Raw genomic sequence first — 60948 nt, forward strand, 5'->3', positions numbered from 1 at the left:
TGTGAATATGATTTATTTTGATTATACTGTACAACAATAATCAACGTTTGTTTCGTCTACAGTTTTGTTTTTTTTTTTGGCAGTTTATGGTCTGAAATATTGACTATTTGTGTTTTTACACGTACAACATCCATGCTTTCAATATTAATCATTGATTGAAATCATTGAAATTGACATCTTATTTAACTTGTTTATGTTCAAACAGGTATGTATTTTTAGTAATTTTAATTCCATATTATCATTTTCTATTACTGTTTAAATGTTCAGCTTAATCATTCTCATTGGATGTTAGCGTTGATAGATACTATTATTGATCGTTTGTACGAAGATGTAAGAAATTATGCGACTGACGCTTTCATTAATATTATAATTACACAAAGTTGATTGAATAATTGGATGATATTCATTAATTTCTTGGTCTCCATGTTAAATCTATCTAATCAGATATTTAACATCTTTTTAGCCATTGTGCGTTTTAGTCAACATCATACTTTATTTGATGCCTCACTTAAGTAATTTCTGTTGTTTTTATTTTTTGTTGTATTTATTTCAATATCTTTTTCATATAATACTCTTTATAAGAATTACGTACAATTGCAATGGAGTGCACCTTACCAGACAAGCGCTTGCTTCTTATTGGTGTTACCCTTTTATGCGAAAAAAAAGAATGTGAGTTGAATTGAATTGAATGACTTATGGGAAACTGTCAATGAAATTAAGAGGAAAAGTGACGAAGAAAACAGTCTGTATTTCATAATGATAAGGAGATCGAATACAGAACCTAATGATTTACGTACATGCAATTCAACATTTCTTTGACAACAAAGGTCGAAAAGGTCGAAAAAAGTTCTAGAAAATATCTTCTCTTCCACCACACTTCCCCCAAGTCATTTTTCCCCAACTGAAAAAAAAAAAATGTTCCAGATTGTTAGATTCATAGATCCAGCGCATTAACGAGCCATCACAGACTTAGCGTGCATCGAAGAAAATTATTATCATCACAATCACACCTCTTAGATATATTTTCAACCTATCTCTAATAATAAATGTTTTATTAACTCCTCTAATGTGTTTCCGGTAATCAAAAACCACAAGCCTTATCTTCATATTAACGACGGATATTTATATTAGCCAATACATCTAAAATCTTCGAAATTTACTCATTGACGTTTATATGTTTTCCTATATATATATATATATATATATATGTATATATATATATATATATATGTATATATATATATATATATATATATATATATATAATGTATCATTTGCCTTTCTTTACAAATTTGGTTTTTAGGACAAAAAAAAAAGAAATTGAAAAGGTGACCAAATGTTTTGCGAATCAGGAACACAGCTGATCGAAATTTTTATGGATTTTAATACAAAAGCCATACGATACCACTGAGCATTGTATTGTGATGAATAAATTGATGAGATAAGGTGTCCGCTGTGGAACTATCCCGGATCACTTATTTACAATGTATATGACAGAAAACGGCATATAATGTACCGGTCTTCATAATCCTCCAAAGTTGATATCATGATATGTGGTGTCCCTCAAGGATCCATTTGGGTTTTCTGCTGTTCCTAATTCACATCAATTACATCTTAAATTGATCCTTACTTCTTTTCGTTATAATCTTACATAGATTATTCTTTGCAGACGATACAAACTTTTTTTTTGTTATTCCCATGAAAGCTGTGACACTCAAATTATTACTACGTTAGATTCAGAAGTCTTGCTTGTAATGATCATTATGTATCACTAAATATTTCTGAGATAACGATTATAAGGCTAAAGTGAGCAGAGTTTTCAAAAATCATTTATATTGATTACTGCACTGGTATTGCAAACTGTTAAGAAGATCTATTAAATTCCTCAGCAATGCCTTTGATACAAGCTTCTAGCAAGTCTAGTTTCTAGAGGCTTCGGAATCCTATATTCTATAGAATCTAGGAAATCCATTTCCTCGAATATCTTCATCTTGTATATATCTTGTATATGATAATACAATGTCCACTTCAGAAATTAACAATTTGTTACAGTAAAATGTTCATGTTTTCAGGCTTGCTATCACGTACACACTATACTCACCTGCGCTCAAACTCTTCACATTTTTGCGCTTTCTTCTTCTACATTCTTCTTTTTTTTCATCTCGTGAGTGGTGACTCCAATGTCCCTTTAATGTGTCGATACTAATATTGCATAAAAATTTCCTAAGCATTTTCCCTCTTCAAGCGTTTGCTTGGGATAATGATGTCCTGTATTTCTGTTATATGTTAATTTGCGTTATGTGTCTTTTGAACTGCAGATATTTGTAATTCTTCACTTTGAATATGCATAAAATGACACCTGCTTGTCTTCATTCTTCAGTTCTGTCTTGTTATCGTGGAATTTGGTACATTTTAGTGAAGCATTTACCTCTTTCCACATCTTAGATTAAGAATATTACTGAATAACTTTATTCACCTGACTTTGTGTTGCAGGAATAAAATAGATAATGAAATATCAATCAATCAATCAATCAATCAATCAATCAATCAATCAATCAAGGCGATGATACTCATTATCATAATCGTTATGGCGAACATATTGATAGCGATCCTGATTGATGTAGATAGTAAAAGGATCGTTATTATCATCACCATCATCTTTATCATGATCATTGATAGTAGCAATAACACCAATAGCTTTCTTATTCTTTTCTTCGACGCGGTTTTACTGAAACGACAGGCTCGAAAACTTTTTTTTTTCAAGATCCACCAAGGACTAAAACCTCAAATCCATCTCCCATCGTACTAGACTTCCTCTACTAATTTTTCTTCTATTCGAGTCATTAACTGGTTCCCAAAGATAGGTCATCTGACATTCACCACAAGAATACTCATCTTAACTTACAATTCTCGCTAGCGCCAATGAGCAGAAAACTTCTGCGCGCGCTGAAGAGCCCTGTCACAGATGCACTGTGGGATTCCTCCTTACCATTGTCGCTTCCAGTTATCTCGCGCTCGTCGCAGTTCCCAATGCGATTCACTGGAGTTATTCGTCTGCTTTTCCGTTGTTTTTCCTTTCTTTTTTCTTTTCTTTTTTTGTTGGATATAATTCAGCTTTAAAACCTGAGTTGAAAGTTTCTCAATTTCACTGATTTGCGGTCACCATTCATGGTTCACTCCTGCAAGGCTTCAATGTATGGATCACATGATGGAAAGCGAAAAAATCCTCACCAAAAAATACCCCTGGATAAAGACAAGACGTAACTTCAGTGCATATGCAGCCAAAACCGGGGCAAGTTTGTTCCCTGAACTATCCAATAATGCATCTATTCAAAAACGCCGCTCTGCGCACGTCACCTAGGTATTGGCGATACCGAAAATTGTCATAACACTGATTGAGAAAAAACACTTTGGGACAGGGTCTCAATCTGTTGTTTCATGAATCTTATAGTAGACCCCTGAGTGCTGAAATAATTGTTGTCATAATTAAAAACATGAAACAGGTTAGGCTACCCTGTAAAGCATATTATATAGTAGTAAATCAAGTTGCTGACACGGCATTTGCTCCTGCGACAATTGCTCGGTCTTTTTTTCTTTTTTTTTTTTAATCCAAGGACTTTTTTTAGGGCTAGGATTGTGATAGGGCGTAATTACATTTAGTTTGATGCAAAGATTAGGATTAGGGTTGTGTTTCTTTCGTAGAGTTTATGTTTGGCTTATAGCCTGCAGTATTTCATGGGAGCAATTCTCGCAGGACCAAAATATAATGTCTCGGAACCAATAAAGTTAGGCAAATCAACAACTTTAAAGATATGAAAATGTAAATGAGGTTAACCTATCGAATGAATCCCAATTAAAACAAATGAGTAAAAGACTATCTAATTAAAAAATAAAAGTAATGAGATAAGGGATTTAGCAATAAATGAAATGTATATATTATATTATATTATATATATATATATATATATATATATATATTTTTTTTTCCCGATTTCTGTGAGAATGGCCTTCATGATGATAACGATTGGATCAAGAAGAACTTTCCAAGTACATGCCGTACAGGTCACACTTTAAGCCAATTGGCTTTGACAGTATTATACGCACTATTAAAGCTCGTGTGGGAACTAGGAAGTCCTCCTCCACATACTTCTCGAAGTCCACAAGGGTGAATATCTAAATTAGACACAAGAAAACATGCAAAACGTAATAGCAATATTACATTTGTCATTACACTGATCAAATATAGTATCTATCATTATATTAACTTCTATACCAATATGATGGAATAGTTTTGGTTTAGATGGTTGAGTCAGATTTTAACTTTTAGTGAGATAATTAGAAACCACTTATGAAATATCAAAGAGCATGCAATTCTAAGAGGAATTTAAAACTTATTTGATGAAAATCAGTTTTGTAATGGCTGAGATATCAAAAAACAAAGCAAAACAAAGTGGTCTTGATAAAAAGTGGGTCCTACCTTTTATTGGGATTGTTTTGCTTTGGATATCTCAGCCATTATTTTGAAAACCTAATTTTCATCAAATAGATTTTGATTCCTCTTATTGTATATTCATTAATATTTCATAAGAAGTTTCTCATAATCTCATGAGAAAATGGAAACCTGAAGCGCCATCTCAATCAAAACTTTAACATCCCTTTAAGCAGATTCCACTGTATCACACAGGAGACAAGGACATCAAAATAAAAAGTAAATAATTTTGTATTGTCAGAGCGATGGGATGGGAGAGCATAATTCGATAACATTTCGTGTAGTGGTATCTTCATGTGGGTATTCACCAAACGAATTACAATGCAGTGTCATATGTTTGAACTGATATCCAGACTGGGTGAAAGAAAAGAAAAAAAAAGGAAAAAATATTTAATTTCCATTCAACCTCAACTTCAGCTGCTTTGATTCGACTATGTTACGCTATTATACTTACTGCTTTGTCTCCGAAGTAAGGGTCCATTACATATTGCAACTCCTTGCTTTCACCAACGGCATATTGCACATGAAAAAACATGTCGGTGTAGTTATAGGTCCTACAGGAAAAAGCAACGAAGCCGTAGACTAATGCCATTTTAAGAAGCTTGATCTGGTAGGACGGAGGGGAAAAAAAGGACACACACAAAAAAAAAATAAAAAATCAGACTTTGGTTAAGTAGGCATACATGAATATTCAACAAAAACTCGTTTGCATATGGGGTCCCACAGAAAAAAAAATCATTGAAAGGTTTACACGCATCTTCCACCCAAATACACGGTAAATATGACTGGCATGGATTGGTAGTGTTGACTAGAAATCAGAAAGTTTGTGTGCTAAACGAAGAGAAAGACAATTCAACAGTCCTGGGAACTGTTTCATAAAGAGTTGCAATTGTCGTACGGTCATTCAAGATTTCAAGAAAAATAAAGCGTAACTTTTAGTAGATTGATGGGTTACTTGCGATCCATTGCAAAGTTGTTTGTGGGACGGGATTTGCGATTGATCGCAACTTGTGCTCAATCTTCATGAAACAGGCCCTGTATTGTGAATTAGGTAAAGACAAGTTGTTCTGAAATAAAAGATAGCAGCTTTTCCGGGCGTCACCATTGATGATCACACAACAAATTATTTCGGTAGTGAAAAGTGCTTTGAGACGCTTTACTGCTATTAAAGTCGTCCTATATGCAGAATTATGTATTGACTTGACGTACGGGGTGGGGGTGGGGTTGATAGGTAGTTCCCGTAATTAAGCAAAAGATGTTATCAAATGAATGTCATAAGTGGTGTCGATTATTCTATCAGAGGAAGAGCTTCCGTCGATGGAAAAGATATTTGATTGTATACATCGCCATCTCATGCAAACCGCATTAAAATGATGATGTACCAAGTCATCATTTCTCAGACGTAAAGCTATGCCTACCATTGGAAGCAGGTGATAAAAAATGTTCGAATTATCACATTTGATGCATAAAAACAATTTGATTATAACTATTGTTCACATTGTATACATTTCACAATACCTAATAATGATCATACTGAATAATAACGTTATTTTTTTTTCTACCACTAACTCACATATACGAACTATTTGAAGCACTATATGTAAAGCTGGTGGTTGTTGTTTTGTTTTGTTTTTTTGTTCACCTGTAAATGGAAAATCATACCTTTAATTGCCTGCTTTTGTCCTGTAAGCCATTTGCTATTCATTGGCAGAAAGGCAATATTTGATTGATAGCAAGTATACTCTTTTAAAGTCAGATCAAACGGAAATTATATAATTTGATCATTAAGTTGATCGGTAGGCGCACGGGGCTCCCGTATACCTGCAGCCATGGGGACAAGTCATTCCTGCGGGGAAACCAGCACATGAGATGACTTAATAGCCGGGCATGAGAGGGGTTCGAGCTCCGAATTGATGTCGAGGCTTCGATGTTTTCGTCAGGTATTATTCCACTGGTCATTCCTAAGCGACTGATGACGTAGTTATCACATTCGAGAATGCCTTGTACAGCTGGATCTGCATATCACGGGAAATGGAAAATAAAATTGATTAAAACTTAAATATATTAAAGCCCATCATAGCAAAATTACGCTGTCATATAATACTTAACATGCATGCGGCGTCTCGATGAAGCCGCAGATTTGCTTATGCGTAACCTGGACATGAAGGACATCCTGTATCCTCCCTATACAAAATCTCAGCAGTATCATTATAACATTACATCTATAAATATTGTAAATACCTAAAGTAATTTGTAGTTTGAAAGGACTGGCCTCGACTTTTATAACCTGCTTGCTGTTAACTGGTTCTTTAAAGGCATGATTTACCATTTGCAGATGAAACCAAACCCCAGGATTAGTGTTTTAGAATAGTTCTAAAATGTGAGTTAGGGATAAAAATAACCACTGTAAAAATTTGAATCAGTATAATCGATGTTAAGTATTGTTAAATACACAAAATGTGAACAATAGTTACAATAAAAATGTTTCCAGGATAAACCGTCTACAGTTATGGTTTTATTGAAAAAAAGTACTGATATCTCCTCATATTTTAGGCTTTATCGTGAAAATTTTGTATATGATAGGATGTTTTTGTGGTACAACAGACGTAAACATATGCATCTTAAATGCCATATCTCGATTTTTTTAATCACTGTTCCCAAAGGTAAAACTGAGTACAAAGCAAACAAACAAACAAACAAAACGGCATCTATAAACAACAAACCAAGTTGTTTGACGATTGGGTGGCCGTGCACCCTGAGAAATAGGCAACTCAGCTCAGTGTACAAAGACCAATGCTGAATATCGCTGAAGAAGAGACCGCTGATCTTCTGGGGTGGGTGTATGATGTGGTAGCGTCTTAGGGAGTGGTCCTTTGTCTTAAACTGTGTAAATGAAACGTATATCATACATTACATGATATACGTTCAATACATAATTATAATTATATAATGATATATAATAATATGGCGCTTTCCCCGAAATTACCATTCGCGAGAAACATTTGCAATCATTGAGAGTAGCTTGGACATTTGCCATCATTATGACCATTACCACAAATATAACAGGACCTACGTGAAGAAAGATATGTCCGATGAGCGTTTTTGTAAAGTTGGGAGGGTAATCTGATATTGAGTCCGTCGGGTCTAGATAAGAATGCCTTTGATGGTCCATGCGGTTAAAGCGATCGTATAGTTTTGTTTGAGACCTTACTTTAGGTTTCTAGCATGTTTTTAGTGAGATAACGAAAAAAAAACCCTCTTATGAAATATGACACAGCATGTAATTCCAAGAGGACGTTTATTTAATGAAAATTGGTTTTAAAATGACTGAGATATCCAAAACAGAGTGATCTGATAAAAGTCGGACCCACCTTTTAATAGGATCGGTTTGTTTTACTTTGTTTTTGGATGTCTCAGCCATTTCAAAAACGATTTCCTTCAAATAAACATTGAATTCCTCTGAGATTGGTATGCTCTGTACTTTTTCTTACGAGGTTTCTTGGTATCTAGCAAAAAGTTAAAAGCCCAATCTTCATCTCCACCAATGCTATACCATCCGTTTAAGTTTTCATCCATTTTTCTTTGTTTAAATTTAAGAAAGTGCAATTCGGGCCATCTTGCTGGGTCATAGACTGACAGCAAGTATATAATTCAGGAGAGATGGTACACTGTAGCCAACCTGGTAAATATCGCTAATTTATTTTCCTTGAACAGAACACAGGTACACACGCGCAAACACCATACACATATACAAACACACTTACGCAACCACTCGTTTGTGTGTGTGTGCGTGTGTGTGTGTGTGTGTTTGTGGGGGGTTTTTAACACTTCATCCCTTCCGATATGGGAGGTAATTTTTCTTATCTGTTTCGAGGCTGCGCTGAAATTAAGCCATGCAAACCCTACATCTGTCTGTTAGACAAGTGCACTGTTGTAGTATACGGATATCGTATATTAAATCAACCTGAGAACACGTATACCGAGGCAGGCGGCAGGAGATTGTTCATACGTGTTGCTCATATGAAGGAAAGATCAGACTAAAACACATTTTTATGTAAGTTGATTAAATATAAAATGAATACGACTTATAGTGAAATATGAAAGTCGTTTATATCTTGTCATTTTGAGTCTAATATGTTACAGTACAAGGGATGCAAGCAGGGAGGTCACCTCCATGATACAGGTCATGTACGCACTTCTGGAAGTAAGATAAAGCTATGATACATCTTTACCATTTCATTTCATTCGTTCAATTACAAACTTTTGGATCACTTTAACACACAATCCCTTTTCAATGTTCCTGACGTAATTCTGCACTTGTTTGATTAAATATATATATATAAATTGATTTTTTTTTATATCTCTTTTCGAGCTGATTACAAAAGACTAAAGAATCAAACCGTGTGATTTTTCAGGCCAAATGACATATATTTTGATTAATGTTCTCTATTAATTCTCCAGTATGTATTTAGATTTGGAGTATTCAACAAGCACTGTTCTCTCCGTGTCAAAGTTGGTTTTGATTAAACAAAGTCAAATGCATCTCATCACCTCATGGAAGTTTGTAAGATAGTACCTAAAGGTTTTTGCAGCATAGTACCGGACACTGGATAAAGAAGATGTGGATTTCGCAAGTGTCACGTGTTCTAACGGAAGTGATTAACATTTTCATTGTATGCATATCATAAGACCTGGTTGTTTTGTTGCTATTGTTGTTGTTTGGTGAAACATGTGTAAAATTATGTTTATGAACAGTGATTTTCTCAGGTAAAACTTTCTTCCTATAATAGTAGCCATTGCTGGGTTATGATAAAAAAAAATGAAGGAATGCAAGGAAGACATTGTAAGTGTGTATGGTTTCAAGCATTAGATTTTTTTAAAATGAAAGATGGGCTCGGCGATCTTCTTTGAAGAATTTGGGATTTTAATGAGTTTTGACTTGTTTTTGTTTTGTGCTTTATTGATGTTGGTGGGTTGTTGTTGTTGTTGTTGGGTTTTTTGTTTTTTTTTTCTTTTATGTGTTGACGTTTGCGTTCTGTGTATCTCTCATTTCAAGGCAGAGTAAAATCCTGTATCAGAAAAGGAATACATTGAATTTTGTCTTTATATAAAATTGTTGATTTCCATTATCTTCATGGAATATCGCTCCATGAATTCTCTAACCGTTTGGGAAGAGTTGGAAGGGGGGGGGGTGAGAATTAGATTTTTCAATTTCATTTTTTTTTTCAATTTTTATTCTGACTGCTGCAATGCCTGTCTATGTGCTTTGAATGATACAAACTCATCTCTCTTGTACTTACAATTGAGCCAGAGTCAACGGGAAATAGGGTCCTCCTGATGGTTTTGCTCCCTTTGACGAGGTTGGCGGATATCGACACAGATGATATGGTTTCAGACATCATCCGCAACCCGTAGACCATGTGCGGTTCACTGAAGGAAATGTAAGTCTCTGAGGCCCTCCCATGATCACAGAAGTGGAAATAGGCTGGGGTCACGTCGCAATGCTCACAATTTGGTTGAGGCGGAAAATTGGGTATATACGACCGAGAACCTGCTCTTGAATAGATGCATTCTGTTTCTGCAAGAAACGAAACAAGAACAGCAAAAACATGTGTGTATGGAGAGTATAAAATTCACAGTAAGAAGGAAGAATGATTGATGACGGGGTGTAGTAAGGACATCAAACTAGTATTCCATCATCAAAATATTCTTTTCGTTTTGTTCCCAAAACCACTCGCTTGCCAACGCTCGATAAGGTCGGTACCCTGTGCGTCGGGCCGCCGAGCAAGCTGATTTTGGGGGCTGTGAAAGTAAACAGACGCACATCCGCAGAAGCAGCTGGAATTTAGGCATCGTACAATTATTTTCGGAGATGTCGTGTAGGTTGTAAAGTCCCAACGATGCCCGAGCGATGCGGTCGACATCTGGTCAAAACTTGGGGAGATGTTGAAATATTCTCTTCTTCAGCGGCGACCGAGCGATACCCTAAAAATCAGCCGTGCCCGGTCAACATTGGACAACAGCTCGTGCCGTCCTCCCGCTGAGCAGGTCTGGGGGTTGTGACCATAGCCTTTAGAGCGTTGTTCCTCTGGAGCTATGTTGTCAATCAGAGCGGCGACCTATTTCTTTGTCTGTTTGTTTGTTTCATTTTTCCTATCTGAGAAGATGGTGCATAGATAGCCCATAAAAATAATTATTCAGCTGGAATAGGAGGTCATCCATGGGGTCCAGTTGGATGTAAGGAGGCATCATTTCACCGGGCTCGGAATCACCCTGCTTGTCATATTGAATGAATAGAATATAAGGGGGTTTTCCACGTGCAGGGGTTGTGTCTCTTTCACACTCGGGACCTCCATTTTATGTCCTGTCGATCAGAGGGACATGGGAACATGGTGTTCTGCCTCTTACTGAAGGAAACGGTATAAGATACACAACATTGCTCAGTTAAACTCAGAATCGAATCCGGGCCTTTTGGACCTGGAGGCAAACTCGCTACTGAATAAATCAAAACCATCGCCCTTGCAGTCTGTCCAGTTTACGCATCATTCGCCCAACGATTTTTGTTTGTTTGTTTGTTTGTTTGTTTGTTTGTTTGTTTGTTTGTTTGTTTGGTGGTCTAGTGGAGATGACGCCTGTCCGGTGATCAGGAGGTCGTAGGTTCGAATCCTGCTCAAGTATGTACGCCAATGATTTTTTTTTTTTTTATCATGGCTACTACTAAAACACTGATCAATTCAGTGCTTATTTACGTCGATGTAGGGCAATTTGTCAATCAGTTGCAATGAAAAGATCTCGACGGAAGAATTTCATGAATTTGAATAATAAAGCAGTACCCGCTGCATGCTTTAAGGATTAGAACCAACAATTGCTGTCGGGCGAAAGCTCGGTGGTCTAGTGGAGGTGACGCCTGTCCGGTGATCAGGAGGTCGTAGGTTCAAATCCTGCTCGAGTATGTACGCCCACGATTTTTTTTTTTTTTTTTATCATGGTTACTACTAAAACACTGATCAATTCAGTGCTTATTTACATCGGTGTAGGGCAATTTGTCAATCAGTTGCAATGAAAACATCTCGACGGAAGAATTTCATGAATTTGAATAACTGAACCTTATTACGACTATTTCTTTCCATTTCTCACTCCTTTATCCATTGGATAGATAGGGCCTACAAGTTATGACGAAACAATAAACCAAGCCAACATGCTAACAAAAATATTGATTTGCCGTCTTAGCCACCCAAGAAAAGTGACTTTCCCTTTCATCCATGCCGCTAGACGAGTCCTCATGTGCTTCCTGGGTCAATCTCCCCTACCCCCTACCCCCTATATGCTATACGCAGCTGTTGTCATGGAAACGATAAATTTTTAGATGAACGTCTGCTAAAAACAATTTTGCTGTTGAGATGGTTCACCTTCATATCCATACACGCTCCAAGAGAACTTACACTGAAAGTTTTTTTTTTCTGTCGTGTCCTATATAGAAAGAAACAAAACTTTTCCCATAAACTATTTTTAGATCACGAACACCACAGCAACAGCCATATTACTGTGATATTTATCATACAAATATGGCTCTTAATGACCTAGAACATGACTGCAAGCAACGGAACACCACGCCATACACCCATATTATATTCAAAACTCTCTCTTAGATACTTGTATGATAGAGAGAAACAAAGAAACTATCACGTTTTTCAGGATTTTGGCTGTCCCAGAGTTTTGTTGCCTCAGTAACAGGTCTGGCGCCCTTTCATACATGTACAAGTAATTGTGTGTCTGCCTGGGGCCGAATTATAAAACTGCTGACGACCTAATGGATATTGGACGTTTAGTATTACGTGCAATGGAATTGCTTTTCTCAAATACTTCTAAAATTTTCATGTCTATATAAGTTTGCACGCCATAAGAGTTAAAAACGTCGATGCTATTTATATACGGTTTATACAGGAAACGGTTTTGGAAACATCATTTGGGAAAAGATCTAAAGAGTAATTGTGGGTAGATTTTGTGAGGGATAATGTTACAGAACCTACAGATAAAATAAAACAACATAAACGAACTTGATGTTTGCTCGTCAGTTACGACAGCTTATCACTGTGGTCACATAAAGCCAATTTGTGTTGCTGGCTGTTAAGGTGCATGCCTGTTTCCATTGATGAGTACTTGATACGCATTTGTGTGTGCGCATGCATGCAATATGCTGCGTTTACACCATGTTCAAGGCAGTCACTGACACCTAATCACGGACAAAACGGGATGGACGTTAGAGAACGCGGGAGAACGGGATGTGCAAACGTGCATTGACCGCTAATAATAATAAAAAAAAAAACATTTTAAGCGGAAATAAAACGGGGTAAACGCAAAAACACACACACACAAAAAAAAAAAAATGGCAGCACGTAGCAGGCCTTAACCAAACGTGGAGGCAGTTCGTAGCGAGGACTGGAACGAAGAAAAATATGGTGTAAACGCAGCATTTTTGCCTACGTGCAGTGTTCATGCTTCCACCAAACCCGTCATCTTACTCGATACTTACCGAATACAGTTGGTTGTTTGTTCTGCTTTGCAGCTGTTGATATGAGAAAAAAAAAGAGAAGGATTTATATTTCTCAATGCAATCTGAATTTCTACCTTTTTCATATCACACATAACAACATAATGAATACATTTGAAAAATAACATTACATGACGCATAAGCTTAGCATACTGTCTTACAAATTAAGTCAAAGTACATGTACACATTATGAACATGATATTATTCAATGTACAACAAGACGTGTAGCATAATATCACCCCCCCCCCCGAAAAAAAAAATGAAATCATGAAAATAACATTTTAAACTAACTTAGTGATGACTGATTATTCATTCAGAACTAATTATGTTATGTCATTACATTAAACGAAATTAAAAAATAAAAATAAAAGGGGGATTTAAATGAATTGAGTTTAGGATTATGCATTTCGAGATATAGTAATAACAGAAGACCAGAACACCGCGATAAGCAGCAGCTTGACATCATGGATCGATGTCGGGGGTAAAATTCAAACTTAATTTGACTTACATAACTGTATAACGGACGTGTCTCCAAAATAGAATCAACAAACAACTCCGAAATGTCGTGATCATTTGTGAGGTTAGAGAACATAGAGGGGAAAAATAGAAATATTCATCGTTTGTGGGAATTTATTTTCGAGAGGCATTTTTCCCCCGTATGATAACAAACAAAGTATTAGTATGATACTGTGCTGTGTTGTGCTGTGCAGTGCAGGGCGTGATGTACAATTTTGCTGATTTAAAGTTTGGACATATATATATATATATATATATATATATATATATAATTGGGTTTGTTTACATTGTATTTGTAGGTGTCATGTGTGTGTGTGTGTTACATATTTCAGTTTGCAATATCAGTTTTGATGTAATCATGAATATGATTTTAAAAAGACTCATACAGCAAGTTACTAGACCCCTAAGTTGCCTTTATGAACTGTTTACTAGTGAGCTAACGTTCAAAACCCCCAAAATTTCTTGTAATGTCAATTGTTATTAGATTTCGATGAAATATATTTTTCATAAGGGCCTTAAATGAATGTGATTTAGTGGTTGCCTTTATTTGCTCGTGGAGATTATTCCAAACATCTGGCCCATGGTGTCTAATTTACTTTTGAGCTATTGAGGTGATAATCTTTGGAATGTCGAGTTGGGTAAGCGTGGACTCTGGAATTCACAGTGAACAGGTTGTGGAATGAGGACGGGAGCGTGTTCGATGTGGATACATGATTGTAATGTTTTCAATTTAGAGAATAACGGTTCAGAGTTGGTGCAAATACGGAGTGCTCTTTTTTGGAGAAGGTGAACTGATTGAATTAAATCTATTTTATAATACTACCTAACAGGCTGTAATAGTGACAACTGCACAGTATGCAAATTCAGCCATAATATCACCGTGTAAAAGGTTTCCTGTTTGGATGTCCACAAAGCATAGTCTGTTTTGTTTTGCTTTTTTTAATGAACGAAAAACAAAATCAATCATACCTATACGTTATGAGCATCAAATTGTTTTAGCCATGCAACCATTAATCGATTATTTGTGTGTTTGAGTGTGTGAGCACGCGCCTGTGTGTGTAAGTGTGTGTGTTTGAGATGGGAACATACCTGCATTATCACTGAAAGAAAGTGACTTTCAAAGAGACTATGAAGAGAAACTAAAAAGGAGATTACATTTCTGAAGCACTGTTTCTAACCACTTTTTAACATGTGAAAATACTTAGTTTGATTTGATTTGATTTGGTATATTTGTTCCTGTACGTGAAAGCATACAGGAAAGTCATAGTAATACATTATATATATATATATATATATATATATATATATATATATATATATATATATATATATATATATATTGAACATTCTACTCGGTCTGTATTTGGCACAAGTAACATAAGAGAAATAAAACAACAGAAGATTATGAAACTAAGTACAAGGAAGAAATGATTTTAAACAACCTGAATTCTGAATGACATCAACAACCTCCTTAGCACAGTTTAAGATCTCCAGAGAGCAATATTGCAGGTTTTTATTTCTTCATTACCTCGTAATGGTCGAAACGTCAAATGATCACAACTTTCGGTGGGTCTCAAAGAAATGAAGAGAAACCGGAGATCAAAGACGTAAGGGAAGCGGAACAATATATAATTCATCTCACTTCCATCAGGAACGACAAAGACCTGTGGATGAAAATGAAAATGATTCGGGAGAAAACATTCCCAGCCATGCGAATATCATTTCTTTTCTCCCTAGTTCTCACACTCTCCCAGATCTCTCTACGTTGTGAATAGCTCAGTTGTCCACATGGATTTTTCTAACAGGTAATATCTTATGTATCTTTAGATAATATCCATAGGTATACATTATACCATGGGTAATTTTCCCACAAAGAGAATATCACGTCCCGTCATTAAAAACTAAACAGAACAATGTGACAGCTGATCAGCAAGGTCTTTTTTTTTTTTTTTGTGAAACTGTCCGAACAAAAACTTCATGCATTGTAATCAACGCCATCCTGGGTCTAACATGGTATACGTGAATATACTAGGCAAATACTGTATAAGTAAATTCAATTTGTTTCAAGCTTCTCATATATCAAGGGTATACATCAAGGATAGTAAAACTAATTCTTGTACCTTATCAACAATAAACAAATAAATGAATATACAAAACAAAATAGACACAGTAATTATAATGATAACTAGTCGAGAGCGAAATGGGTTTGTTCAAGGAGAAGTATACCTACATAAAAAGCAAGCTTGTTTGGCTGTTAGCCCCGGACAATCAGTGTTTGTGAATGAGAAGGGGAGAGCGATTAAGAAGTTCAGACCAGAAAAAATACTAATACTAATAAGAATAATCCATATTTAAATATATTATATGTGCGTTGAGTAATTGCGTTAATAACATGGATATATATGTCAAATGACATTTAAAATACTTTAAAGATTTACGTTATTATAAATTTTGTTCTACATGTGTGTGTTCCGCTCTTAATTAAAACATTATTACAGGGCATAATGTTCAGAGCCCGTTGTCAAAGTCAAACGATTTGCTTACTGATAATGGTCTCCCCCATCGCGTCCTGTATACTTAAAGATCTGTAATGAAATGTATATATATATATATATATATATATATATATATATATATATATTATATATATCAATGGAGAGCTTACTTACTATTTGCTTACTGATAATGGTCTCCCCCATCGCGTCCTGTATACTTAAAGATCTGTAATGAATATATATATATATATATATATATATATATATATATATATGATTATATCAATGAAGAGCTTACTTCCAAAAGGGGCTAAATCCATTAAAAAATTATGGATTTAGGGCCTTTTCGAAGAAAGCTATTTTATATATAGCATTTCACACCTTTGCACTGTCATGGCTACATGATGACTTCAGAGTGTGGAGAATTCTGGCCGAGTTGCTTGAGTAGGACAGTGTAAATGTGGTGCCATTACACAGCCCATGTGAATAGACAGTGATCCCTTCTACCTTGACCTTCTTCTCTGCATCTACCTACCGTTCACAGAACGGTTAAAAGAAAACACAAACAAAACGACTTTTTTTTATACGCTCCTTTCAATGTGGAATGATGGAATGTAAGTACAGTAGGTACCTTTTTTATGATATTATACAGACATACACTTGTCTAGAGCACATGTAAAATCAAATTATTGCATATAAACAGATCCTCATGTATGCAAACTTGCACAATCATTGCATACTGTAATGAATATGATTTTTTTAATATAGATACATGCACATATTTGATTATAGTTTATTACTGTTAGTAGCTTTCCGTTCGACATTACGATTGCTGCACAACTCAATAACATGACACAGTAATTAATTCATTCTTTCATTCATTTTTTTTTCATTTCCAACAGAAACATATTAATATTTTACAGAGATTAAATACATAACTTTCATCACAAAACATGATAAAGGATAGGTTTACAGAATATCTTAAGAAATGGTGAAAATGTGGAGGAATGCTAAAAGCAGTGCATGTAATGCAACCCCACAAGTAAGTAATAATCGACAGGTAACACGGATATTAAGCAATGCCGTATTCCATGTCATACTTTCTCAAAGAAAGATCAACATGCACAGTGCACAGACGTAAACATACATTTAAAACATCGTATATCAATTTTTATACGCACACGTGCAAACTCGATAATCAATTTCAGTTCCAATGATCTTAAATTTCTAAATAGTGCAAACAATAAAATCAGAATAATGTGCCTAAAGTGTATACCTCCAAATCAATGAACATCCTAACGGAAAATATGAGATTGAAACGCTAAAGGGATGGTATAGTTTCGGAGGAGATGGGGATTCAGGTTTTAACTTTTTGCAACATAATTAGAAAACCCCTGTTTGTGAAATATCAAAGAGCATTATATTTTATTCAAAGTTTATTTGATGAAAATTGTTTCATAAACGGTTGAGATATTCAACAAGGCAAGTGCTAAAATGTGTAGAAGAAATTTACATTTTCTAACTCCCGGAAATTCATTGACCCCGCCTATGACCTTTGACCTTGCGGTGACCTTCAACTCCGCAAGGGACAATTACCAGCCATGTTTGGTCACAAACAGACATAGGGATCAAAAGTTATGAGCCATAATCAAAACGCGCCATAAAAACATAACATTGGGCCCTAAAAGTTTGTTGACCCCTGTCTGTGACCTTTGACCTTGTGATGAACTTCAACTCCCCAAGGGACATCTACCATCCAAGTTTGGTCACAAGCGGACATAGGGATCAAAAGTTACGAGCCTTAATTGAAACGTGCCGTAAAAACTTAACATTGGGCTGTTATTGACGCCTGCCTGTGACCTTTGACCTTGAGGTGTACTTCATGTTTGGTAAAATGTGTAACGTTGCATAACCACTCTTCCCTCTATGTTTGATTGAAATTGAAGTCCTCAGTAGAGAGTTATTAAAGTTCTTGTAGCGTTACGGACGGACGACAGACGGACAGACGCCGCAGGCGATCCCTTTGTCTCCCCACTCCTCCGGTGGGCTCGACAAAAAAGAAGGAGAGCAAAGTAATCCTGAAAAGGGTGGGTCCCATTATTTCATCGGGACCTCTTTGTTCTTAGATATATTATCATCCATTTCAAAGCTAAGTTTCACTGAATAAACTTTGAATTTGTCTTAGACTGACATTTACTTGTAAGCAAAACCAGTACACGCTCCGAAGTAAACACTATCATGCAATGCTTGAATTGTTTTAACACAACTGCACAGGTGAGGCAAATGTTGTTCCATGCTTACTTACAATGATAGCCCTCGTGCGGTGAAATGTGCCTTCCCGGGGCTCATGCGTTCCTGAATACGGTCCCTTGCATTTTTCCTGGCCCTTGTAGCAATAATAATGTGCCATGTAGGACGTCCTGTCAATCTTACTGAATTCTGTTACCTTCTCCGACGATGGCCAAACGGTCGTGTCTGTTATTTAGAATAATATGAGACAAAAGGTGTACGTGTGTGTCTGTATTTCTTTTTTTATGCCTCCGCCACGAAGTGGTGCCGGAGGCATTATGTTTTCGGGTTGTCCGTCCGTCCTTCCGTCCGTCCGTCCATAATGAATTTTGTGGCAAGCGTAACTAAAAAACCTTTTGAGGTATCCTAATGAATCTTGACATGTATGTGTATTAGGGGGTGAAGTTGTGCCTATCAATTTTTGGGTGCACATGCTCAAGGTCAAAGGTCAAAAGGTGAAGGTCAAATATGTGAAATTTCACTATTTCCTCCATATCTATATGCATTGGCTGAAGATATTTTCTTGAAACATAGCGTATGCATGTATTACCCAATTAAGATTCTCTGGTGAAAGTTTGGAGTCATGAGGTCAAAGGTCAAAGGTCAAAAGGTAAAGTAAATATATTAAAATTTCACTTTTTTCTCTGTACCTTGGAAATTGTTCAAGGTATCTTCATGGAACATAGTATATATACATGTAATGACTGGCAGTGATTATCTAGAGAATTTAGGGTTCATGGGGTCAACGGTCAGGGGTCAAAGGTCAAGGGCAACACTTCAAAATTTTACTATTTCCCTCATATTTATGCAATGCCAGCAGGATTATCTTTTTTTACACTTGTTAAGTTTTTTTTTCTTTTTTTTTGCCTCAAAGGTCAAAAGGTCAAAGATGAAGTGAAAGTGCTGAACTAACTGTTTCCTCCATATCTAGGAAAGGGTTCAAGTTATCTTGAAACTTACTACATATTTTTGCATGTTCTGCCTGACAGTGATTATCTTGATATGAATTTAAGGGTCAAGTCCCAGATGAAAATGGCAACAATTTACTATGCAATACTCGACAGTAATTGCACTTTTTCTCCATACCTTGAAAAAATCTCCAAATACATACTCTCCTATTCATCCAATTAAACCTAGGTCAAGGAAGGTGAACATTCAACACATTTGTAGCGGAGTAACCGATTAACAGAAGAACACGTCTCACAAACACAATGTGTATGTACATGCATTGTACACTGCACCAAACACCTACACCGTATGCTTAACACGCGTGCTTGCACGGCACATTATACTCAGTACATACCTTACACTTGCTCAGTCACGAGCAATAATTTACACTCGTTTTATGGACTAATAATGTCTTCAGAAAACGTTGTCGTTTGACTATAGACTCCTCGCTAACACGGAGGCGTTTTCCGAAATGCACACGTCTCTTTGCGTGCACTACTCACGTAGAACATCGGTTTACTTTTCGAGAAGTGACGGGGGAAAATGAAAATTATGGAGCTGGTGCATGGCCTGATTTTCGTTGCAAACTTCTCGTATTGTGAATGTTGTTTTTCAAAGGAGGAGCGCCAGTGTGTTCAACTCCTGTCTGTCTATGCAATTGTGAGTGCCAGTTCCGTGTGTAATGTTCGTTTACGTGTGGCAATATGTCGGTACTGGTACATTGTGTTTTCATGCGTAAATCACTCCCCAAATGATCGGTCTTCATTGCAAATTAAGCAGAGAATGCGATTAGTCGTGAAAAATTTGACATTCATGATTTCTTGAAGTGTTTTATTGTATCTGCGATAAAATGTGGGTAGAAATAAGATTAGAAGAAAATTATTTAGCCGTTTATGCGGAGAGGCAACCCGATTATCAGGTCATTTTAATGTGCATTGGAACTGATTTTGATATTACCACCCATTTAAACGGAGTACCCGTTTAAGCGATACCCGATTACGCGGAGAGTATACTGTATCTTCCATCTGAAGTGAAAATTACCATCATCATAAAAAAAAAAAAAACGCGTCACTGAAATCGGTGTATACTACGGTAATACTATAAGAGATTTGCGTTAATCTCAGTGCCGTCAAAGCTGACGCAGCACCTCGTTGTTTGCTATTGCCAAAAATACAGAATACACAACACCATGCCAAGAAGTCTTTTCACTTGAGGGCGTGTTTCTCTTTACCCCAAAGGGTACTCGGTATAAACAGTTATGTACTATTTATAGACCTTGACAGAACTACACTTTCACCATTAATTGTGCATCCGTCAAATCTTCCCGTTATCTTGAACCTTAAAGGGAAGATAAACCCCAAGAACAATGTGGATTGAGTGAAAGCAGCAACATTAGTAGAACACATCAGTGAAAGTTTAAAGAAAATCGGACAATCGATGCAAGAGTTATGAATTTTTAAAGTTTTGGTGTTGGAACCGCTGGATGAGGAGACTACTAGAGGTTATGACGTATGAGTGGACTACAATATCAAGAAAATATAAAGAAAATACTACAAAAATCCATTTTTCATGAAAATTACAAACTCCATCAACTTGATATTGACATATGTTAAGGGTAGCAATTATTCCCCTGTTTTCTGAAAGCGGTTGGTCCACTGCTCTTTCATAATTCTAGAAAAGTGAATTTTTGTTGAATATCCTTTATATTTTCTTTGTATTGTTGTCCACTCATACGTCATATCCTCTAGCAGTCTCCTCATCCAGCGGTTCCAACACCAAAACTTTAAAAATTCATAACTTTTACATCGATTGTCCGATTTTTCTCAAACTTTCACTGATGTGTTCTACTAATGTTGCTGCTTTCACTCAATCCACATTGCTCTTTGGGTTTACCTTCCCTTTAATGTCAGCCTGTAGAGCCTCGTTTCTGATTATTCAATACAATCAGTAAACACTGAAATGATCCATTACATAATTTATGCGTGTATGTTTCCCCTCCGCGGGAGGGGAAGGGGGAGATGATCCCTCACGCCAACATTACACGGCCTAGTTTGCGGGCACAAACCCTAGTTGGTCGTAGAGGCGTCTGCGGCAAGACTACTACATTTACCATTGGCATCGTCCCATAGGCCCTGGGTGCATGTAGTAGTCGTGGCGCAGACTATTTTATACGACCAACAACAGTTTGTGCTTGCAAACTAAACACCGCCTTCTCTCTCCACACACACACACACACACACACATACACACATACACACTATACTAGGCAAAGCCATAATTATATCAATGAATATTGGTTTCTCTCAGTTTTGCCGTGTAGAAAATGCCCTTTGATACTATAGAAAGATTGAAAGTCACACGAATTTTAATTTAATAGGGCCTACTTACAATGAGATAGTTGCTTAAACTTTTATTGTTATTTTTATTGTGCCTCATAATGAAATTTGTATTTCCTCTTTTTCATATTGCTGAATGACTTTTATGTAAAACTGGATAGGTAATTTATGAATCGGTACTGTTTTTTGGTATAACATCGGGTGAGTTGGGGAGGATGGCCTCTATCCAGCGCTATGCGGTCCAACCTGGTTTACTATAACTCTTCATTGGATATGTAGTAATGAATACAAGTTTATAATTGCCATAATTTCTCGTAAATATGAGATCAACGAATTTTGAGCATTATCAAAAACATCGATCAAAAACATGCCAAAAAGTTTGATTATAGGAGGAAATATTGGCTAACTACGGGATATCACATTATCTACGTATATCTCTATTTGTTGATTTTTATTTCGCACATTCTAATGTATATTATATGCTTATGATATAATTCCTGATTTATTCTGTGTTATGTTTTGTTTGAGGAAAAATGAGAATGAAAAAAGATGAACTGAAATGAACTGAACGTCTCCGCCGAAATCTTCGACAAAAGATGAGACTCGGGAACACTCGTCCATTCCTAATTCGTCTCCATTGCACCTGAAATGAAACGGTGCTGGTTCAACCGAAGTGCGAAACGTAGAGTTCTGAATCTTCAATGTAGCGATAGCGTGGGCAGCAAGGGCGCCTGGATAACCCAACTCTCTACAGAGGACAGAGGCTTGGAACAAGTCCCATTGTGAAGCGGGAAGAGAAAACCAACCAGCTTGACCAGCGGCGCCACTTTTCACTACCACTACACCTTCTCGTTTGTTACGGCCGCCGATGACGCGGACATCTCTCTCTTTCCCTCCATGAACGATGCCTTTTTCAGGTGGAACGCCTTTTCGAAATAAATGAGCAATCACACATGGGAATCGGTGAGATACACAAATGCAGGCTCTGAATATCTTATGATTGAGTTTAGTATACCTGGTACGTCATCCCTACATGCAATTCACTCAAAGAAAGGGATAATTACAACAACGCCTTCACGAAGGGAAAAATATAAGCCAGTCCAACAACTATATCACCATAAATACCATTATCACTATCATAAACAGAAACATATCGCACGAACTTCTCCACGACTTGCAAGGGATTTTTATCCTATGTTTTCAATTGATTTATGAGGTATTCCGCGTTTGGTCGATTCAATTATCATGTGAAGTTCAATGCGTGAAAAAAAAAATTGAGGCCAACAAAACTATATTTTGATATTTTGACATCTCTTTTTATTCCCATTTTCAACAATGTACCTACCTATATGTTATCATGCCTGTCTCAAATACGAATTTTGTATTACAGTTGAAATCATCTCTGATCAATGGAAATTTAACGAAGCTCACTTGGACCCATTTGTCTTAAAGTCTCCTTTCCCCATAGAACCCCCTTTTAGAGAAAGTTTTGTCGCATTTTGTTTTAAGCCATCTTGAATATGGAAGTGACAGCACTGATACAGCATTATGACCAAGTACTATACTACGCATTTCATTAAAGAAACAAACTGACCATCCACTGAACTTTGCTCTCGAATAAATTCTGCAATTTAGCATTGTAAACTTGCGAGAAAAGGATGCATACTATTTTCCGATGTAATGTAGGCAATGGTGATAGTTCAAGGTAATGATGATGCTGATAATGAAACTCATGATTACTTAATCCCATGAACTAACATCGCGTTTCAATTCCAAAATGGTGTAAAAGCACTAAAAAGCATAAGGCGTATTAACCGTCATTATTGACGTGAAACTGGCACATATAAGTATGGTACGACACTTACATTGAAAGCTTGAGACTGTCTCCACGCATACCAAATCGACTGGGCAAGGCGACGAAAAGCAGTCTGAGGAAAATATCACGATCAAAGGATGTAAAGTATATGTTAATATATGAATATGTATATCCATATACATAATATGTAGATATCTTACATAATTATTGATAAATATGCATAAACATAGTAGCTTTATGCACATATAAAGTTGATGTAACTACATTTTATAAAGAGCTAAATTTCAAAAGGATCTGAATCTAAATACATTTCTTGCAAAAGGACATAGGCCTATATCTACGTTTTATCTATCGTCCATCCTAACTGGCTTAGGGGAAGCCATCATTGGCTTTACTAACCAATCAGAAATCAACACACGACCATATTAGCTGAGCAGAATATTTTGTCCCAGGCCGTGTTACGTTATGTAGCCATATGTTATGATTTTATATGCAAAGAGATGAAGATATAATAATGAATGGAAAGAAATTTGCATGGTGCATGCATGATCTCCCCCCCCCCCTCTCTCTCTCTCTCTCTCTTTGTAAGTATATTAATAAAGTATAATATATCATTTTTTTCATGAATTTGTCTGCCTAAACACTATTACATTTCCTTAACTAGACCATTCCTTTAACTTTGAAAATAATTATTACCTATAGATTTTTTTTTCCAATGTATCAAATCAGATGGGTACGGTACGTGTAAAAGATCTCTTTGTTAAGATACACGCATAGATCAGAAGTTGCGATCTTACAAATACATTTGCAAAGAGAATTTGTCACGTTTCATCTGCAATTGTCCATCCCAGTCCAAAATGATTGGTTTCTAATTCAGTTCATGACTCCTTGTCACCCCCATCCTTTGTTGCAAGAAGGCGTGGCCTGGTGAAGGGCTTTGTAAGGTTATAAGTTCTGCATGTCATTAGTGGTCAATGTGTTTTTGTCACTTCATGTATACGTTTTCCTGCCATTACATATAGTTCCTGAAGACGCAGTAATTGAAGTATGCACTCACGAAAAATCAAAACTATGCTTCTCTCGGCATTCTCACGAGCAGTTGGAATAAGAAAAACAAAAGCAAAAACAAAAACAAAGAACAAAAACAAAAACTTTGTCGCTCGGTAACGGATGTAACAAACTTGAAACAAATCTAGACCAAGTGCCGTGACTCCTCTCTCTCCTTCCACACCCTCCCCGGGCCTTCCAACTCCCTTCTCTCGGTTAATGGGTTCTATCACGGGGTCATCCCACGAGATCGACACCCATGAGTCATACAGACCACGAGTTCGACACTGAAAACACGTCCACGAGTCATTCAGCTAACGATTCATACAGCCTATGAGTTTGACAATATATAGGTGTCGAACAGTCAAGAGATCGACAGATGCAGCGTAGGGCTTAGTGCGTCGGTCTCGTGGGCCTTGCTAGCGAGAGTGTCGAACTCATGGGCCGTATGACTCATGGTCTGGATGACTCTTGGGTTTCGGTTTCATGACGTGCGGTACCCTACATCACACGGCTTTACCTGGAACCTTGCATATTAGTCTTACGACGGAGATAAGTCCTTCAGGCGTCATGTAGGCCCTGCTCCGGTCGATCTCATGCTTCAGCAATTGCGCAATTCGTCGTCCATCTTTTATGACGTCATCACAGCCACCATGTCTCGCTGGAGCTGGTCGCATCCATCCTTGGACGTGGCTTTGATGAGTTCTCTCTGACAGAGCGTTATGGCTAGCCCAAACTCCAGTTTGAACAATCACAATTCATTAACCGAACAAATAAAGCAAAATTTTAATGAATTGAAGCTGCACTCTATTATGCTCATAGCATTGTTCGTTGGACATTAACATCAAAAGTTCTATGAAATCAAGAAAACAGTCACAGCTATATAAATCGTTCGCTGAGCTCAGAAACTTTGATTCTTTTTCTGTAATATGGAGCACTACCACATCTTATAATATTTGAATTTGACGTTTCTATTATCAATCTTCTCTACTCATTCATGCTATCTTTAAGATGGGGTGGTTTGTTACTAAGACTTCTGCCTGAAAACCTTGATTAAAGAAATGACATGAATGATGAGATATCTGTAACTAATATATATATATATATATATATATATATAGCGAAGAATCAAGAAATAAACTAATAATGCATTATTTCGCCAATAAGAATGAGTTTATTGAACAACTCAAATTTTCGGTGGCCTCCACCTTCTTCAGGAGTCTCGACGGGGAATCAATACGTGAATTTGCAACATGTTTGGACCTAGACTATATATATATATATATATATATATATATATATATATATATATAGATATAGATATGTATATATATATATATATATATATATATATATATATATGTATGTATGTATATATATATATATATTATATATATATATACATATATATAACATATATGTATATATATATATATATATATATATATATATATATATATACATGTAGCCCAGATGGCTACTAGCATATGTAATAAAGAAAAGAATAGAATGGGATAAAAGTTACAGAAAACAGAAGCATTACAGTTGTTTTCCAAGTCACCCGGTGACGTCAATATGAATCAGTCTTTTCCCCTTCTTGGCGTTCATGAAACCCTTTATTTTCAGCTAGACTTCCTTTTTTTTTGGCAATTCTCCTCTCCCAAGAAAAGTTATTGCTCCTAAGAATGGTGTAGAAAAGATAAGTGATAAGTGATGTGTTCCATTGTGTAGTAAGAAAAGAAATTTGTTTGTGATTAAGTATCTGTTTCAGACCTACGAGAAGGCAGGTCGGTGAATAAATATGCTGTGAGCAGCATTAACATTATCCCTGTAAATTTTATCCCTTCTCCCGTATTTTATATTCACTGTTGTTGTGAAGCAATATTTAGTCTCTTTCTGACGTTTGGAAATTTGTTGATGATTGGTGTCTATGTGATTAGCTAACCCCCGACCAGTACAGAGAGAAGCTAACAGACCAGACCAAAATTTATCCGCCTCTGTACAACATTGGTCGCCCCCTTGAGACAATTAGGGGTTTGGGGGTTGCATATATATATATATATATATATATGAAGAGTTTGTTTGCAAAAACCGATAAGTCCATATTTGCTAAATGGAGATATTTGCGATTAAAGGTCAAGAAAAATAAAGAGAATAATAAGAAATTTTTTGCTTCTTTTGACCATAACTTCAAAAATATACCTTTATATGTAGTGACCAATATATCATTTAAAAGGTATTATTTTGTACTTTATGACAGAGATCGTACTTCAAAATCTTCAAAAATGGACTTATCGGTTTTTGCAAACAAACCCTTCATATATACATACATATATCTTTTCGTTTCAGCCTCTCCCCTGTTAGAAGGCTTTCGATACGAAATAAAGCAGTCAGGCACATGACATCCGTTGACAAGTATGTTTCAATTCAATACTCATGATTGCGATTTTCGTTCACTCAAACTCAGGACACAATAGTCCCCACTTTTTTATGAGGTTCATGATTTTTTGTTTTTCAAGGCTACACATGAAGATATCATGGATAACTAGAGTATGTCTTATTTTCATTTTTAAAGAAGGTATCTCTTATCATGGCCAAAGTCGTATTCATAAATTTGGCAACAAGCAGATTCAGCATCTTCAAATAGGAGGGAAAAAATCTAATTCTAGTACTCTTGCAATTCGCCATGAACTATGATTATTAAAAGAGGATTAGTGTCTCTCAGTATAAAACTGTTTCCAAAGTTGAACGAGAGCATCCAATTGTAACCGATCCACGAAGTAGGCTTGTGCATCATTTGTTTTATAAAATGGGGCCGTAAATAATGAAATTCAACCTTTCTCCCCATCATGCATTCTTATTTTACCGGACGCGAGGTCATCCGGAGCCCATTTCATAAAACAATTCTTGTTATAGCTAAGAAACTACTCGAAAGACAAATTGTTAGAGCCATGAATTCACAATATCAAACCCGTTAGTTCTGTGGTTCTTTGGGGTTATACATTATACATGACTATATGCCAACAGCCCAGCTCCTCGCTTTATTTTTTCCTGTGCGATATTGTATATGAGTTTGTATCTCCTGATGCTGTTGTTACACCATGTCTGATATTGGAGCCCCGAGTTGAAACATAGATTAATTGAAGTTTTGAAACAGATTCCTCGATGGATATTGTGTAGAAATAAGTTCAGGCTTATGGTACTGAATACTGATTTCACACCTGGACAGCTCTGTAAAACAGCGAGGCTCATTTTGTAGAGTTAGGCTATCCTACCAAATAATTGTTGTATGTGTATCATTGTGATAGTGTTTATTAACAGAGCCTGTTATTTTGATGAAATGCCGAAATGGAATTCCATATTTGGGCATTTGCTAATAGCAAAGCCTGTTACAGGTTCATCGAAACATTCTGTGGATTCATTTTGTTATTGGAATGAAGCTTATCAATGAAATGTTATTTCCCCTAATGTACTGTTTTTAAACTACAGTGTATTTTGATAGAATTGGCAAGATCTCTTTGATGAATACTTACTCAATGGCAAAAGCAAGGTTAGCCAGAGTAGCTTCATATCTCTGAAAACGCATAAACAAAAAGAAACATAAATGATAACAATGTTATACAAATGTCACCTAAAGCCATAAAAGAATCTATTGACTTTTTTGTGTAGTATTGAAGAACATCATAGTTATTACGTAGGCCCAGACAACACTCATTCGAATAAAATAGATTCTTATTTCTAAAAACATACCCTTGTATTGCCGTATAGGGAGATTTTCGTTGTTGCCTTGGTTCATTACTCTGAAATAACAAACTCCCTTTATACCCTATACATAGATAAGTGCGAAAATCTACCACGGTTCGTTTATAATCCGAATATGAAATTTGGTGGCGTTATTCCAAAGGGTTTGTTATTCGGAAGATTCAGTGGTCCGACAATGAAAGAAAGTTCGGATTTAGTTATAGTTTCTCCTTATTTTATACATTTCCCGGCTTTCATATTGGTGCACACTTATATACTTTCTAAATTCCTTAGATTAGATAGTAATCTATAAGATTGTGGTTAGGGACAAATCCAAAATTAGACTGAGAAAATAACTGAAGGGTTTGTTTGCAAAAACCGATAAGTCCATTTTTGACGATTTTGAAGTACGATCTCTGTCATAAAGTACAAAATAATACCTTTTAAATGGTATATTGGTCACTACATATAAAGGTATATTTTTGAAGTTATGGTCAAAAGAAGCAAAAATTTTCTTATTATTCTCTTTATTTTTCTTGACCTTTAATCGCAAATATCTCCATTTGGCAAATATGGACTTATCGGTTTTTGCAAACAAACTCTTCAACTGAATCTAAATCTATTACATTGAAATTTTCAATCTAATTTTGGATTTTATCTCAATCTATGAATTTAGTGAGTGTTACACAGAGCATAACATGTTGTGGCAGACTTACTTCATCCTTTGTCAGTAGCGCACTTTGCGATGTTTCGCTTCCAGTACTGAATTTTCTTTCTTCTGCCTCTTACAGTATTCTAGAGATAAAATGAAACACGTGATATCACTGTGCGTGAAAAACAATTTGTGAGCTGAAACGCTAGGTTCACTTTATTTCATACTCATCATTAGATGTACGTTTTAGCAGCGATATTGCGTCGGCGACATGTAAATTAAACATCAGTTTGAAGAACGACGTTACGACGTGAAAGGAATGACTTTATCAAAAAAAAAAAAAAAGAAACTTTTTTCAAAATTGTCGACTGTGTAACACACGGAGTGAAGGTTTATTTCAAGATCTGAAGTAAATGTTTTGGGGGGTTTTTGCAGCCGTTACAATATTGCTTCTTTCCGATTTTGTTGTTGTTGTTGTTGTGTGGTGGGTTTTTTCGGCCTAGATTTGTTTATATTTGTTAAGTCAGAAATATCGATGCTTTATGTCACTACGAATATGGGTGGTAAAGAAAATAGCTTGATTTTAAACAGTACTGTTAAAGGTGAATATTGTGTTGTGACATTTATATGTTAACTTACTTGTGTCCATGTGTCATGGTTGATTGCTTTCAGTGATTTCACCGTATATCACAAATCCCAAGAGTTGATATCTCCTTCGTAATAAACATGGTGTAAAATAAAGATAAATATACAACTGTCACCAGATCATTTTATATAGAGGTAAAAAAAAAAAAAAAAAAAAAAAACGATGTGTGGACGTCTCCCTTCACATTGTGTGTGTGAGTGTGTGTGTGTGTGTGTGTGTGTGTGTGTGTGTGTGTTTGTGTAAATCCTTCTTTTTAAGATTGTTGCCGGCAAAAATAATTATGCTGACAACCTTAATAGCCAGATTGGCTATTTTCATTGCCGATATTGTAGATTGAAATGATTGCACATCATTGAATAATACATATTGCGATCCTTTTCTGAAAACGGGGACATTCGGTTGTCCTCTGAATCTCACTAGACTGAATTCCCAATTGAATAACATGGTTATCATGAATCAAATTGTCACGATTGTAAAGCATTTAAATGTCATTCTAACGAAATACTGTATTCACGTCATATACATATATATATATATATATATATATATATATATATATATATATATATATACACCACACCACACCACTCACAAGCAAATCCCCACGCCTTAAAAGGTAACTAATGTGCCTTAATTTTTGTTGGTTTATGCATTACCGTTCGTATTACCTATATACTAAACTACTACTACAACTTTATTCTTTCACTGCCAGCGTATGTGATAATACTGCCTTTCCATTGGAGCGAATGTATATAATATTGCTGCCCATGTCTGTTCGATTTTCTCTTGCCTTATTTTGGTTTTTGTTTTGTTTTGTTGTTTGCCTTATTCTGTTGAAATGTATGCAAATTGGTGTAACTGCCTACATTCCGTTTGATTGGCTTCTTGTTATTACTATTTCTATTTCTATTCAAATGCATGCAAATTGGTTGCTATTTTGCTTTTATGTTATGTCTCATCAAGCCCTTGAAAAAGGCTGGTGAAACAGCCGAAAGCTCGGGGAATAAAGGCAAGACTGAACATCACTGCAACGTCTATACTGCAAGTTTTCCTTCCGTCACACACACATATATACACCCATGTATATTGGGACTGACTGAGATATACAGAAATAAAGATATCACCAATTTAAGAGAATCTCATGAAAATATTGGTGGTGAAGAAAGATGCTCCGTCCTCTTCACATTTAATAGGGAGCTTTAGATTTTGACGCGCGGACGTTTGAGACGACGCTTGCGCTGGACGTCATCTGCCCTCTCCCCTGCGTCGTGTTGAAAAGTACAGTAGCTTTACGCTGGGACGCAACGTTAGCTTCCATGTATATAAAATGGCGCCCCCATATGATAGGTGAATGAAGTAGTTCTCTACGTTGCAAACTGTGCGGACGTAAAAATAGCCCATTACGCGTAGTGAAAAACTCAGGCGACGCAAGCTAATCGACTTGACGCGCACTTCTGCGCATGCTCAGAACATGGTTGTTGTTGGTTTTTTTCCCTCTAAATGTCCGCGCGTCAAAATCTAAAGCTCCCTAACTTGTCCATAGGCATTGGTACAGGTAAAACTTGTAGCTGGGAACGGTGGTTTCTCAGTACCAATTTTGAGTAATCATCACAATGTTAAAAGATTACGAAAGAATAATTATTCATTAATTCACTATTCACTTTTAAACAATAACTCCCTCTCAGTAAACCTACCTTACCTTTATCATTAGACTGATGTGATTAAAGCCAGTGACGCCAGATCTGACATCAACAGAAAAGGGCAGCAATCTTACAAATCGCATGACATTTCTTAAGATGAGGACTACGTCATTGACAGTTGTAGTCGCTCTGCATTCTATAAATTTAAGTCACGTACTCATGTACTCTTAAATGAATCCCACAAGGATTGGAACAATCATCCCCCAGCATTAATTCCCACTGATTCCCACTGATCAGGTATTAGCCATCCCCATTAAATTGTTATTTATTAATCACTAATAATCATTATTTTTTTCAACAAAGGCAAATTTTCGCATTTTGACTTTTTTCATCACTGTCTGTTCAGTTCGTTAATTATATTTTCTGCAACTGGGGAATATGATGCGAATACCTTTGAAATCACATGCTTTGTCAGCAAATACCCAAGGGCAGCATATTATATTCTAACCAAGGATATTACACCTACCACACAAATCTAGTCAAAGTGGAAGTTTACTTGGAGAAAATGTTACCAGTCGACTCGTTTTCGGGAATAATGGTTTATTCACTTTCTTGTCAAACAACATAAAGAGCGACAAGGTTAAAAAGAAAGAAAGTATTCAATATTATGGCATCGTTGTTATAAAAAAAAAAAAAAAAAAAAAAAAAAAAAAAAATCTGTGCAACCACAACAGTTGCGGCCTGAACGTTCCATGTCCACATCATTAGAAAAAAAAAAAAAGAAAAAGAAAATCTGTTACATTCGTCCTGCTACGTACAGTACCTTATTTCAAAAAAAAAAAAATACAACGGGGCTCTCCGCAATGATATCTTTAAAATATTGAATCAATCTAAATACAAATTCAGGGTATGAAACTATAACTCATTGCCCACATCTTACAGAAAACCCCATTCGATTTGCTTCCGTGGTCAAAAAGAAATTAGGAATTTTGTAATAAAGAGGATGTCAGGAATCTCTTCCCTCCAAGTTCTGTGAATTGTATTCACACACAAGATCATCGAAGTGCTAAACTTGGAAGAATCAGACTCATGACATGCTTTACAACAATCCACATTTCTCTGTGACCGCTTAACCAAATCGAATGGGGTTTTCAGCAAAATAGAGCTAAAATGTTACATTTTAAGACCCTGAAGTAGCATTTAGACAATTGAATCATATCTGATTGTATTTTTTTTTTTTTTGGGGGGGGGGGGGGGACATACTGTACTGTTGCAGGCCTTGTTGTCATTCTGTCCAGTGCCAAACATTATTTTCTTTAACCTTATGAGCAGGATGGGGGGGGGGGGGGCATATGCGCCCCTTCCCACATCGCCATTTTCATTTGCCACTCTTATTCACCTGTTTCAATTTCAGCCACTTTTGGTGACTTTCCCAAAACTTTATTGCCGACATAATTTTTTTTTGTGTCTATGTCCAACATTGCCACTCTTTTGCACCTGTTTATCAATTTCAGCCACTTTCGGTGACTTTCCAAAGCTTTATTGCGGACATAATTTTTTGTGTTACATTATGATTAAACTATGTCCAATATTGCTGGTTTAGATGCATTGTAACCATTTAATGACAACCACGTCAGCGGATTTTGCATATTATTTTTTCTTTTTCAAATTTGATGATGTCCAGCCATCCAACTTCTACAGCGTACCTGTACTTAGTCATAATATTTTGGTCCGAGTTATGCATAATATTACTAGCAGTTGTTTCAGATAAGAGATCATACTCGCAATGCATTTATATTATCTATTTATGTAAGATTGTTGGGGAGACTGGTAAACTCCACAGACAGACGAGCAAAATGATTATCATCCCAGAAAGCTTAGCTGTAGTACAATCACTAGCACAGCCGTGTATCTGTACAACTTGGTAAGGCTTGAACACAAACTGAAAACTCAAATAATACATGGACACATTTCTTTCAGTCAACATCCATTATGTCTGGATTGTTCATTTCTTTAATGTACTGAAAGCTTTTTTTAACAACAGATTTCTTAAAATGGCAGTTCAATACATGTATATGAAAGACATAAATTAAAAATCCTGTGAATGTGAAGTAATTGCACTACTTTAGCCAACTTGCCACTTCAAGGCAGGGTGGAAAAAAAGTGCTTCTGTTTGGCAAGAACTCCCAATTTTCACATCACTTTGACCAAGTACTGTAAGGCGATATTAGCATACTTTTTGTATACAGTGCATATACCATGAAATCATGCTACAATTTGACACTTTTTTCCCTTGATCTATACATGAAAGAACTTCAAGATCACAAAATTTGCTCTAAAACAGACCGTTCAACTCGAAAGTCCAGTCCTTCTCAAGATAGGATTTGTAAGGCAAGAATTAGTCACAGATTATCACTCAGTCCTCAGAAACTCTAAGCCTATCTGTTACATAGGCAAGGCCCGAATGTCAGGGCACTTTGCAGTGAGCAGACTATTTTTGTTGATGATCATTTCCGATGTTTCTTATTGACATGAATACACCATGTCATCATATCATTGTAATGCTTATACATTGTAGTATAAACTTTAATTTATGTAATGACCCAGTGCCGTATAATATAAAGAGAGTCTGGCCAACTCGGTTTTCAGTTTATGAGTTTTGAAGCCTGTGATTGGTCAAAACTGGTCCTGTGATCTTCATGGGGCCATGTCGTTACCAAAGTGCACTCACACGCAGTGCCCATTGTTCACTATCCCTTATTTGGCTTGCTTTCATTATTACATAATAATGAGCGTACATGCTAACCCTCTAACGCGTAATATGCTGAGTAACGACATGGCGTCCAATTTAGTAGTTGTCCACACTCTCTGCTGTTGACCTGGGTGAAGGAGCCCTTATACAGTGTAGTTCAAGCTGGACACCCTCTTATGCCCCACAGTTATCTACGCTGACTTATTTCTTTATATTTCCACATTCCTTCACAAAACATGTTCTAATATCACGAAAAATATCTGTACAAATTTTGTAGAGAATTTATTCAGATATCATACGATGTCATTTTTTTATTAATAACATTATCACTTTTAATTTTACTAACAAAAGTGTGTGGCAGATACAACATCCATTTCAACTATTCTCACATAATTTCATGTTCTATTGAAAAAATGTTTGCCTGCAGATAGACAAAGTACACTTATATCGACTAAGGATGAAAGTATTACTTGTCTTATGTTATCGACGTGTGAATTAGATTATTTTTATCTACAATATTGCCAATTTATAATAGAAAGACAAACTTGGTGTAAAATTGTCATAAAAATAGTCGGCCTTCACACTCTCTATTCCAACCGAGTATGAAAGACTTCAACTTTTTTTTCTCCTAACAGAAAGAGAATTGAACTATCACTGTAGTCATTTTCTCTACGATAAAACCCTATTGTGCTGAAGTTTCAGAATGGTGGTCAACTATGTAAAGATGAGAAATAGTCAAGCATAAATATTTCAGCTTTGTGACTGTGCAGCTTCAGGCAGGAGGCTTACCCTATTGCTCCTCACACCCTATCCTGCTGGCCCTAGCTAGAGACCACTAACACCCCTACAGTATTTCGGTGAACAGGAGTAACCGCAGTACTACACTGTTCACTGTCAATGTGAAGTATCTACCCAATCTATCACTAGACTCTCTGCATACTTGCAAGGCCGAGATTACCAGAATTATCCCTCTTTAGAGAATATAAAAATGTTAAAATTTCTATCCTGAATGTTTTCAATTTATACAAGTATTTCATTATACATGTACACTGAACTCCTGTTAAAACGGAGGACTCCTGTTATAACGGAGTCCTCGGGACCAGCAGTTTTCTTTCATTACATTGAAATTCCGCTATAACCGAACAAATAAGAAACATAGAGTGGATAATGTTGTGGTCTTGATTTTTATTTCATTTTAACCGGAATTTCGTTATTACCGTGTTTGTTATAATGGGAGTAAACTGTATTCACTGACATTCATACACATAGAAAATCACTCTCATGTGTGTTCTTTTTCTTGCACGTGTCGACTCTCATAACAGCCCCACAAATATAGATTCATGCAGCCTACAGGTTCTCCACACACAAAGTCTTTGGCAGATCTCTACACAAACAACTCAGTCTGCATATAAAACAAGAGACCCGTGGGTCTAGCGCTCACCAGAGTATCGCAAGTTCACCTTTCACGCAGTCACTAATCTAAATTATTCACAGCTCTACTAAAATTTGACCAGGCAATCTCAAGTAGAAGATGAAAATGTACAATAAGGGCCCAAACTTTTTAAGATTCCTTAATTTGGGGGGATTGGGGCCCCCTGGGGCCCACTGGGTGGGGCATGGTGCCCACTTTGATAAATTGACATCCTGACCCCCTAGGGATGCTACCTGCCAAGTTTGACAAAAATCCATCATGAGGTTTTCAGGAAGAAGATGAAAATGTACAATTCAGGCCCCCATTTGGACCTTCCCAGCCACCCCCCCCCCCCCCCCCCTGCCCCCAAGAGGGGCACCCCTGGAGCTGCTATGAACAAACTTGAAACTACAGTCATTAATGTACTCACTCATAGTATTATCTTAGCTCTATCACTTCTGATTCTAGAGAAGATTTTTAAAGATTCCTTCATTTTGGAGGGTTTGGGCCCCCCTGGGGGCCCCCTGGGTGGGGCATGGTGCCCATTTTAACAAAATGAGATCCTATCCCCCTAGGGATGCTACCTGCCAAGTTTGGTGAAAATGGGTCGTGGGGTTCTCAAGAACAAGATGAAAATGTACAATTTAGGCCCTTTTAGGACCCCTCCCCTGGGTTGCAAGGGGGGCACCCCTGATTCTGCCATGAACAAACTTGAAACTACAGTCATCAATGTACTAACTCATAGTATTAACTTAGCTCTATCACTTCTGATTCTAGAGAAGATTTTTAAAGATTCCTTCATTTTGGAGGGTTTGGGCCCCCCTTGGGGGCCCCCTGGGTGGGGCATGGTGCCCATTTTAACAAATTGAGTTCCTAACCCCCTAGGGATGCTACCTGCCAAGTTTGATGAAAATTGGTCTTGGGGTTTTCAAGAAGATGAAGAAAATGTAAAAAGTTTACGCACGATGGACGACGCACGACGCACGACGCACGACGCACAACGCACGCCGGACGAAGGCGATCGCAATAGCTCACTTGAGCCTTTGGCTCAGGTGAGCTAATAAAAAAAATGAGCAGGTCTCTGAGAGGAGCTTGTTTTCTCAATAGATATTGTTTCCTTGAACTATCAGCCAATCATAAATGGGCTCACAGAATAGTAGCGTCCCAGCCCTTAGAGTAGTCTGTCATGCAAAACAGAACCAATGAAATAGGCTTTAGCAATACATGTATTGTAACCATCTTGGAGCTCAATTAATTTGGCTTGTGACACACAGTGATTTGAACAATCAATCAAGAGTTCATAAGTACATTCACAAAACTACAAAACTACAAACTACTGCAAACACACATTTCTGCCATAATGGACTTAAAAAAAAAAAATGAAGTTCAAAAGTCTGTTGACATCCTAAAATTTCACAGCCACTGATATGCCAGGTACATTCCCTTAGACCTCCGTCGTTGCGGCATGTCCACTGGTTGATATCTTGCTTCCTCTGTACCCTCCTAGGAAGGTCATCCAGTTGGCAACAAAGCCTCGGTCCAGCTCCGCCAGTTGCTCCCGGCCGCCGGGCCGGCGGTGGGCAATCTTCCGCTCCCTGTAGGTCCAGTTGTGGGTGATGAGATGACACTGCTGGAGAAGGAGGGCGAGGACCGGCACACAGGCACAGGTGGCATAGAGGACAGAGACAAAGATGATGGAGTACCTGAGCATTGGTGGAAACCAAGAAGGAAACATTCAGGGGGCCATTTCATGAAGCGTTCTGGTAGGATATTTTTCTGACAAACTGTTACAAGCTACTGAAATCCTTGCATCTGATTGGCTGAGAGCATATTTGTTGGACAACTTTGTTGGACAAAATGCTTCATGAAATACCCCAGGACAGACCTCTAGCAGGGTTAATGGGGCATTCCGGACGATTTTCAAAATTTCACATCATGTAGTACATAAATCAATAGCTCCATGTATAGATTTGTGGAATTAATTGTGGTCCTTGAGTAGGGAAACCAATACTCTGAAAAATCTTAAACAAATTACACTGAACAATGTTGATGACATAGGAGCCTCACATAATCTCAGAAATGTAGCAGTGTAATTCCATTACAATACCGCTTGCTTAACAAGTTCATCTGTGTAGAATCTATGCATGCCTTCTTCTTTTGCTCTGCTTCTTGGAGCCCCTACTCATGCATTTTATGGTGAAGCTGTTATGTCATAATCCTTGTTCACTTCAATTTGATATAGATTTTGAAAACACTCTTATTCCTCATCCAAGTCACTATAAAATCTGAAACTATGTTCACAGTATTTTTAGTAGTTCAAATGTAACTAGAAATGTCGCTACGGCGACTGGTGTATGCCTCCGCCATAATACATGGTTCTCCTAATAGGTCTATAGTACAATGTCTTGACAATGTGTGATGACAGTTTCACACAATTGGCAAAATATTAAAATGACAGGTTTGCCACAAATGTGCTGAATGTTCACTTTCCTAGAACTAGGTTCAATTGGATGAATGATTAAAACATCAAGAGTGCAGGTATTTGGGGGAACTGATGATTTTCACTTGACTTTTGACCCTTTTACAAGTTTATGCATTGAGTAATTTTCAAGGTAATGAGAAAAAGTATAATTTCAGTATCAAATGGTAAAATAGTATTATCGAAACCTGGCCTTTGACCTTTGACCCCACAGTTCCAAAGAGAATCACTGTTAGGTAGAACATGCATAAATATGTAAGTTTCATGACAATACCTTGAGTTATTTTTAAGATATGGAGGAAAAAGTGCAATTTAGCATTTTCACTTGACCTTTGACCTTTTGGCAAGAAACTTCCCACAGAATATATATTGGGTTATACATGCATACATCAAGTTTTACAAAAATCCTTCAGGCACTGCATAAATATAAGGAAAGTAGTTATATTTTGAGGAGTTGACCTTGACCTTTGACCCCTGACCTTTGACCCATGACCCCCAACTTCCCTAGATAATCACTGCCCATCGGTACAAGCATATATACTAAGTTCCATGAAGATACCTTGAACCATTTGCGAGATATGGAGAAAAACATGAAATTTCAAATTTTTTTTTCACAAAATAACCTGTGACCTTTGACCTTTGACCCTGTGACCCTAAAATCCACACAAAGTATCATCCCCCAAGGATATACCCTCATACCAAGTTTGATGCAAAACCACCACACGGTTCTTGAGATATCGACAAAAACAAAACGGGACGGACGGACGTACGGACGTACGGACGTACGGACGTACGGACGTACGGAAGTACGGACGTACGGAAGTACGGACGTACGGAAGTACGGACGTATGGACGGACGGACGACCCGAAAACATAATGCCTCCGGCCACTTCGTTGGCGGAGGCATAAAAATCTGGAAATCATCTCATAGGAACTACACGTACAAGTCCAATCAAGATCAAGCAGTGATGAGCACTTTCGTTCCATCGACTCAAAAATACATACTAGCCTATAGGAACAATAGAACCACGAGTTAAACAACTTGTTATTTTGTTTTGCCCTTCTGCCTTCTGCAAATATTCTTTCCTACCTTTGCTGTTCTTGTCATTGTTTTGCTTCCTTCCTCCATAGTTCTTATACTGCTACTGTATCACCCTTGCTTAAGTCGACCTTGCATAAGTTGAATAATCGCCTGAGTTGGAGGTCTTTTCAAGTCCTCTTCCCTTTATATTCTGTTGATTTTTAATCCCTCATAAGTCAAAGTTTCTCTACGTTGAACTATTTCTTATGTCCAGATATATTCAACAGTCAAGGTTGACTGTACTGTGGTTCTCATGTAAAACATATATTTTCTTCTCTACACTCTCTCTTTATTACAAGTTTATGGATTTTGGTACTGAAGCGTAAGTCCCTATAAAGCTAAACAAGACTCAACCAAATGGATAAATAAATAAATAAGCAATCAAAAGTACTTAAGACTCTACCAAAATGAAGGTCAGTTTAAATTAGCAATTTACCCTTTCTTTGTGTATATAATGCTTAATGCTGTCGGGAGAGTTGAACCAGACACGGACGAATACAGGATGAAGGCTGCCCTCACGGCTCCCCAAGTGCCTCCAAGAAGAAAGAGCACAAGAGCAACAATGAAAGACCGGTGGTTGTCTCTCCCAATACAGCAGTCTAACCTGTGAAATAACATTCACATTGAGAAGATTTACAGCTCTACTGATCACAATGGGTATGACCTCAGGTCCTGTCATGCAAAAACTCCTAAGCACACTAGTTGGTCCTAGTATGGGTTCAGACAGTGGAAATACACATCTACGTTCTCAAGATATCGACATCTTCATGCTGATTCATACTCAACCTGACAAAGGCTACTCTGAGGACTGCCAACTTAAACAGAATCCACTAGTACACGCAAAATGTTTGTTTTGGGTTTTTTTTTCAGTACAAGTCATATTAGGTATAATACAAAATGTATGTAAGAGTAATTATATCACAAGAAAAACAATGCATACTTTGCAACAAAGAATACACAAAGTGATAGAAAAGAATGATCTACTAAAAATGGAGCTTGTAAAGCGCAGATCACGGGGGGGGGGGGGGGGGGGGGGAGAATATGATCATCATTTGAAGACGACCAAATCTGAAATGGAATCACCCAAGACCACGACTTCATAGCAGGCACAATTAACACTGACATTGATAACTGACTAAAGAATGGTAAAATACGATTACACTCCACATATCAAAAATAAAAACTACAGCTTCTACATGTATGCACATTAAAGCAAAATATGGAAAATAGACAGAAGACATAGAAGAGGAGATGAGGCAAGCTGAAAAATGAAAAAATAATTTGCTTCACCTTGCAGATTCTTATCCATTGCCAATTAAAGAAATGCATAAAAAAAAAAGAAGGAGAAGAAAGGACTTCAAATGTTACACACCTCTATGTACAGTGTACCTGCAACAGACTCACACTGTGATCTAATAAAAATATCTATCTACATGATCAGGTTGTATAGTGTGCAGATCAGCAGGTTATGAAATTGAGACATGGGGAAGTTTGAAGTTTTACCAGACACAGTGGTGGTCCAACCTATGAACACAGATCTCGCATATACGACAGTGACCAGCCCTCGCCGGTTTCACCAGGCCACACAGGTCGCACCAGTTCTGCGAAATCCTTGCACGTCTTTCTTGGAATTCTTCGCTGTCCTCGTCCTCTTCCGAGGTGGCAAGACTTTCGTCTGTTTTCGACGAGGTTTCATCTCCGGAGAGATGCTCAGGAATTCCGTTGGTCCGCTTGTGCAGTTCCAAGCCCAACTCAGTCAATACCCTCCCATTATTTACCACATCTTCATCCAGTTTTGTGCGGTTACCTGTCCTGGCGGGGATCCTGGCGTTGGGCAAACTGACAAACCCGGGTCCTTGCTTCGCCATGGCGAATGCGCCGAAAAAGAGAAACAGGTTGATTGTCAAGGCGGCGTGCTCCAGTGGGGATACGTGGCCGAGAGGCACAGCGCGTGTCGAGAAGATGTAATACATGGAGAAGATTGACACGAGTGTGAGGCTCATGAAAAACTGTGTCCGTTTCTTGTGCCTGAGAACATACGAGTAGTAGAGTACTGCCGCTGACAGCAGCCAGACGAAAGACACAAGGGTGATAGCTATGTGCAATGATGCCAGCATCAACCACAGTGGAATGGTCACTGCAGGAGGAATGACAGTCAGATCCATGAGCTCATCAACTCGGCGTGCTCCTTTCCCGAGGAAGGTTGGAATGCGTATGCGATCAAGGACTGTCTCAGTGACTCTGTTGAGCCTTGCACTGCCAATAGGCTGCCCTTGAAAGAACCTGTGTGAGAGAGGGGAAAAAATCATGCAAAACGAAGAAAATGATTATATCGCAAAAGAAAATATGAGAGAAGAGAAGGGATGAAATTTGTGGCATATCAATCTGTCATTGTTATTATGTACCACAAACTAAGCAGTCATGGCTTCATCTTTTAATATTTGACTTGAACTATGCGTCAATCCTTTTTTTCATCGTGCAATTCCAGCGGGATTCATGGTGGTTTCATACAAGCACAAGACTACTTGTATGTATCCATGAGGGGAAGACTGGACCCTGCAAAGAGCACTCTATGAAACGTTGAATTTCGTACATGGGGAAGGGTACCACCTTGCAATGAGTAGGTTAGCTGGTGCATATCAGCATACACTTCCCTTTCCCAGAATATTCACAGCTCTGATAATTCACTTCTTAATTAGAGTAAAAAAAAATGCCAAAATGCTCAGTGATTCTGTGGCCAGTGATCAAAAACTTGCAACCTAAATATTAAACCATTCATATGTAACTCCTTAAATCTATGTATTCTCTGATAGCTTTTTTTTTTTTTAAATTCTAAACCAATTGCATTGAACTGAATTAATTGAACTGAATTCTATAATAATATGCTCCCTTCCCCCTTGAAAGAAAATCCTCTGGGTAGAAAGCATCCTGTTGCCAATAATTTGGATACATCGGTATGTTAATGTATTCAAATTGATGCAATTCTTAGTATTTTAAGTTGAAATTTAGCCACAATACTACCCATCCTGTATGCAGGGTTGCACACTAACCCATTTTTTTCTATTGGTCCAGTCTGTCTGTCAAACCAGTAAGTGCCCAGTTTTTCCATCTTTCACTGGTCCATTCCTGAAAAAGTTACTGCTACTTGTCCGACACTATGACGACAGTAAGTTAATTTTTACTGGTCCAGGACCGTCGGACCAGTGCCAGTGTGCAGCATTGCCGTACGAGACCTCAATCCTATCATTTTTTATCTGCTGGTCGCAGTTACTGTGCAGGTACAAATTGTAGCAGCTCTGATTCAAAGAAGTCTTTTTAAACACAAGTTTGACTTTGTGTTCTGTGGAGTTGTTATCAGTATCAACACGATCATGAACCATGGCATAATCATGATGACCGATGATGATTGAGGCTTTCGTCTGACTGAACTCTTCCATTACTACTTACTAGCTTTAGAAAATATAGCGATAGGATCTAAATGTTAGGGCCTATAGCCTATAAAAAAAATATATAAATTATAGAACTAGGGTCTATATCTAGCTATATTAAGATCGAACTTATATTATTCTAACTTGGTTAGACTAATTTTATATAGGCCTTACGATAAATTTCTAGAGGGGATCTAGCCTCATGGTCTAACGGTTGTCGTTAGGTCTATTGTATGCCAGCCCAATCACTTCTGATTATCATTTCATTATTGATAGGAAGCTACCTACTAGTAGAAACATTTAGTATTAAGGATGAACTACTAATGGCATTATCGTGAAATTTGTCACCAGTGACAAACTTCCACGGCCAGACAAATTCGCCTTTGACAGCTAGTATAGAGCTCGCGTATTGCGCTGATTAAAGTGACTCACACAATCACAGTTGATCGGTATGGTGGGGGTCGCGTCGCGGATCGTGCGCGATCCACGATTGGTAACCTTTCAAATCGCTCGTTCGTTGCGCGATCTCAAGCATGATTATGCATGTATTCAAGGCATCGACTGTTGCGCGATCTCATTCCAAGTCAACTGTTACGTGATTTCTGTCACCACCACTTTTCGTAGTGAATAAATCGTAATTAACCAGTTATTCCATCAACCCCACTTTTCCCTTCTCAGTCTTCAAGATCACTCTGCCACTTTTAGAATGTTGCTATACCATGTGCACATCACAAAATAAAACACAACTCGTAGATCACAATCAGCCCATATGCTCCTAGCTTGCATCAAAATATTCCATACGTGGTGACAAATTCTACTATCAGTATTATAGAGAAATTCCTTGACCTTCAAACACTAAATAAGTCGTGGATTGTGTTGTGATTTATCCATGTTGGATAGGATGCATTGATAGGGATTTTATCACCACCACTAATTCCTACTATAAAAGCTATCGTAATTAACCTGTTTATTCCATCAATCCCATTTTTCCCTTCTCTTCAAGACCACTCTGCCACTTTCAGAATGTCTCCTATCCAACATAATGAATCAGAGTAGGAAACTCTCTATACTGATCATGGAATTTGTCACCACCACTTTCCTATGCTAAATAAATTATAATTAACCTGTTTATTCCATCAACCCCACTTTTCCCTTCTCTTCAAGACCACTCTGCCACTTTCAGAATGTCTCCTATCCAACATAAACGAATCAGAGTAGGAAACTCGCTATATACTGATCGTGGAATTTATCACCACTTTCCTACTATTATAAACCTATCGTAATTAACCTGTTTATTCCACCAACCCCACTTTTCCCTTCTCTTCAAGACCACTCTGCCACTTTCAGAATGTTATCCTGTCCAACATATATACAAATCACAGTAGGAAACTCTACTGATCTTGGAATTTGTCACCAGCCCAAGGATGTTTACTGGCACCCAAATCCCATAGGCAGAGAGAAATTCCACGATTTAGTATAACTAATCGTGGAATTTGTCACCAGCCCGTGTTTACAGCGTGGTATTTCTTTTAGGTGGTGACAGATTCCGCGACTCTCGATAAACTCGCTGCTTGTGAAATTTGTCACCATACCACTTCCGAACTAAATAAATCGTAATTAACCTGTTTATTTTCCATCAACCCAGCTTTTCCCTTCTCTTCAAAACCACTCTGCCACTTTTAGAATGTCAAATTGTTATCTTATCCAACATGAATAAATATAGATCACAATCCACGACTTATTTAGTGTAAGGAGACTTGGTAAACTCTCTAGATCTATATACTGATCGTGTAATTTGTCACCAGCCCGTATTAACTGCAGCCAAAATCCCATAGGTGGTGACAAATTCCATGATCAGTATAGTTTGCCGAGAGTTTCCTATATATAGTAAGGGTACTAGATCTCGCGCAGGGACTTAATGGTCGCGCATAGCGAAACTACGTATAGCAAGCAATATTATGCGTAGGACTAAGCGCAAAATTTGCCGATACGCCCATGGAATAAACATACATGAAAACCGCTAAACATGAGAAGAAAGCAGGTAAGAAATTTTGATTTCAAACAAACTTTTCACTAAATTTCCAATTTTTTCAAACAAATTTTTTCACTAAATTTCCAATTTTTTCAAACAAATTTTTCACTAAATTTCCCATTTTTTACCTTGTAATTTACCTACCTTAGCTTAAAATCTGTTTTAAGGATGTTGTAGCCTAGACGTGTCGTCTCGCTTGTCTCGTTCGTAGCCGATAGAATTCGTAATTTGTTCGATCGATCGTTTATAATATTCTACGAAAGCCGAAGCACGTTGTCGTTACAGCCGCAGAGGGGCAGACACTTTCACGTATGAAACTACATAGGGCAGCTGCGCGACCTTTACATACCCCGAGAAATTGAACGCATAAAATTAAGTCCGACATACAAACGGCGACAGTGCACTACTCCGTCATCGTATCATCAGGAGATTCTGGGAGGTGATTTTTCTGCATTTTCGTGATATTTATTGAGAAATTCAGGTACGATTGTGGAATAGCAATTTCTATTATACGAGCATCACAAATTTTCGTGCACGATATCTAGACCCCTCAACCATACTGATCGTGGAATTTGTCACCACCTAGACCCCCCCTATAGGCTATAGTATGATTATAGCTATGGCATATAGTCATGAGTTTCCAATGAGAATCTATACTTAAAAATACAAGTTAAAGAAGTGTCTGAGCATTCATCGTCCCGCCAGGAGATAGTGTACCAATAGGGAAATGCGTGTTGGAAATCTGTCACCGCTTGCCTCAGGATCAGAGTCTTGGGAGTCTTGTATGAGGAGAGCTTAGCACGCACAGAACAAATTTACTCAATAGAAATTAGAATATCTACTGACAATATGAATAGCCAGTTATTTAGCTTTCATTCAAAATCACGCAAGCGTGCAAGCGGGCTGATATTTGGGTAGGCCTACGTGTTAAAAGATGTCACCAGTGACAGAAAACACGATATGGCCCTACTAAGGACCAATAACTAACGTTAGTAGGCCTAAATACACTTTTAAAAAAAAAATAATAATAAAAAAATAAAAAAAAAAATAGCCTGCCCTGCTTGCCCTGCTCTGAAGAGTGCAAAGTTTATACTGCAAGAGTGCAGGTTTGCAAGTTTGACCGACAAGTATGTCTAAGGCGAAAAACTTCTTATTTATATACTATAAATGAGAATTTTTCGCGGAATTAGACATAGGATTCTAGTGTACTTGGTACTTGTCGGTCAAAGTACAGGTAGGGGGCATATTCATGTATGCAGATGCAGCCATATCCAGCGTACACTAACGTACAATACAACGTATGGGACCAAGAGGACAGAAAAAAAGTGAAGAGATCACTACCGGTACCGATAGATACTCCGAAAGGGGAAGCGTTATATTTGTGCCCTCACCTTTCACAGGATTCATCCAAGTCGTCACAGTCACAACAAACTGCGAGAATGTGACTTTTATCGCCATTGTTGTTTATATATTCACAGCAACAGAGTGGATCGCCCGTTTCTTCTCCCAACATAATGTAGACACTACGACTAAACGAGTCCGAGTGTGTGGATGTATTCGCATGGGGTCGGGCTAACTCGGCCCACGGGACATCTCGTCCCACCCGTCGAGGGTGGGCCGAGTTGTCCCACCCGTTGGTATCGATAGTGATCGTGAGCGCTCGTCTGTCTTTGAGTTTATTTCGTCTTTATGACGTCTTTTCTAACCGTAATTTTCATGGAATTGTGGTCAGTGGTTTCTGTAAAGAATATTTGCCAACTTTTGGGGGATACAACGACGTAAAAATGAAATTTCAGACGTTTTTATCGCGGTTCGCGATCCCCATAGGTTCACGTTCATTTCGCGCGGTGGGCTAACTCGGCCCAGCTAAGTTTTAGCTGTTGTTTTGTCAGTAAATCTCTGTAAAAATATCAATTTTATCATGTATGAAGGTGTATTCAGGGTTCCTTCAACTAATTTCATCTTCGAGGGAATTTAATTTTGCACATGTTTGGTGAAATGTGGGATATTTGTTCGCATGATTTCATCTTTGCCGTATCCGCACCGCACCGGTCTCGCCACCAGCAGCTCGCTCACGCATCACTGTGGCAGAGCTGAGCAGCGCCATGCCCATGCCCACTCTCGGCGAGGCACGGGGCGGCGCGGGGCACCCGCGCGAACGGCACAGAGGGAGCAGCCAGCCACTCCGTACCCGTATCCCCAGTAGACAAGAAATCAAATTATGTAGCAGATCATTCGATGTGAACTACATGAAGGTCATTATATGCATTTGATTTTAACTGTTAAATGTTTTGTTGTTGCTGTTGTTGTTGCTGATTTTATGTATAGATCTGCGTTCTACTCAAAAGTTATTTCTGTCCAATTTATGTTACCTTTTTTCTTAATAAAAACAAACAAGCAAAAGTCAAGGGGTGAGTCTGTTTATGGGCATTACCGTGGAAATTAATAAATTGTTTGATATCCAGTGGTCAGTTATTTGACCTGTAGATATGGATGGTTTGGTTAATGGTTGATATCATGAAACCGGTAATGAAATGTAGTGCTAGCTAGATTGGCCTTGTTTATGATTGTAGGGCCTACCTTTTGTGTGTACTTTCAAAAATAAAAAGGAATTGTTTTTGTTTTGATGACATTGCCATTTTTGCCATGGGTTATACCCTAATTCAAGAGAAAAATCCTCTGCCACCTGTACCTGCACGATAATGGCCAACCGTCAAGTTCTTTTTCTTTTTTGTAATTTCCTTTTTATATATGTACTGTATATACAGTGTAAATCTCTCTCTCTCTCCCTCTACTGTATCTATGTTATGTATACTGTGATGATCTATTGAACCAAACTTGGACTTAAACATATCTTAATCTTTTCCATGCCTTATCCCTATTATATGTGTTAATCTTTTACATTTTTATTTATTTGTACAAAACAAGGCTGATTATAAAATTCTCAAATCCTTGCTTGTCCTGCACTCATACTGTTGAATTCATGCACATTTTTTTTTTTTTTTTTTTTTTTAAACAAGCAGCAAAGATGAATAGCTTCTCAAATGGTCTTCCTTCTCAAGCAGGGTCACAAAAGAAACATTACAACATGCACTGGTAGGCATCCGTAAGGTCACGCATATAAGCTCTCATCTTCCTTCACAAAAGAATCTGTTGTTTTGTGGCCATTGCATCCTTTCGACTGTTGCCCTGCCTGCCCGTGATTACAATGTACCGGTACTGCTCTTTCCAAGACTGCAAGATCACAGCAAATGTTGAATAATATTAATGTGAGCATGTAAAGTATGTTTTGTTTTGTTTTGTTTTGTCATTTTAACATCTATTACTTTATTATTTCCTCACTATTTTTTTCTTGAATAACAGAACATTCTCATTTGACTTGAAATAATACTTTCATTTTTAATTATCACATTACCAAGTATCATCTGTGTACAAAGCTTTCTTTCCACAACTGCATTGTAAAGTTCTGTATTTTTTAATGATTCTTCGTCTGGGTCTATAGATCGCCTACTGCCAATATTTCCGCTTCCTTTCCCCGTCTCTCTTTCACTCTTCCATCAACCCATTCTTTTCTTATGCGTGATCAATGTGTTTGTCAAGTGTCAAATGAGATTTGATTTGAAACACTGCATACTTCATGTGAATTGCACACCAGTATTTTTTTTTTCCGAATTCATATTTACATAGAACAACTAGTGTGTGCATATCTACACTGATGTTCAATGTAGACAAATTTGATATCTTTAATAAAAAAGAAAGTCTCAAGTAGCGCTGTACTATGGATTAAAAAAACGTATGTGACAAAAACATCATTTTTTTTTTTTTTTTAGAGTCATCACACTTCATCATCAGTGAATAGTGTGCATTCATAAAATGTGAATTCAATTCCACCACATTTTATAGTGTGTTATAACGGTAATACAACATTTGTTCCTGTGACCTTGTAACAATTGCTCTGGTGTATCATTTTCTCCAAGGACTTGGGATCAAGGTTAGGATTGTGATAGGAGTAGGGTTAGAGTAATGCTCCTTCGTAGAATTTTTGTTTGGTTTAGCATGCAGAATTTCAAGTGAACAATTGTTGCAGGAGCAAATGTCATGGAACCATTACGACACTGACTTCAGTCCTACTTCAGTTAAGAGGTCTACTTCAGTCGATAGTTTGCTTTCTTCTAGATTTTCACCTCTTGACCTACCTGTAAAACATACATGTAGTTTACCAGATAGTTGCCAATTGATGATCAACGGAGAACTCTGCCCCAGGTGAGGTGCATCGCAGGAAATGAGATTATTGTACATATGTCAATCCAGATACACTTCATGAAATGTTGCATTATTGTAACACTCATTTCGGTGTCCAACATTATGCTCAGTCACTCCGCAAAACTACACAATGTCCTCTCAAAACTGAATATTCACTATAGCTGTAGGGGCTGAAGAAAGCAGATCTGTTCTCGGTCAGTTCCTGTGGTAGACTCTTTCTTAATTCTACCCACTTACTTTTTCCAGGGTAGTTAATTTACATATTAAAATCATAAGATAGACAAATCAACCAAAAACGAAAGGAGGAAAGTATCGTTTCACCCGAGGACCGAAGGAACCGATGGAAAATAAAGGTAGGGCCTACAGGTGATCACAAGGTGAAGTTGAACATGAATGGAAACAGATCAAAAGAGTTTGAGGACGTAGGTGTGGAGGTGAGTGGAGAGAATTAGGTTGTGTGGAAAACTAAATGTGGATAATTCATTAGGGGTATGTCTGAAAAGTAAACTACAAATATGGAAAGCTACACAAAACAACAACAACAAACCAAAGCTACACAAAAAATTAGTTTCTGGTCACATTAATGCTCTGACATCATTGTTAGGTGTTTTGTTGATCTTTTTTGTATTTATTGGTTTTCCACTGATTGCAATACAGTATAAGACAAATAACCATAAATCAAAATGATTACAAATAGTCAAAATAAGAATTACAGTAAAGATTAAAAAAAAGAGCAGCTTACAAGATTGAGGCATGGCCATGGAGACTTTGCAAAACATATAAGGGACTGAAAGGATATCCAAAGCACACCAGAGACAGCCCCACAAACCAACAGGAACTTACTCCATAGCTACACAGTGTAGAAGCCAGATCCCATTTATTATGAAGTTGGAGGTACCGGTACCGGGTATACATCAGTGTTTTGTTGATTTTTGCTCTATGAATTTGCACATGGATAGCTATGTAAACATTAGTCCTACATGCTTCAAGTCATAAACATAATTTACATAAACTTAACATATCTAAATTAACTAATAGGACCAATATCCAACATGTCAGAAGGATGCATATCACCTTCCATGTACCCGAAACAATTTACGCAAAAAACAATAAAACAAAACAAAACAAACTAGAAATGTCGCTACGGCGACTGATGCCTCCGCCATAATGCATGATTCTCCCAATAGGTGTATAGTACAATGTCTTGACAATGTGTGATGACAGTTTCACATAACTGGCAAAATATCGAAATAACAGGTTTGTCAGAAATATCTTGAATGTTCACTTTCCACGAACTGGGTTTGCTATAATTGTCTATTAAAGAGTGCAGGTACACATATTTGGGGAATTGAAAATTTTTACTTGACTTCTGACCGACCTTATTATAAGTTTATGCATTGAGCATAATTTTCAAGGTATGAAGAAAGAGTGTAATTACAGTACAAAATATTTCTTTTTCATTTAAACCTGACCTTTGACCCTTAACCTTTGACCTTTGACCTTCTGGCTGGAAATTTCCAAGAGAATCTCCATCAAGTAATACATGTACATATATTAAACACTTTTAAAACTAATAATGCAATCGTTGCATATACTAGTATACATGTATGAGGGAAATACAGTAGTAACATTTTGAGGAGTTGACCTTGACCTTTGAACCCCTGACTATTGACCCATGACCCCTAAATTCCCTAGATAATCCCTGCCAGTCAGTACATGCATATGTACCATGTTCATGAATATACATTGAACCATTTGCGAGAAAAGTGATATTGCAACATTTTCACCTAACCTTTGACCTTTGACCTTTGACCTTATGACATGAAACTCTCTCTGGAGAATCCTTACGCAGTAGTACATGTCTACACTAAGTTTCAAGAAAATAACTGCGGGCATTGCATAGATATGGGGGAAATAGCAACATTTTTAGCATTTGACCTTGACCTTTTGACCTTTGACTTCTTGTCAATGTCACTAGAATCTACTCAACTAATTGTCCCATCATACATCATCCTTGGACCAAGTTTGGTGAAAGCTGCTTCATCCAGTTTTGAGTTATCACATAAACAGATAAATTTTAGGATTTGACCTTGATCTTTGACCTTTGACCTCAGTCCGATTTCACTGAAAAACTAATCAAGTAATTGTCCCATCATACATCATCCTCCAACAAAGTTTGGTGAAATTTGCTCCATACAGTCTTGAGTTATCGCGTAAACGGATACAATTTCATGATTTGACCTTGACCTTTGACCTTTGACCTTTAGCCGATTTCACCCAAAATCTTATCAAATCGTTGCCCCATCATACTTCATACTTGGACCAAGTTTGGTAAAATTCCAGTAAATATTACTCAAGTTATCGCGTAAACGAAAGCGGACGGACGTACGGACGTACGTACGGACGTACGTACGGACGGACGGACAACCCGAAAACATAATGCCTCCGGCACCACTTCGTGGCGGAGGCATAAAAATCCATTGTGTATTATGTTCACCATGGGCCTAGTTATTGGAATGAACTTCCCAACATGCTGCACCGCACCACCTTCTTTCAAACATACTTTTACAGTCTTAGGCTGCGTTCACATAGGAGTATACTATTCGGGTATACGGTGCTCGTTTTCGAGGGCACACAAATATAGCTTGAATCGAACGACAGGATTTCCCAACACCGGTTCACATAAGAGGGCACTATTCGAAAATGCCGAATAGCATAGAATAGTATAGTGGGAATCGTGCTTGTTCGATTTTCGAACAGCGTATACCATTTCTCGTTTATGAAATGATGATGATTTTGGTCTCAATTTGCCCTTTAGCAAAAATAAGCATGTAGACTGACATTCTGATGCAGTTTAGAAATTTTTAATAAGATTGCTGGGATGGTTGTGTACGAGGAAGAAATCCGGATGGTGCAGGTGATGGTGTACTGGGTCGACTTGACGGCGCATAGCGAATAGCGAATAGCGAATACCGTATACCGAATACTTCGATGTGAACGCAGCCTAAGGCCGCGTTCACATAGAAGTATTCGCTATTCGCTATTCGCTATTCGGGCACCGAGTACAGCATCACCCGCACCGTCAACTCACCATCCCATGCAGTGAGGATTTCTTCCTCCTACATCCCAGCAAATCTTATTAACAATTTCTAAACTGCATCAGAATGTCAGTCTACATGCTTATTTTTGCTAAAGGGCAAATCCAGACCAAAAGTGTCATTATTTCATAAACGAGAGACGGTATACGCTGCAAGAAAATCGAACAAGCTCGATTCCCACTTTGCTATACTTTTCGCAGCTATTCGGTACTTTCGAATAGTGCCCTCCTATGTGAACCGGTGTGAGGAAATCCTATCGTTCGATTCAAGCTATTCGCGTGCCCTCGAAAAACGAGCCCGAATACCCGAATAGTATACTTCTATGTGAACGCAGCCTTAAAGCAACAACTTATTAGCAGCTACGGCACGCAAGTGCATACCGGGTACCTGGTAGTAAACTTGTTGCTTTTTTTCCTTGTCTATTCTTCTACTCCGGAGGGATCCTAACCAGGAATGCAGGTATTGATCAGCCTGCCTGTTACATTCCACAAGTCCTTCATTATTGTACCTGATTTCAGAATTCTTGTACGTGGCAGCTTGCCGGTTACCATGGTCACACAGTCTGGTTCTCAGTAGGAGCCCTATTGGAATGTGACTCCTGATGAGCTTATTCTCCATGTATAAGTTGCAGCTGAACAAACTTGCTGGTATGTATTGACCCCATCATATTTCTAGTACCATAGCCCAATTCTAAACTCACCTTTGATTTCATGCTGAGACAGACTACTGTATATTTTTATTTTGTCTGTACTATTTTCATGAGAAATATGAAAATACATGTAAATTGAAATTGAAATTGAGAGTAACATGAATGGAAGAGACCAACCACAATGTAAAAAACCAACTCACTATGACTACAAATGAAAATAAACTGGACGAAGGTGTCAACAAGCTGAGGTGAGAACTTATTTCTTCTTTTTCTATGTCACTGTCGAACATCCCAATGTAGTGGCCGACTGGACAAGGGAAGTTAAGTTAGGACTACCGAACTTAATATGGAATGTTAAACAAAAGAGTAGGTGTGGTGTGAAAGGGATGAACACATGAATGGGAAAGGAATGAGGGCGATAAAACGAAACAGCATACAGGTCAATGAGAATGTGTGTCAACCTATGAACCTATACAATTACAAACTGAACAAAATATAATGATCTGAGATTGAAAAGAATGAAATAGCCAAGAAGCTCAACAAATTCAAGTTTGCTGTCTTACCGTGGGCCTACATAATAGCAGGCCATCATAATACAATTTTAGGCGCAGGTAAGAAAAAATGTGAAATATTAGCAAATGTTACGCTTTGTCGAAAGTTATAGGTGTTACAAAAAAAAAAATCCCACTTTTGATCTTTAATGCAATGTAGTTCCAAAACTAGTACTACATTACAATCTCAGAGCTTACCTGGTCATATTTTCCCCTACCAGGCCCTACTACTACTTGCAGTATCCATCCTGCACAAGTCTGCATGCAATTCAATACCACAGAGTTTACTGGTTATCCTGCCAGAGAAGTAATACCCGGTACCTGGTACTTGGGCGTAAAAGAAAGAAAGAACATACATAAAATGTAAAATTAATTTCAGGGCCAATAGTATTCATTGTTAGTAGCAAGGTGCAGTCTATATGACAATTCAATGATAAAGTGATAAGTTAGGTTGCTACATAGATGTACTTCGATCACAATGTAATTTACTATTGCTTTATCTGCTGCTTTCGTTACAAGGTTATATATTCCATTCATTTCAGTACTGGTATAACAGTATTTCTTCAAATTCATGAAATTCTTCCGTCGAGATGTTTTTTAATGCAAGTGATTGACAAATTGCCCTACATCGATGTAATAATTATCTCTATAAATCATCATATTTACATAAACATTTATATCGATGTACGTGTAGGGCAATTTGTCAATCATTAGCAGTAACAACAGTATTTCTGTTTTTATACATTGAATAAATATCACTTTGAAAACAGACTTCACCATAGTACTAGTAAATCATTTCAGACACAAAAAAGTGACATTTTCACATATTAAAACTCGTATTATTTCACAAATGCTACATATTCGTAAATTAAGGAGCAGTGTCCTGTAACATTCTTGCTTTGCAGCTCTTACAAGAATAAAAGACGGGTTCTTAGAATGGATTTAACAGAAACAGAGTGCCATGGTCTGTGGCTTTATTACAGTATATGTTGTGCTGCCCTCTACATGAATAAGCATTATAGTGTGAGATTTAACACATAGTACATAATGTCACATCCTCCCCCTTTTGAAAGCTTGCAAAATAAACAGAATTACATATATCATGTACTTCAAAATGAGAAAATGAACATCTCTAGATGAGAATGGGTTCCTCAGTTTTTTACAAATTATGCTGATTATTATCCATCTATTTCAAAACTGTATGTTTAGCCATGTATTTACAAAATCCACAGGTTTTGCTCATATTGCGCAGGACACTGATGTACTCATCAATGCTTTCACCAGCATGTTGATCCCTTCTGTTGAACTGAAATCGTTCAAAGTATTCTCTGCATGAGCCCAAAAAGTGTGCATCTAGTTTTGTCAGAATGGTTGATGCTTTAGAACAGTCCTCACCAGGGGCAAATTCCATTCCGTTGTACACCTTGATACCTTCAGGTCCAAGACAGTGGAGCAACAGAGCTTTCTGATAACTCTGCTCTTGAGAATTGAGGTCAGTTAAGATGCAGTAATTGTCCCACATTTGCCGCCACATTTTCCAGTCCTGAGCAGCATTTTTTCCACTAGGGTGAAATTTTTCAGGAGGTTGAACATTGGGCCTTAGAAACTTAGATCTCGCACCTACAGAAGAAGTACCAGAAGCATCAGGACGGGCAGAAAGAGGAGTATCATTCCCATCCACTCGTTCAGCAGTATCAGATTCAGACATGATGCTAATCGGTGCTAGAGTTCTAACAGTAACAGCAAAAGACAGGTGTGGGACTTACCACTCAGTGGCGCTCAAAGCAGGCACAAAACATGTGAATTGTGGTCCAAATCAGATCCATTCTATCAGTTCACAGGACATTCCACGGTAGAAAAACAGTTTCTACACCGCTGCCACCATGTAACATTCTTGCTTTGCAGCTCTTACAAGAATAAAAGACGGGTTCTTAGAATGGATTTAACAGAAACAGAGTGCCATGGTCTGTGGCTTTATTACAGTATATGTTGTGCTGCCCTCTACATGAATAAGCATTATAGTGTGAGATTTAACACATAGTACATAATGTCACATGTCCCAACATAGTGAATAGTGCCATCCGAGTCACGTGATAATTGCCAATAATACAGCATGCATCCAAATCGTTATTTTATGTGTGTGTTGTGTGTGTGTGTGTTTTTTTTTTGTTTTTTTTTTAATTCAGTATCAATCATTAATAATAATAACGCTGATGCTGGGGGATAGACAGCAAAACAGCAAAATGACAACTGCAAACTGCATGAGGTTGGAATACATATTATTGAGTCATCCTGGAAAAAAAATATCAGAAAAAAATAAAAGACCAAAAAAAAAAAAAAAATCAGAAAAAAAAAGAGTCAAGCAACCCCCTATATGCCCAGCCTTTAGCAGAAACCCTTGCCCTTTCACCTCGGCATTGGCTGGCGGTAGCACACCAGCTCAGCCCAATTCACGCGACGTTGCAGCAAAACACAGTTGAGTTGAAACAAGTTGCTCCCTCTCTAGCTCTCAGCTGAAAGTTCAAGACAATGGATAGGAAAATGCCAACTGACTACTGCATAGAATTTAGTACTCATGCGAGAAAATTGGGAAGTGCAGCAAATGACGCCTTTTCCTCCAATTTCAACCACCGCCCGTATCCGTAGCGACGTTTACGGAGTGGCTGGCTGCTCCCTCTGTGCCGTTCCCGCGGGTGCCCCGCGCCGCCCCGTGCCTCGCCGAGAGTGGGCATGGGCATGGCGCTGCTCAGCTCTGCCACAGTGATGCGTGAGCGAGCTGCTGGTGGCGAGACCGGTGCGGTGCGGATACGGCAAAGATGAAATCATGCGAACAAATATCCAACATTTCACCAAACATGTGCAAAATTAAATTCCCTCGAAGATGAAATTAGTTGAAGGAACCCTGAATACACCTTCATACATGATAAAATTGATATTTTTACGGAGATTTACTGACAAAACAACAGCTAAAACTTAGCTGGGCCGAGTTAGCCCACCGCGCGAAATGAACGTGAACCTATGGGGATCGCGAACCGCGATAAAAACGTCTGAAATTTCATTTTTACGTCGTTGTATCCCCCAAAAGTTGGCAAATATTCTTTACAGAAACCACTGAGCACAATTCCATAAAAGTTACGGTTAAAAAAGACGTCACAAAGACAAAATAACCTCAAACACAGACAAGCGCTCACGATCACTATCGATACCAACGGGTGGGACAACTCGGCCCACCCTCGACGGGTGGGACGAGTTGTCCCGTGGGCCGAGTTAGCCCGGATCCATTCGCATATATATATGCGATGCACATGGAACCCTTTGTGAGTCAAATCAAGGAGCTATTACAATAGCTCCTTGGTCAAATCGATATTTTATCATACGCACAACTTTCCACACAAACAACCTATGAGAGATAGGTAAATGTAGTACGCAGTCGCAGCTGGATGATAAGACTAAATTAAGTATGATGTCATGTTATGAGTACAACGATAAACAAGAGAATTTCACAAAACTTTCCTTTTTTAATAAAGTGTACATTTCTTCGACTTGGTGCTTGTATACTGACGTACATGTATGGTATTAGGGTAATGTTTTTCCACCCCCTGCCTTCTGAAAGAGAGAAGTCAAGTATTCTTTCGGTTTGCGAGAAACGTGAAAATATAATACCCGTTGTATGTTGAATTTTCTTTATTCTTTCTACACACGAGACTTGTTGTTGTTTTGTGTTTAGTGGCGTTTTCCATTCTCTTTAGAATATTTTCGCCAAACACTGCTCTTTCTTTTCCTGTTCTCATTTTTTTCTTTTCTTTTTCACACAAAAATGTAAATATTGAAATGAGAGTCCTTGGTCAGGCAATAGCTGTGATCGGTACGTGTATTTGTGTACAGTTCTGGTCGAGGTGAGGATTTAGCTTTTAACGTTTTGAGAGATATAGTACAGGTGTATATCTTCTGGCCAATCCGACTCATATTGTCTCGAGCAGACTTCTCAGCCGTGGCGGCCTAGGCCCCTCCGATCTGCAGGCAGTATTATAGAGTCCGATGCTTAATACCAACACAGGAACCTCAATTGGTCTGATTCAAAGCCAAACAAAACAAACAAACAAAGTTAATAAGATACAAATAGGCCTATATAATATTTATAGTAATCACAAATTAATTTTTGAGTAAAGTAAGCAATCTCTGGGCCGTGGTGCGTATGAATTGCCTCTTCAGAATAGGCAGGGAGGTGGGAAAAGCTCTCTTCCCACCTCCCTGGAATAGGCCTACCTCGAGGCAGAGTTAGTAAACTATGTACACTCATAACATGCATGAAAGTTTATCTAAAATCTTTGTGATCTTTTAACATATAACACTATTAAAGCTCTTTGGTATACTGAGTTAATGAAATTAATAAGCTTTGAATGCTGTTCTCATGAGTTTTTTTGTATCAGCTAACAACATAGATCTGGGTATTATAATCGTATCTGGGGCAGAACCTAAGAAAATGATCAACTGTTTCTGGAACGTTACAATATTCGCACGTATACCGTCCGACACATGTTGGTTTATAACAAATTGTCATTCAATTACGTCACAAGGTATAGTATCTTCACATCCAGCCGTGACTGAGCAGAATTTCATAACTTTTGGAACGGATTGTCCGATTTTCCTCAGACTCACTGATGTGTTCCACTATTGTTGCTGCATTCACTCAACCCACATGTCTATGAAGGTGAACTTGTCCTTTAAGTAGGGCTCAATCAGGAACAGGTTTCTGCCGAAAGGGAAATCCACACTTATGTTCACTGTGTATGAAAACAGAAATATCACTGAGAAGCAGATGGACACACACACACACACACACGCACGCACACACACACACACACACACACACCTTTTTCACTTTTTTTTGGTGAGGGGTGGGCACAGAGAGAACTTACTCGCTGAGGTCTGGAGAACATGCAAAAGACGAGTCTTGTGTATCAATAAAAGATCTGAAGATTTTTGCTGTTGTTGTTGTTCTCTAGAAAGAAATAAAAGCGGGAAATTTGTGACTCTTTGGCCCGAATTCACGGAGGTGGTACAAATGAAACCATGGTTTAAACCATGGACAAAAACCATGGAATGCCAAGTGTCGCATGCGATATTTCGCTACGAAATCAGTCATTTCGTCGATGAAATGATTATTTTGTAAAGAAATGAAAACATTTTGTAACTAAATGAACATTTGAAATGAAATGAAATGAAATGAAATGAAATGAAATGAAATTTATTCATATTCCACATAGTGGACATTATATGATAAAATATACAGGGTATAACACATAGCGGATATAATATCAATACTATACAGAGTATATTACATGTAAATACAAAATATCGTGATATTCTGAGATAAAATCACACCATGTACAAATGTGGAGGGGACTACTTAGAAGCACTGCTTGTTAAATGTAGTCCCCCTACAGATTATAGACAAAATAATGTCAAAGATAAGGCTGAGTGGAATAACAAAAACACCATATATACACTATTTACAAGGGCACAATTATTATGAACCGTACTATGGATATACAACAAGTCATGTATATGTTACAAAGCACAGGTTTATGTATAGTGTTTACAGTGTACATTATATACCATTAGAATAATGAATGAAACAGAAGATAACCTTCCGAGTATACTTCATGAAAGTGCTTCTAGAAAACACTGATTGAAGTATACATACGTTTTATTACCATAAAACTGTTTATCAATACTTATCAAGAAACAAAGTTTTGAGCTTATACTTAAAGCTATTCAAGCTCTGAGCTTGTTTTAGTGAACGATCAAAGGAATTCCAAAGCTTAGGACCAGTAAACCTGAAATTTCTGTTACCAAAACTAGTTCTATTTTTAGGAAGATGATAATCATTCGCATTCCTTGTTGAGTAATATGTATAACATTATTTTTTCGAAACATTTCCTTAAATACAGCAGGGGTAGCGTTAATTTCTACATTGTACATAAAACAACCCAGCTGAAGACGATATAAATCAGTAATCTTAAGAATACGGTTTTCTTTAAACAAGACATCAGTGTGTGATCTATAAGCGGTATTGCATATCAAACGCATCGCTCTTTTCTTCAAGAGAAGTACCCTGTCCATTTTTGTTTGTATTGCATTTCCCCATGCCATTACGCCATAATTAAGGTAAGGAAGAATAAGAGTTGAATATAACGTAAGAAGCACTGACTTGGGGAGAATCCGTTTAACGTGATTAATAATGCCAATATTTCTTGAAACTATCTTACAAATATTATCAATATGACAGTTCCAAGTTAGCTTATTGTCAATTGTAATACCGAGAAATTTTGTAGTCTTGACTTCTTTAATGACAGAATTATCAAATATCACTTGGTCAGGAAGTTGTTTAACAGAGTTACTAAATAACATGTAATTGGTTTTTTGTTTATTTAAAGATAATTTATTTGCTTTTATCCAATTTGTTACATGTGTAAGTTCTACATTTAAAACTTCTACTAACTTATTAGGATCACTGTGAGTATAGAATATGTTTGAATCATCGGCAAAAAAAGGATAAAAGAGAGAACACTCGAAGAACATCGAATGTCATTTACATAAATAGAGAATAACAGTGGACCAAGAAGGCTTCCTTGGGGAACTCCACACGTGATTGGTATACCGTAGACGAATTATATCCATCAATGGTAACAAATTGCTTTCTTCCAGAAAGATTACTTTCGAACCATTCCAGAGCCTTACCTCTAATACCATAGTGCGCAAGTTTGTTTAACAGAATGTCGTGATTTATAGTATCGAATGCTTTAGAAAAATCTAAGAACAAACCGATAGTATGACAGGATTTTTCGATTGAAGCTGAAATGGTATTTATTAAACTTAGAATGGCATGAGTTGTGTTATGTTTTTCTCTAAAGCCAAATTGGGAGTCAGATATGATATTGTGAGATTCAAGGAAGGTAGTAGTCCTTGAATGAACAATTTTCTCTAAGATTTTTGATAACGAAGTTAACAAAGATATTGGGCGATAGTTGCTGATACATAATTTGTCTCCTTTCTTGAATATTGGAGTCACCTTTGCGAGTTTCATTTTAGATGGTACTTGACCAGATTGTAGGGAAAGATTATATAAAAACAATAAAGGATCTGCTATACAATGTATAATGTCTTTGATAAGGACATTGCCAATGTCATCATAGCCAGGGGCTTTGTTTGCTTTGAGCTGAAGTACAATTTTGATTAATTCTTGCCTGTCAATTGGCTTGAAAAAAATTGAGTAGTCGTTTGGTGAGGAAAGAAATTCGTAAAATGATTTATCACTTGGAGTAATAGTTTGTGCTAAGTTTGAACCTATTTTTGAAAAGTATGAGTTAAAAATCTCGGCAATTTCAGACTTGTCTTCAATGATAGTGTTATCAACTTGAACTTTAGAAATGAGATTTACAGCCTTCCCTCTATTCAAAACGGTATTTATTACTTTCCAAGTGTTCTTGATATCACATTTGAATTGACTCAATTGGTCCGCAAAATATTTCTTTTTAGCTAATCTGAGTGTATTGGTAAGAATATTTTTGTATGAAATGTATTTCATTCGAGAGGTTTCGTCACGGTTTTTGATAAAATTAACATATAAAGTACTCTTGCGATTTATTGAGCGTAAGAGTGTTTTGGAAACCCATGGTTGCTTGGGGATTCGTTTGTAATCCTGTGTACGACATTTCCTTAAGGGAATGCATGCATCTAGGCAATTATTCAAAAGATAAAGAAAATTATCATATGCTTGGTCAATATTTTCATTTGCGTCATACACAATTGACCAGTCCACAGATTGAAGTTTTTCTTGAACTAGAGCGATATTTTCAGGGGTGAATCTACGACGAAACACATGCCTTTGAATTGTACTTTGACTCCTTGGTCCAATATCAAAGTGACAAAATATCATAAAATGGTCTGATATATCGCTCACCACTATGCCAGATTTTGGAAAAGGTTTAAGGTTAGCAAAAATGTTATCAATAAGAGTAGCAGAATGACTAGT

General features: G+C 37.5%; 1 protein-coding gene across 1 annotated transcript; it reads right to left on the reverse strand.

Moving 5' to 3' along the window:
• Nucleotides 1–36669: 36669 nt before the first annotated feature.
• LOC140229614 (palmitoyltransferase ZDHHC23-like) lies at nt 36670–45862 on the reverse strand. The gene is made up of 4 exons (XM_072309861.1): nt 45741–45862; nt 40393–41172; nt 39326–39493; nt 36670–37032 (listed from the first exon to the last, which is right to left on the reverse strand). The coding sequence occupies exons 1-4, from the start codon at nt 45860–45862 to the stop codon at nt 36774–36776; spliced, it is 1329 nt and encodes a 442-aa protein (XP_072165962.1). The 3' UTR covers nt 36670–36773.
• Between the last annotated feature and the right edge of the window lie 15086 nt (nt 45863–60948).

Source organism: Diadema setosum, chromosome 6 (assembly GCF_964275005.1).
Source record: "Diadema setosum chromosome 6, eeDiaSeto1, whole genome shotgun sequence".
Taxonomy (NCBI): domain Eukaryota; kingdom Metazoa; phylum Echinodermata; class Echinoidea; order Diadematoida; family Diadematidae; genus Diadema; species Diadema setosum.

Bases quoted from the DNA above. Each gene is read 5' to 3' on its own strand.
- LOC140229614 (XM_072309861.1), bottom strand. From the start codon at position 45,862: ATGTTGGGAGAAGAAACGGGCGATCCACTCTGTTGCTGTGAATATATA. The intron at 39,494-40,392 runs GTAAAACTTCAA...GTTATTTCACAG, and splicing joins TTGGACCACCACTGTGTCTG to GTTAGACTGCTGTATTGGGA. The intron at 37,033-39,325 runs GTAAATTGCTAA...ACCAATGCTCAG, and splicing joins ATTATATACACAAAGAAAGG to GTACTCCATCATCTTTGTCT.